The 57,500-nt window shown below is 42.2% G+C and overlaps 1 protein-coding gene and 1 long non-coding RNA gene across 4 annotated transcripts in view; both read left to right on the top strand.

Moving 5' to 3' along the window:
- Nucleotides 1–3,173: 3,173 nt before the first annotated feature.
- LOC108265430 (uncharacterized) lies at nt 3,174–30,208 on the top strand. Its single transcript, XR_008396404.1, has 3 exons — nt 3,174–3,641; nt 6,119–7,127; nt 29,867–30,208. It is a non-coding gene; the product is annotated as an uncharacterized LOC108265430 (long non-coding RNA).
- A 19,097-nt stretch (nt 30,209–49,305) lies between these two features.
- ccdc92 (coiled-coil domain containing 92) overlaps nt 49,306–57,500 on the top strand; it is an 18,253-nt gene continuing 10,058 nt past the window's right edge. Inside the window, exons 1-2 of one of the 3 annotated variants that reach the window (XM_053680083.1) lie at nt 49,306–49,588; nt 52,975–53,498. The gene's annotated coding sequence lies outside the window, so the exon portion shown is untranslated. The other 2 variants (XM_053680082.1, XM_053680084.1) reach the window with 2 other exon arrangements.

Here is a 57,500-nt window from a genome sequence, read left to right on the forward strand (position 1 = left end):
GTTTTTCCCCCCCCTTGTTTAAAAAATAAATAAATTCATACGTAGTCCTAAATGGCTGCGGTTAGTAGCTGTGTTCAGATTCAAACAAATGACTCAACAGTCAAATGACTCAAAACTAGAATGACTTAAAAAAAACCAAACAAACAAACAAAACAAAAAACAGGAAGTGGGGGAGGGGGGGACGCCTTTGTTTCGGACCGCTCACGTCTACGACTCGCACGATGCAGGGCGTCACAACCACGTAAAAAAATTTTTTTTTAAAAAATCATAAAGAGAGATTTAATTAGGAGCACGGAATAAACATGCCGCTGTAGGAAAATAATCTAGCTTTTAATAATAATAATAATCTAATAATAATAACCTAATAATAATCTAATAATAAACCACCCTAAATATACAGCAAGTGTTTTATTCCTCTTATACCTCAGAAATTTCCGTATTAATCACAACCCCCAAAAAGTCGGGACGCTGTGTAAAACGTCACTAAAAACAGAACGCAACAGACTGGGACGTCTGACCAATCAGCGCAGAGTACGCTCTCTGAAAGGAGGAGTTTAGAACGAATCGTTTAGAACGGCTCACTGAACGAGTCGTTCGTGACTCTGTGGGGGGAAAAAGATAACGCTGCGGTTTAAATGATGAGCGCGTTGAAGCGTTCTTCGACCTCGGACGCACGTAAATCTGAGACCTGTATGAGAAAACAAAACGAGGCACGTTTCAAAAGCATTAATAGGTGCAGAAGAAAATGGCAGTCGAGAAGAATTTCATTCTTAAGAACGTTTGGTGAATCCGGCCCGAGGGTAGCAGACCGTATCGGTGTGATGTGTGAATATCAGCTGTTATCTCATCCTGTGCTGTTTAACCGAGCCTGTGCGAGTGGGTTTACATCGAAGACGTTTCATGATGTTGCTTGAATTGTTTGTTGTTTTTTTTTGTTCTTTCTGTTTTCACACAGCTTGTGTTTCTGACTGATTCGGAGCCGCGGAGGAAGCGTGTATGTAACCCGAACTGGCCCTAAAGCTGGGCCCGTTCTCTCACAGGCCTGTTTACTCAGGAGCAGCTGTCTTTCTCTTAGACTTTCTGTCCGCTGTATGATTTGGATTCGGAGCGGACGTTTTTGTGGACGGCTCAGGATGGTGTGTGTGTGTGTGTGTGTGTGTGCGCGAGAGAGAAGCCCCTAAGTGGCAGCGCTGATCTCCAGTGGTGGTCCGTCTCCAGACTTCCCCACAAGCTTTCTCGGTTTGGAAGTGTTTTATCAGTATTTTAACAGCACCTTGTCATTCACGGTTCCGTCCCAGATTGAAAAGTAGGTCGCCTAGATTACGAGTTTGGGCTCCTTGTTGGGTTTTTATTCCATTTTTGGTTTTATGTTCGAACGCTGGAGAGCGTGTGCAGTCAGGACCCATTTGCTTCTCAAAGCCGTGTGCACGATCACGTGTGTGTGTGGGTGTGTGTGGGTGTGTGTTGATCACCGGGTGTGGAATTACCGCCCCGCAAGCTCAGACATGGCTGAGTATGCCGGAGCGTAATTGCTCCGAACTGTAAACTGGCCCGGAAATCCGACGCCAGGCTGCGTGTTCTCCAGCACCCGCGTACCAACTTTGTCGTTTAACACACGCGAGACAGAGCCGAGGAAAGCGCCAGGCGTTGGTGGGACAGCTTCTTACCTGCTGGCGTTTCGCATCTCAGAGGCGTTATAAATCTGACGGAGGTTTAGAAGCGCTGGTGATGGATTCGGTGCAATTTAAGACAGAGGCTACGTCTCAAACGGCGTACTTCGCATACTTTTAATACACGCTACAGTACGATACCGGATAAGATCGAGCGTACAGCTCATACCCGAAGCCCGTCGTCGCAAAGGAGCCGTGAATCTAAAGACGTCGGAAAACTTTAACAGCGAAAAAGTTACAGCGTTAACTCTGACTGGTACAAAGCGCGGACACCGGAGAGTCCCTGTGTAAAGGCGTTGCTATAGAAACGATATTAGTTTTAACGTATAAGAACGATTAATTTAATTGAACCCTGGTGGCTGGAACTACGGTCTCGGTCAGAGCTGCGCCCGTACAGAAACTGAATCAACACCTTCTGACTAAAATAAATAAATAAATAAATGAAAAACCGTACAGGAAAAAGTCTTAGACCGATTTCACAAAGATTTACTCGAACTAAACTCCACCACCCTCTTAAACATACCCCTCGAGCGTGAGGTGTTAATTGCACACTGGCGCTAAATTTCCTGCACAAACGCCGTCAGTGTGTGGGTGAGGATTTAGAACCACGGCAGCGAGAGTAGAATTGAAATAAAGGCAACATCGCTTCTGACTGTACGCACTGTACAGGATGATTCGTGGTCTGTGAGTCAGTTTGACAGGAAGGAATAAAAGGGAATGTTTAATGACCTCAAACGAAGGTAATCGGTTAGGAACAGCGTGTGTGTGTGTGTGTGTGTGTGTGTGCGGTGTGTGTTTGCTGTTCGGGCCGTGGGCCTAAGAAAATCTCTTGTCAGTGAAGATCGAGCCGTGATTCGTATGAACGGGGCCGTTCAGAACACTGTCTACCTGCCGAGATTAAACACTCGGCTGACGTGTACGCTAACCGTGTGAGAGTCTGTGCAAAAATCGAACGGAGACTTCGATGGAAAAAAAACAACGCAAAACGTTTGGGGGGGTGGAATTCCAAGACGTTAGAAATGAAACGAAACCAACGCGGAAGCCAAAAGCAACAGAAAAGTAGTCGGTAAAGAAGTCAAGGTTTTGTCGTGACCCTTTTCGTTCTCCAGATCTGATCCGAAAGGGGCGGTGATATCTGCCACAGTTTCCGTATTTATTTTCTTTTTTTTGTCTTTCATCCTTGAAACATATGTGACAAAACTATCATCGCAATAATAATATGTGCAATTTGCCATCTGTTAAAACATTTCTTGCTCAGTTTCTTCAAAGATATGAGGCATAATTATCCAACGTAGAAATGACGTAAATGTCAAAATCCCTGTCATTCTAATTGCAGTAGATTTCAAATATTTTTTTTTTTTTTTTTTTAAACTACATTAAAAAGTTGTCATGGTTATACGGGGTGTCCCAAAAGTCTTCATACACAGGTTAAATGAACACTTTTTAGCAAAATATCTTCCCAAATTTTTCATGCTTAGTTTATATTACGTCGATTTAGGGGGGGGGGTTTGGACAGCCTTTAAGAACGCTTCTGACAAAAGACAGACGTATGGAAATCGTTCTCGTGGCTGGGAATCTCGGGAAGCTGTCGTTAGGTTGCGATTGACTTGAACAGGAAACACGGCGAGGAAGTGTAGAGGACCGACCGGGAAGAAGTGGACGTCACTGCGCTTTCTTTCTTGAAGGGTGCCAATAATTCTGGATTTGACCATAAACACCTGGATTGCGTTCTGCCTCATTTCTATCTGAATATAAAGGATAACTGTAACTCTAGCGCTTAATGGTTAACCGTGCTGTGGTTTTGTGTCACTGTTTTCCAGTCATGTGGTGCGACCGGTACAGACTTGCAGCCGACGGTGTTTTTGCGTCTCAGTCCAGCCCTGCTTGTTATTGGGGATTTCGTAAATCTGTGTTCCGATGATCCTGGAGCTGTAAGACAAGACTACGCAGGCGTGAAGGGTGTGTGAACGTGTAGGTACCTGTGTGTGTGTGTGTGTGTGTGTTGGCATTATATGCTGTATTAATTGTTTTTCAAAGGCTGATACACACCCGTGTGTGTGTGGGGGGGGTGCAGGTGCTGCTCAGCTTGTGACTCATGACTTACATGCTAGAGAGCTGCTGTATCACTTTCTCTCTCTCTCACACACACACACACACACACACACACACACACACACCATGTAGGGCAGAATACACACTCTGGCACATGTTGCACATCCATTTATGCTTGAAATGAATCACCCAGAGTATGTGTGTGTGTGTGTGTTGGCACTTTATGCTGTATTAATTGTTTTTAAAAGGCTGATACACACCTGTGTGTGCGTGTGTGTGTGTGTGTGTGTGTGTGTGTGTGTGTGTGTGTGTGTTGGCACTATATGCTGTATTAATTGTTTTTAAAAGGCTGATACACACCCGTATGTGCGTGTGTGTGTGTGTGTGTGTGTGTGTGTGTGTGTGTGTTGGCACTATATGCTGTATTAATTGTTTTTAAAAGGCTGATACACACCCGTGTGTGTGTGTGTGTGTGTGTGTGTGTGTGTGTGTGTGTGTGTGGGGTGTGTCAATGCAGGTGCTGCTTAGCTTGTGACTCATGACTTACAATCTAGAGAGCTGCTGTATCAATCTCACTCTCTCTCTCTCTCTCACACACACACACACACACACACGCACACACATGTACAGTAGGGCAGATACACACTCTGGCACATGTTGCACATCCATTTAAGCTTGACATGAATCACCCAGAGTGTGTGTGTGTGTGTGTGTGTGTGTGTGTGTGTGGCTGAAACAGGCCTGTAGCCCGGATTCCAGATAACATCCATGTGCTCTTTTGAACTTTATCATAGATTATACGTTGCGTTACGTGACTTTAAACATGAACCGGTATCCGCTGTAATCACTCAGCTCTGACTCAGACGCTTTGTTCGGCGGTGTGTTTAAACAGTCCGTACTGTGAAAGGTTGTTTTTTTTTTTTTTTTTTTAGACTTAAAGGTGCACTGGAGAAATCCTAAATCTGCATCTAGTGAAGTTTCCTCAGTTCACCAGGTGCCTTCATACACACTTTAATATACAGACCTGACATTTAGTACACTAGCATGTGATTTGGGACACAGCTGTGTAGTTCTATCAGTTTAGTATTTATTTATATTTGAATAAATGTGGCAATTAAACACTTTCCTCAAACACAAAACTCCACAACGGGGACAATCGGCAGAGTACGGCTGACCGCACCTTGGAACCGCTAAGGTTAAAAAAGCGCTATATAAGTGCAGACCATTTATGAAGAAATGAATTGTATCCAGTTTGATAAGTCAGGTGTATATTAGTATTCGTACCCTGAGTTTAACACGGCGCTGCTTCCAGCTGCGTCACTGGATCACAATCAGACACATCGCTTACACCAATTAACTCTACTCCTCTACTGCAGAATAATTACGCCTAATGAAGTAGAACCCTGACCGAGTCTGCATGTGTGTCTGTGTGTTGTTTGTGTGTGTGTGTGTGTGTGTGTGTGTGTGTGTGTGTGTGTGTGTGTGTGTGTGTGTGCACTTCTGCCATGTGGGAGATTTTCATAGACATTTATAAAAGCCCACACAGGAAACTATAAAACAGAGAGCAGGATTTTGCCAGAACTCCGAGTCAGCACGGGCCTGTTGGCCGTCTCGGTGAGCGCTGAGGCTACAGTACGACGGGTTCTGTTCATGCTTACACACACACACACACACACACACACACACACACACACACACAGACAGAGCAAAAAACTCTCTCTGACAACACACAGACCCACACTAATGTCTGAACGCTGTGCACGCCAGCAGAGAAACCCAGAAACACACTCGCTGTGTGCTTCCTCACTACACACCTAGCATGAGTACACATGCATGCATGGACTTGCAGGCACATAGTTAACACATCGTTGCGTGCGTATGTGTGAGTGTGTGTGTGTGTGTGTTTCCTCATTAAAAAAAAGAAACAAGACATGTGTCGTTATTAATTATCGATTATTATCGTGGTTTTTTTAAATCATGATTTCTGGTCTATATATATATATATATATACATATAGACACCGGAGTGTTGTTGAATTCTTGACTCTGATTGGTCAGAAGGTGTTGATTAATTTTTGTAACAGCAGCTCTGACAGTAGTGCGGCGGCAGCAAACTGAGGACTTTCCTGTGGTGGAAAACTATTACAGAGCACTGACACTGGAGACTCCTCAACACCAAAAACTTTCACATTTAAATAAACATCTACTTACAAAAGAAAAGAAAAAAAAAAAAACAGCTCACCACATCAACTATTCTACGGTTTTCGTTCTTGAACAAAAGCATCAAATTTGCAGCTTCACTACCCTCTGAGTTGCAGACCAATCAGAATTAAGATGTCGACATTCTTTTTTTTATGGTTCCTCTCTCTCTCTCTCTCTCTCTCCCATGTTCTCCAGCAGATCCTGCCATCTCTGAGAGGCTACATAAATAAATCCCACTTCCTCCATCTGTACAGGAAACGAGCATGGTGGCATTCTTCCATCCCAGCCCCCTTTCCCCCTTTTCCCATCTTGACATACACACACACACACTTGGGGCACCTCAAGTCTCGTTCCTGCTCCCAGACTAGCTGTATTAACCCCCCAATCAGCAGCCATCTGGAAACCTTCTTCTGACCAATCAGAATAATCTTTACCCAGAGATCTCCACAATAAACTAAACCTCCAAAACCTCAAGCCGCTCACATCAAGGGCCTAAACCACAGCACCGATTTTAAACGTAGAGTACGTAGGGAATAAGGAACGAGATACGAGCTGGAGAGGGGGGGGGATGATGCCTTTCATGAAGAGATCTATATACATACGCACACATGTTTACACTATCTACAGCATGTGAGGTATTTCTACTGACCTGTGTATTCATGTAGTCCAAAGCAGAGGCAGGACCAAGTCATTGTTTTGCAAATAACAAATTCTTAACTTCACTAATCTCGAGTAAAGTGCGCTTTAGCACGTTTACGTCCAGAGTAATGATCAGTGTAGTCAAATTACGCAAACCATGCAGGCTTTTTTTAAAATCGGTGGTCATCACTTTATAGACAAACCTTATAACTCAATGGAAACATATGGGGAATTGAAAGACGCGTGACTTTGACTATAAAGGTGCGTTCACGCGTCCAGCAACAAAGCGAATTCATTTTCAGTCATGTAAAGCCTATCCCAGGGGATTCGGGGCGTAAGGCGGGGGACACACTGGACGGGGTGCCATCACATATACACTCACACACCCATTCGCACACTACGGACAATTTGGAAACGTCAATTAGCCTACAGCGCACGTCTTCGGACTGGGCGAGGGAACTGGAGTACCTGGAGGAAACCCCGAAGCACGGGGAGAGCATACGAGCGGCGCACACACAGAAGGTGGAGGAGGTGGGACTCCAACCCGTAACCCTGAAGGTGCAAGGTAAACGTGCTAATCATAACATTTATTATTATTCTCTAACCCTAACCCTATACTCTACGACTTTAAATCCAGCGTCCATTCTCCAGCCTCTGGTTTCTTCCCCCCCAGCAGGCCCTTCTGAAGACGTGGCATTGGGTCTGAATTACGGATCACTCTGGGGGGAAAAAAATGTTGTTTATGCATCTTTGCTTTATTTAGCAAAACTCACTCAGTTTATGATTGGAAAAACTTGTGGCGCCGGCAGCCATTGTGATGCTAATTTTAAGCTCGAATTTGAGGTCGTTTTTTGTGGTGATACGCAACAGATGAAAGAAATTCGCCTGGAAATGAAAGATTTTCCTTCTCCGTGTGTGGACCGCTTCTTCAGGCACCTCCCTGGCTGCTCCGCTGAATGTGTCGCCTTTTTATCGGGATCGAATTTGGAACGGGTATGTGCCCGGATGTTTTGCAGATTTCCGGTCAATAAATGGAGGGGGTGTTTTCGGACGATCCCGGCTTCGTCTGATCTCTCTCCCTCTGACAGCTCAGCCCGGGATGAGATCGGATGCAAAGAACGTTCACACCTTCACGCTCCCTCTCACCTGGCCGTGTCCCGAATCAAATCAGACTCACGCCCTGTGATTGGCTCGTGCTGAACTGAACTGTCAGGCTAGAGTTTTGAACTTTCAGTCGTGTACAGTCTCGGCTACAACTTCTCAGATCTACAAATGTAGAAATCGTCATCTGCAGGGAATTTCGGGGCTCAAATCAAGCAATGTGAATTAAACGTGTAATAGGTCTTTTTTTTCTTCTTCAAGATTAGTTCTCTAAAAGTTAAGTAAGCGGATTCGATATTTGAATTATTATTATTATTTTTGAACTCCTTGAGCACATGTTCATGAAGCTCCAGCATCTATGAGCTATCATGACCTGTAGAGTAGGACTGACTATAATCATGACCGACAGGAGGCACGTCCAATCACAAAGAAGCATTCCAGATCAGAAGTCAGTTTTCCAAAGGGGTTTCTTCAGGCACTTAATAAACCTGTGCTCAGGCCACAGCTTAAAACTATATGTTTTATCCATCCGTCTTCTATACCGCTTATCCTTCTTCAGGGTCACGGGGAACCTGGAGCCTATCCCATGGAGCATCGGGCACGAGGCGGGGTACACCCTGGACAGGGTGCCAATCCATCGCAGGGCACAATCACATACACACTCACACACCCATTCATACACTACGGACACTTTGGACACGCCAATCAGCCTACCGTGCATGTCTTTGGACTGGGGGAGGAAACCGGAGTACCCGGAGGAAACCCCCGCAGCACGGGGAGAACATGCAAACTCCGCACACGCAGTGCCACGGTGGGAATCGAACCCCGGACCCTTGAGGTGTGAGGCGAACGTGCTAGCCACTAAGTTCTACAAATCTCCCAGGTTATTTCTACAAGTAAGAAATAAAAAATATCTATCGCACCTTTAAGTCAATACTGTAATATGCAGCAAAGTTTTCCTGACGCTCTGGCCGATTTTAAACCTAACGACGTGGACCACCAACATGGAATCAATCAGAACAAGCCGTGTCAATCATGTAGCGCCGTTTCATTTATTTTCATTTCTTTCGGCCAAAATTGTCTAAATTTTTCACTTTGAGATTTAAAGCACCCCATTTTTATATTTATTTTATTTTATTTTATTTTTTTATTTATTTATTACAATTTTCCTCCAAATGTCTTCAGAGGATCCTTCATAACCATACAAAGAACTCTTTAAGAACCTTTTTTGTAAAAAAAAAAAAAAAGGTCGTATGTAAAACATTGGGACAAATATGGAAGCTGTGGGAATATTAAACAGTACAGTGTTTTACAGGGTTCAGGGCGTAGCCTGGGTGTGTTTGTCTCGTGCTTTGCATCTCGTTTCATTCCTACGGAATGATCGCATTACTGAACCGCAAAGACGTCACACTCTTCCAATCGTTTTGCATTTTTTGTTCTATGTTTTGTTTTGCAAAACATAACTTTCCCTAAAGCGCCTGAACCGAACTCCAGGACTGAACTCCAGGCTACTGTATCTGACACGGCGGCACGGCTGTCGTACGGGGGAAGCGCGCGTGACCTCTCGTATAGCGGGCACGGGGAGATTGAGTGTCTCCATATGTGTGACCTTTTAGCAGCAGCAGGTCAGAGAGGGCTCACAGGAAGGAATGCAGGCCACATACTGTACAGTACGCACTGTCACATTCACTTACTGTAATGCTGCTAAGGCTGCCCGACTCCACTGGAAGCGGTTCTGCTCTGAATTAGCGACACACCCACCCCAGGTCCAAAAAAACCCCCCAAAACTGCCCTGCTTTTTTTTAATAAAGAATATCATTCAAATGAATCGACGTTTCATGCCCGAGTGGCATTTAGTCGAAGGAAGTAATTAAAAGCTTATATACGGCTTAAACACAACATAAATGCACTGTATTGTAGAATACACTCTTAGACATAACGGTTCTCCATAGGGTTCTTTAAGGTTCTAGCTTTTTAAGGGGTGCTGGGTAAAGAAATCCCAATCTGAGTCAAATATCAAGAACGGCAAGAACCACAGTTTGGAATCTAGAACAGAAGAACAGAATGGTTTACATATAATGTATGGAATACACTCTATGATCAAAAGTATGTGAACTCCTGACCATCACACCCATATGTGGTTCTTCCCCAAACTGTATCCACAAAGTTGAACTGTGAGGCCCAAACCGGTTCCAGCATGATGACGCCCCTGTGCACAAAGCGAGCTCCATGAAGACACGATGTGTTAAGGTTGGTGTGGAAGAACTCATGCATCCTGCACAGAGCCTTGACCTCAACCCCACTGAACACCCTTGGGATGAATTGGCACTGAAGCCTCTCTCTCTCTCTCTCTCTCTCTATATATATATATATATATATATATATATGTGTGTGTGTGTGTGTGTGTATGTTTATGCCTTGTGTAAACAGTTCAGGCTGGTGGTGGTGGTGTAATGGTGTGGGGAATCGTCTCAAACTGGTTCCCGTAACATGACAATCACCATACTTCAGTGGCCTCCTTAGTCACCAGATATGAATCCAGTAGTGCGTGTTGGGGATAAAATTCTGAAGCATGAATTATATAATGAAATCATATCTTATATGGAGCAGACATATTTCTAACACCTTGAGGAAAACATGGTGTGAAAAATGGAAGGAAAACCAAGCGCGTTAGTGTGGAGTATATAATAAAATGGCTGGTGGGTATACGTTAATGTCAAACAAATGTTCCACCAAATAACTAAATCTTAGTATTTAGGATTCTAATAGGTCTCTGGGTGAGGCCTTATTCCAGTCAGGTACAGCTGCTGGGTAAAACAGAAAAGTCACGCGCATTTCTCAATTCATTTATTTATATTCCTTACATACATTTCCTAATTTTAGAGCCCAATCTTCATAAAGGGTGTGGTTAAAAGCCTTTTTGACTGGCGGTATATTTATATAAAACGGGGGCTTGTTCCAAACATCAAACAGTGTGTGGTCTCGTTACTTGACCCGACCAACACGCTCTCACACCCAACTTTTCTCTGGCAGAAGCTTCCAGAACGCAACCGTTGCCCAAAGGTGGAGTCCCGAGAGTGAATGAGAAAACCGAATTTAGTCGGTCTGAAAATGTAAATAGGTCTCCGTGTCCAAAATAGCACACACCGAGCCAGAAATGTAATGAGGTGTGTTGGGTGTAGACGTTTTCCCCGCACCCATAACTCACGCCGGGTTTGATGTGTGGCTTCGCGGCTGCTACCGGGCGAGATGGAGCAGGGTGGTATCGTATGACCTGGCCGACTGAGCGGAGCGTGTGTACGTGTGTGTATGTGTGTACGTGTTCGTTTGAAGTGCACGGGCCCTTCTCGGTAGTGATCCTGACACTTTGGGTCCACGTTAGATCATGAGAATTAAACTGTCATCGGCGTGTCACGGAAGTTATGAGATCAGAGAGCGGAGCAGGCGAGGACTGAGCTGCTCTCTGGTGCGGTGTGAAAAACACCTGTCTGTCTTTGTTGATGATTAAATAGTTTTACGAGGTGACACGTGCGCTATGTAGCCCGGTGCAATCGCAAACGCTTGAAAATGAACGCTGTGGTACGTTATATTTGCGTGTGGATTGGGTCAAAAACATAAAGCCTGTTAGCAGGTGGTCGGTGAACTGCCAGTTCAGCTTGGACGTAGCAGTAGCAGCTAGCAAAATTAGCGTCGCGGCGGAACGCTCGCATAGCGGGTAGCGTTGCCGCATCATAGTCCCAGGGTCCGCGGTTTGAACCTGACCTCAGGTCACCGTCTGTGCTTCCGTCCATTTCTGTGATGTCCTCACACTTCCGAGAAAATCCCACATCAAGATACAAAAATAAAAGACTTACTTAATGACGTATTGCAATTTGAAAACGTTAACAAAACTTCCAGCTGAACGCCAAAACCTGTTGCCGGCCAATGAGATTATCTTCGTCGATGAGGTTGGAATTAACTTGACCGAAAGAAGGAGAAGGAGAAGGAGAAGGAGGGGGAACATAATTGGCCATCAGGCTATTATGAACGTCCCTGGCCAGCGATGAGGGAACGTCTCTATGTGCACGGCTATCAGCCAACGAGGGGTTCTCCACCGCCGTGCCATTCTTAGACCCTATAACACTATGCTCTTCTTGGGTTTCCTTGATGGTCTAAGAGAGCGTGTGTTCCAGCTTGGAACCAGCACAACCAGAGCAGCCTCGCTACGTTGTTGTTTGAGAAAAACGCTCATATAGGTTGTGTGTATATGAGTCGAGATGGCTGCTCTAACCTCTTGTTTAGTCTGTAAACAGTGTATGGAATGAACACATGACTAAGTGAAAAAAAAAAAAGAGACGACTCTCTCTCTCTCTCTCATACATACACACACGCTGAGCTTCGATGATGATGTTTTCCCAGAATCAGGCCGTTTCCGTAGAGATGTGGAGGAGTAAAACACGCTGATTTGTAAGAGCAACACTTCTTTCATGTGGGTTCTCTGTGGTTCGTATTACCGGCCTTCACTTTCGCTCTTAGCACTCCTACTCTACCTCCTTGTTCACCCTCTTGACTACTCCTCCTCCTTTCAGCTCTCAGTACACTTCACTCCCGCTCGTTATCTTCTTTTACACGATCCCTTGCTTCATTCAGTTATTCCTCGTCTCTCAGCCACTTTGTACCGTGGCTCTGGCTCGTGGGAAACGTGGGAACAGGAAGTAAATCATTTAAGTCCTAAAGATTAGATGCGTGTATGCGATATGTACGGAATACAACGTATTTTAAAGGGACGTTTTCCCGAACGTCTCCTTTAATCTTAAATGCTGGGCCGTCCTCGGTGTCTCGTTGGGGATTTTCTCAGCCCACGTGAACGTGTATTTGAGGTCATAAGTTTACGTACGCCTTGCAGAATCTGCAAAATGTCATTCGTTTTAAAAAAAAAAAAAAAAATAGGGACGATAAAAATAGCATTTTGTTTTTATTTAATTTTTTTTTTTTTAAAAAGGTTATTTCAAATAACAGATGTTTACATCTAGTCCACAAGACATAATAATAACTGAATTTACACAAACGAACCGGTTCGGAAGGTTACACACGCTCGATTCGTAATACTGTGTGTCGTTACCTGGATGATCAATGACTTTTCAAATGTCATGTGAGTGTTTTATTATTGTTGTTGTTGTTGTTATTATTATTGACGTGACTGCCGTATTGAAAAAAGACGTCGCAGCTGTTATTAAGTGTAAAATAGACCGTAGAGTCGGAGTAAGGGGACTTGATACCACTGACATACACTGGGTCTTGTGATTGAGGCAGAAGACAGGTGCAGAGAGGAGGGTGACATGGTGTGTGTGTGTGTGTGTGTGTGTGTGTGTGGCTGGACATTCCTGCAGCGGTGTTAGTGTACACTAAAGGCTGACGATCACATCATTGCTAAACTTATATGCTTATGGGAATTCTGTTATCAATCACTATTACTCACTCCGGTCTCCACTCACTTACAGTAAGTGAGGAAATCAGGGGAATTTGAGGATTTGAAGAGGAGTACACTTGTGGCAGATGTGTGTAGGGGCAACAACTCGTCGGCGCTTGACTTTTGAGGTTTAATTCCGTACGAGCAAAATCGTGACAAATGTGAGCTTACTTTAAAAGTGAATCGTAATAACATCACATTTTTATTTAGAAACTGTGGATTCCTGCTGTTTTAGCTTGTATAACGGGTGCTATCTGCCCTCTTCAACATGCACGAGCTCACAAACGTCCACGATTGGCCAGTATCTCTGTAAGCCCCTCCCACCCAGAGAATACGACCAATTGTGCTTGCAGTCTTGCTTGACTCATCAGCCCTTGTATTCCGTTTGAAAGAAAACTGAGTAACGTATGTAATGATAATACAACCACTAGAACACACTTACGTTACACGTAACGATTCATTTAGCATAACGTATGCATTATTACACGTAAACGTTGTAGATTATATACATCGGTAATAGTTTGTAAGGGAAATTAGACACCTAGCTACAAGCTAACCTAGCAAAAGGACAAAAAAAAAAGTTTCATCCTATTCCACCCCTGACCACACCCACTGATCTTTAGGTTTAGCTTATGTTTATGCTAACGTATTGAGTTCTCATCACGAAGGGTGTCGGGTGTGATTGGGGAGAGCTAATTGTGGGTGGGGATTGGCGCTGACTAAACAATTGGGTGGTGCATTAAAACTCTTCAGAATATTCACGGCTAACGCTACGTAGCTTCTGTAAGCTATCCTGGCAGGATTCCTGACAAAACATGACCTGTTTCAGTAGAATCATAAAACTACCTTTGTGCCTAATCCGCCTTTTAGAAAGGGCGTGTCTAAGTGTTAAAAGGCACGCCCACCAAACTGCCAAACATTTCCAGTAAGGCCAGTAAGTTACATTTAGCATTTAGCCTCTCAAGATTGCTCCTGTTTTTCACACCACTGGCGGCGTCTCATTGCCGAACTGAGCTAAATTGAGCGGGACGAAGACAATCGTGGGAAAACAAATAAACAGAAAATGTTCAGATGTTCCAAAACACACGGCGGTTCCGCACGAGGATAATTTTGGACGCTGGTTAACCTCAGACACCTCAGAGCGAGGTTTGGATCATGCGTAAGAACCCAAACACAGGCCGGTTGTTTGCGAAACGTGATAGCGCAGAGGTGGCTCCGCCGAGCCAGGGCTTTCTGAAGTGAGTTTAACAACCCGCTTTAATAAAGCAAAGACGAGGAACGGAGGAGAAATACGACCCGATACGGGTTTCGTTTAATACACTGTATAGTATTTTATGGATGACATGAGTGTGGGAGCATGTGAAAGGGAGGCAACGGATTGGGGAGGAAGCTATGTGTGTGTGTGGGGTGGGGGGTGGAATAAAGCTCGTGTTCACACACACACAGTTTTATCATTCTGTGACCTGGTTTTCATCAAATTTACACGGTCAGTACTTCCACGCAGCCTGGAGAATTCCTCAACTAACCCGAGTTCCTCAGGGTTACCTCAGAGCTGGTTCAAATAAACAAAACATGGACGCCTCGATCTTTTGTTAGCAACAAGCTAGCCAGTGCACTCTGTGACCCTGCCTGTACAGCGTGCATGGACTCGCACCTCACAGGACTTGTTAAAGTGGACGTTTATCGGCAGCGTTCGATGCGAGTCAGGTAAAACGATTCGGAAACTCGTCAGGGCGTTGAGAACGTAGAGGGCAGCCAAGACGTTGGGAAAAGAAAAGTCGACGGACCGCAAAGATGAGACAGATCGGAGACTTGTCTGTTCGCAGCAGAGATGAGAGAGATTAAATAAAAAATCTCTCTGTAAATCATTAGAACTGTTTCTTCTACATGCAGATACAGGCTGAGAGCTTCAGTTAGCGTTCACAGACAACATCCCCTGGTCTTTTTTGTTCTTGGCCGATTGAAGTAGAACCCGATGTGGTCTTTTTCTGTCGTAGCCCATCCGCCGCAAGGGTGACATGTTGTGCATTTTGAGATGCTTTTCTGCTCATCACGGTTGTAAAGAGTGCTTACTTGAGTTAGCGTAAATTTTCTTTTGCCAGAGCCATATCTTCCTGCAGTTCTCACCTGGTGACCTACTGACGCTAAGCAGGGTTGAGCCCGGACAGTACCCGGATGGGAAGGAGAAAACTAAGGTTGCTGCTGGAAGTGGTATTAGTGAGGCCAGCAGGGGGCGCTCACGATGTGGTCTGTATGGGTCCTAATGCTCCAGTATATTGACAATATAGGGGACACGACTATAAAAACAGCACCGTCTTTCGGATGAGACGTTAAACCGAGGTCCTTACTCTCTGTCGTCATTAAAAATCCCAGGACACATATAGTAAAAGAGTAAGGGTATAACCCCAGAGTCCTGGCGAAATTCTCCCATTGGCCCTTCTCTATCACGGCCCCCTAATAATCCCCATATCTGAATTGGCTACATCACTCTCTCCTCTCCACTAATATCTGGTGTGTGGTGGGAGTTCTGGCGCTCTATGGCTGCCGTCGCATCATCCAGTTGGACACTACACACTAGTAGGGGTTCAGGAGATCCCCGTCCACCCCAATACTATCTAAAGTGCTTTGAGTGTCTAGAAAAGCGCTTCATAAATGTAACCGTAATCTCCGTCTGCAGAACTACCGCTCACTGGATGTTTTTTTGTTCTTCGCGCCGCTCTGTGCAAACTCCAGAGACTGTTCATGATAATGCCAGGAAATCAGGAGGTTCTAAAATACTCAAACCAGCCCGGTCCAACATGGTCACTGAGATGGTGTTTTTCTCCATTCCGATGTTTGAGGTGACGCTCCTGTCCTGTCTTTGCACGATTTTATGCACTGCTGCAACATGATTGGCTGATTGAATAATTGCATGAATGTATAAAGTGTCCTGGGGTGTGGTTTGTGTGTGTGTGTGTGTGTGTGTGTGTGTATACACCGTGAGTGCTCTCTGTCTCTGAGGCTTTGAAATGAGGCCTGATAATATATCGATGTTATTTATATGTATGACCCGGCGCTCTCCCTTGCGCCTCTGCTCCAACTCTAATATTGTCATTCCTGTGCAGTAGTCGGTATTTTTAGCTATGACGGCCTTTTATACATGTGTGTGTGTGTGTGTGTGTGTGTGTGTCTGATGAGGTGAGATTTACGAGGTGATGGAGTGTGTTTTTACAGCTCTGTGGTGTTCACTGTCCAACTGCTGGCTGTCTTTGAAGTGTCATACGCGTGTGTATGTAAATACAGTGTGTGTGTGTGTGTGTGTGTGTGTGTGTGTGTGTGTGTGTGTATGAATGGGTATGCAGTAAAATGAGGTGTGTGGAGCCACAGAGCCAGACAAGGAAGATCTGGGGACGCACTTTGCGCTGACTGAAATTAGCCAGACACGCACACACACACACACACACACACACACACACACACACACACACACACACACACACAGATGCCTTGTCACCTCTAAGCCACTTTGAGTTGAACTGTGAATCTAATCACCTGACTCACAGATCACCTGACCTACATTACATTACTGGCTACACACCAAATGCTAGAAGTCATGCCACAGGCCTGTTAGGGAGAGTTAGGGTCATAATTATTGGCACCCTTCAAGACAACAATCAAAACATTACACACAGGACTTTTTGTGTAATTCTCCATAAATTTCCTGTAATATAAAAATCATTCTCATAAACACAAATCTATTGTTGCTTTTGACTGTTTCCTGTTTCCTTACGGTATATTTATAGGGAGTTTATATAAAGATAATTCGATAATACGATATTCTGACAATCGGAAAATTTATATGAAAAAAGATTCATATAATAATACATTCAATTTTAACTTCGAAAGGGGGACTAAGCGAATAAGTGCAGGGGGTGTACTGTTCTGCACCTGGGGCTCTGCCTCATCCGATTTTGAGGACTTGAAGGTGTGTGAGCTGTGTGTGTGTGAGCTGTGTGTGTGTGTGTGTGTGCTCAGATTGGCCTGGGCTTATAGGAGGCCAATTAATAAATTAATGCTTTCGTATTCGTCCAGCTCCAGCATTCCATACAAGGCAGGAACATGAAAGCATTACACACACACTCACACACACTCACACACACACACACACACACTCACACACAGCAAAGGGTCAAATTGAGGCAAGACTGCAATAACAAACAACGGCTGATTGGGCGTGACTGTGACCGCACCTCCTCCTCACAGAAAGAGACAGCCCTTTCCTACACAAACATGCTTATGTGTGTACATGTGTTTAGTTTTTTAATGTAACTCCCTACAGCTGAGATCCTTTTCTTGATCAGTTTTGGTGTCACAATAATCAGCATATCATTTTCACATGACTGAGTAAAGCATTTAAACATCACGTACCTCTTAACTGTGTAGCATTCAGGAAGTTATTAGCCAGTTCATTCATCACTATAATCCAGAGTGGGTTATAGCCCAGGGCTTCAGGCAGTTGTTGTTGTTGTTGTTGTTTTACTTTGTTAAAGTGTTGGAAATCTTTGTTAGTTATTATTGAGGTTTTTTTTTTTTTTATCATTACTAACCGGACTGCTCACTTTTTGAACGGGTTTAATCTATAAACATTATTCATTAGGATCTATTGTGTTCAGAAATTTCAGCAGAATAGCTCTACTAATTTGCAAAAATAAAAATTATTATTACTATTATTTCCGGTGTAACAAAACAAACTTTTTTTTTACACAAGGGGGGGGGGCACAAATTTTTAAGGCATCGTGAAACCAAAACACACTTCCACTTAGCCAGTGAGGGAGAAACTGCTGAGCTGAGATCTACTGGCAAGACTGGAAATGCCTCTATTTACATACAGGAAGTGTGTGTGTGTGTGTGTGTGTGTGTGTGTGTGTGTGTGTGGGTGTTGTGCTTCCATGTGTCTGGCACATTTGGATTTAAGTGTTTAGTGCATTTCTTTGGTGACTGCCATCTTTCAGTGCATTCACCGGACCCACTGACCCAGACTCTCTCTATCTTTGTCTCTCTCTCTCTCTCTCTCTCTCTTTTATATATATATATATATATATATATATATATATATATATATATATATATATATACACACACAAACACACACACACACAAGGAATGTGACCCTAATTCACTGCCTAACGTACTTAAAGTCTGAGATTCGTTACAGTTAACTGATCGTCTGTCCTCAGTCCTATATCTGTCACATCTGTTCAAAGAACCGACCACACACACACACACACACACACACACACACACACAGACACACACACACAGGGAGAGAAAATGTACCTGTCAGAGTTGAACCTGGAAACTACTGTTCCAGAAGCCCCAGAACATTAACCAGATAAACTTAAGAATAAAATTACAGCTGTTTTATATGAACTAAAATATTCTTCGGAATTAATTAACATTAACAAAACAAGCTTCAGCGATAGAAATGTTTTCCGAATGGTTATTGTGGGTGTATTTTATTTTTTACCCATGGATTAAACATCGGTTACTTCAGGCGTTAGTTAAAAAATGTATAATAGCAGTGGATCTAGAGTCTCTCTGAACTGGGCCACTTTACTGAACATTATGTGTATATATATATATATTAGAAATTCTTGAATTCTTGAATTAGAAATTCTACATATTTATTACTTTTTAAACCTATTATTAATCCTGTTCTTATAGCTATTATTATATCATTATTATTATTCTATTTTTACGCCATACACACGCAGTGTTTATCTACACGTTATATACGCAGTGCTTGGGGTTTTTTTTTTTTTTGTACTATTCCATACTTTTATACACGTTCCAGTTCGCTAATTCGATCAGTCAAGTGGCTGATATTCCAAGAGTGCGTCATCATCAGCCTACACGAGGTGTCAACATTACAGTAACTGCCTGTTAAATTACTGCCAGGACCATAGAGTCGTCCTTTCAGTCATATTTCTACAGCGTCTGGTAACTACTACACGGTAAAACATTGTTGACTAGTTTACTGTAAGTCTCCGGCGGATGGCCAGCAGTGTTTATAGTTCTCCTGCAGGAAGCTGACACTGTAATTACTATATAATTACTACACGTTTCAGCCGGTGTGTTCCAGTAACGTCGGGATTTTCTGACAGGACGTCTCTGACGATTCGAGCGAGTTAAATAATCAGTGTTTGTGCCAGTTCGGCTCATAAACATGTCTCACGCGCTGTAGTTCTGACAACATCTGAGTCACTTATCCTACGTTACAGCGCCGGCTTCGTCTAGAATTCCGAGACGTCACAGCAGACGTCGAATTAAAAATGGCACAAGCTGCCCCAAAGTGTTTTATTCCTCCTACACTACAGCAATTCATCAATTATTCCCAATGTCATGTATTAACGATTGACACAAGTTGTAGCTTTTATCCATTTACAGTTACATTTAATGTCGCTGAAGGTCTGGGAGACAGTTCCTGTTAGTTCCATGTAGGTTTATAGCTATAAACTGTAGAGGGAGAGAGAGAGAAAGACTCCCGCAAAGACAGAAACACAAACAATGCGCTCCAACTATATACGATTCATGCATGCACTCCCTGTAAATCGCTATAGAAACGAACTAACTCTTCTGACCAATCAGATTCAAGAATTCAGCAGAATTCAGTATATCATATAACCGATTATCGGCAGAAGTTTGGGGTGGGGAGGGGGGGGGGGGGGGTAGTGATTGTGTAGTTCTTTTTATAAGGAAAAAGTAAAAAGGAAAGTACGAGGAAAAAAAAAAAAAGTAATTGAAGCCTTTGAGTTTCTGTGTTCGAGAAATGCCCACTTTCTGACACGGCAGCTTTCCACACACATGACTTATGACCGCTTTAATCCTAAATCTGGCAGGCAAAAACTGTCAGACTGTGCATGGCGTTGACTCTGAAAGTGTGTGTGTGTGTGTGTGTGTGTGTGTGTGTGTGTGTGGAGTCAAAAGGATTTCTGTACTGTGGTTCAAACTCGTATAATTTCTTGCCAAGTTGTAGAAGTGGGTCAGTGTGTATTCTCTCTCGCTCTTTCTTTACACACACACACACACACACACACACACACATACACAGACCACATTACTATGACACCTGTACAAACATGGAGGTAGAGCCAAACTGAGAGAGAGAGAGAAAGAGTGAGAGCGAGATAGACTCCCACAAAGACAGAAAGACACACAATGTGCTCCATCTACATGCAATTCATATTCAAATACAAACAAAAAATACGAAATCATTCGTTTCTGTTTCCTACGAACGTAACGTGCGTCAGCCCGACTCTGAAACCGCGGACACGATGCACGATAGGCGTGGTGAGCGTGCTGCTGTGGAGGTGATCGTAAAGATATAACGTACGAGTTTGGATTTAAGATCCGTGTCGTTACAGGCAGATTTATCATTTATGCAGTTTACACTAAAGTCAGCCGCGCTCACGCCGAAGTTCCCAGAGTTCACGTTAAAATTCTTTCGCAAGAAATATGCCGTGAGTTTACCGTATAAAACAAAACGTCGCACTCGGCAATTATTATTACAGAACGCCTTTTATGGCAAAGAGTAATATTTAAAAACGAAGGCGAATAAAAATAACGCATCGTGTGATTGCCTTGCGAATCTATAAATACCGCAACGTTTCTACGTATCAGGCGCTGGACATCACTGCGAGTGCACGTTGACTCTATTACGTCGGGTAAATAAAACCAGCACGTTAGTCAGACGTCACAAAACAGACGTGGGTCAGGCCATTCATTCGGAGAAGATCTGAAAATGATTCTTTTCCTATAACAGCACGTCCTGAAGTGTTCTATTCCTCTTATACCACAGCAATTCGTCAGTGGTTACCTTTTTAAAAAATAAAACCTTATTGCCGATTGATACGTTGTACTTTGTATCCATTTACAGTTACATTTAATGGTGTGGAATGTCTGGGAGACAGTTCCTGTTTAGTTCCACGTAGGAGTCACGGTTCAAAGTACAGACGGAAGCAAGCGCAGATTCTTAAACATTTAATAACAGACAAACATACGAAGCACTCTACAACAGGGAAACAAAAGACTGTGGCAAAGACAAAACGTGAATCAGGTGCAGGTGGTCATGTGACAATGAAGCAGTGGCTGTTGGGAACTGTAGTTCCGAGTTCCCTTACTGGTTTCATGACAGACGTGTTCACGATAGACGTGTCGTGATGCCGTGGTGGATTGTGAGAGTTCAGGACTGAATCGGGCTCTGACTCTCACACGACGCTATATAAAAGCGTCAAACAAGACCCATATGAACAAAATTTGAGTGTATACAGGATACAAACATGCTGAGAAATCAACGCGATACAAAACGATGTCGATGCGCATCGACGGATTTCGCCTTTACCGCAGCTTTAAAGTCGCTTTGAGAACGCCGTGTCGGTTAACATGACCGAAAGGCGGGTATTAAATCCGTGTACGCCCTTTTCCACCGTTTGAAAACAAAACTAGAATCGTATTAAAGCGTCTCAAAGTAATCACGGCCGTCGCGTAAAACGGCAAAGAAAACATCCGCCGAGGTTATGACTGGACATCAGGACAGTTCCGCGTATTTTCCGTCACATCTTCGCAGCTCGGTATCTGAAGAGACGCGAAAGAAAATGAACGCGTTCGGGGGAAAAAAAAAAAAACGCGACATTACGTCTACGCTCTTTTAGTTTTCCTCCATGATGTATTTTGGACGTGTTTACAACGGGTCTCGTCGACTCGTTGTATCGGTTTTATACTTGACGTGAAGATCAGGTGGTGTCTACGAGTTTGTCTTTGCTACGTCGGCGTTATAACGATAGAAGGAAATTTACAGAAGAAAGCAAACACAACTTAGCTGATCACGACATTCGGGGTGAACGAGGGGAAATTGCGTATATGTAAGTTTTAGGTGGATTGTTTCTTTAATCAGTGACCCTTTTACAGTTGTGTGTGTGTGTGTGTAGGTCATTGCTGGCAGCCTGGAGATATTTTCCCTCTAGTGCAGTGTCAGTAAGTCACCGTCGCCTCTGTTTATTTGAGCAATCGTCCCTCCAGTCTCATTACCGAGCCAGGGGGAAGGAACAATAATAAACCACTGTATTTAAGTGTGTGTGTGTGTGTGTGTGCGGTGAGGATGGAGTCTGGGAAGTGTCTTAATGCCAGTAGCCATCCCTCTTTGAGTTAATGTCAGCCACTTATAACACTCTTGCTCCCCCCCCCGTTGAACAATATTTACCGCGGTGCTGAAAAGCCCAGGCGGCTGTGCGCGAACGAGAAGTTTTAACGCAGCCGTTCATTGCTCTGGGAAAAGAAGAAACGAAAAGGCGCACTTCTTTTTCTTTTCTTTCTCGGGTTGGAGAGTTCGGATCCGGCGCGTTGACTGATGTCGGTTTGTGCCTAAGAGGGATAAGTCAGTGTGTAAACTCATTTAATGAGCTTTAGCACTGCGTTTAAACATGTCCGCCTTAATGCTGATGTATTACATGCTCCCCCATATATTCTACACACAAACACACACACGCACATGCTCACACATGCACCATTAGTTATGAAGGAGAGTAAACAACCTGTTTGGATTCTCCTAAGTTTCAGCGGGTGAATAAATTAGAGGAGACTTGTAAAGACCGAGCAGCTGTTTGCCGTCCGCTCGTTTTCAGTCATGTTTATGGTGGAAAATGTTTCTGACGAGCCGCCTTCTTATTAATTTACTCGCTCTCATAAAACATTAAGCCTCCCTCTCGCTCGCTCTCTCGGGCATCTCTGTAGCAAACACATCGCTCACAAATGTAAGCTCTTTTATCATGGGAAAGCTATAAAGCGACGGCCAGTAAAGTGGCCACGTAAAGCCATTTCCATCAGCGGTGTTTAATCAAGGGCCTTTTATTTCTAAAATAGAGATGATGATATTGCTTGTTTTACTCTCCACTAGCTAATGTCTGGAGAAGGACTCGTATTTACGCAATCCAAATATAGTCGACTAGCCGAGACGTGTTTAAGGTCTGAGCTTTGTTTCTTGAGTTTTTGCGTCGGAGCCACGAGGCTACTGTAGCTAACAAGTAATGGACGTTTATTTCACCCAAAATCTTAGCTCGTTGCTGTATATCCGTTCACGATACTGTTTAATTCGCAAGTTTTATTAGCTAAAGCACATAACGATTAAGTCGAATTGTTTACTTGGTCCGGTTTGATTACTTGTTTTTCACACAAGCCGTTTTTTTTTTTTTTTTTTTTGTAGTTTCCAAAGTTGGTAAAAGTTGATATTTTCAGAAAACTGTCACGTGACGTCACGCGATTTATTTTTTTTAACCTCCTGACCAATCAGTATCAAGTTTGGGGTCAAGTGTGGTAGTGGTGGCTTGACAATTAAGGGTCTGGGTTACTGATCGCAAGGTCGGGGGTTCAAGCCCCAGCACTGCCTGATTCTGGGTTACTGATCACAAGGTCGGGGGTTCAAGCCCCAGCACTGCCTGATTCTGGGTTACTGATCACAAGGTCGGGGGTTCAAGCCCCAGCGCTGTCTTATTCTGGGTTACTGATCACAAGGTCGCAAGGTTGGGGGTTCAAGCCCCAGCACTGCCTGGCTCTGAGTTACTGATTGGAAGGTCGAGGGTTCAAGCCCCAGCGCTGCCTGGTTCTGGGTTACTGATCACAAGGTCACAAGGTCGGGGGTTCAAGCCCCAGCACTGCCAAGCTTTGAGCAAGGCACTTAACCCTCTCTACTCCAGGGGTGCCGTATCATATCTGACCCTATGCTCTGATCCCAACTTCCTAACATGCTGGGATATGTGAAAAAAGAATTTCACTGTGCTCTAATGTATATGTGACTAATAAAGACATTAGAGCACAGTGAAATTCTTTTTTCACATATCATGTTGGACAAAGTGTGGTGAAAAAAACGAGTCTTTTTAGCGAGGGAATAAATAGATTTGTGACATGCCGACTAGAAAATATTTCCTTGGCGATATTCCAGTGTTGCAGTGTAAGCATAATAAGACATACGTGACGTGACGTCCCACTTTAACTGTGGTTGAGTTTCTGCCTCTAAAGCTACAGCGAAAGCAAACAACCTCATCATTAAACCAATCTGCATTACTGATAATAACAAACCTGTGGTGATACAAATGGCCGCAATCACTTTAATTGGACAGCTGTGTTTCTGACTCAGCAGTTCCTAATTCACCTGTCCAAACACACACACACACGCACACACACTTACACATACTAACTGGCTAAACAGAGCTGTGTTGGTTCAACAGGGTGTTTGAGTCAGTAGGCCTCTCGCTTTTTCCAAAGCACAATCAGCTATCTGTTCTCTAAACACCTCAATACAGGGTTCGTAACAGGAGGAAAATCAGCAATAAGATGCTGGAGGCAGGAATTCTGGGTAATTACTGTATGTCAAGAGAGTGAACACGGTAAACTAGCAGCCATTTTGTTTTCCGTGGAAGAGTGCCACAGAGTCGTTCATTTTGGAGGCCGAAAGGGAAATCTCGAGCCATGTGTGAAGACACAGAGAAAAAGCTTCAATTTTTTATTATTATTTTTAAATCTACAGTTTATACCGTCAGAGTCTGACGATCAGATTGAAGGTCTGATTTTACAGTGCATGCTCAGCCGTCATGCCAGTTTACATACTTCCATGTACTGTATTTATCAGTCCAATGTGAAAACTTTGTGAGGTTCACAGCATCCCATCATTACTGAAACCAGGCCTAGTATGTATAACGCCCGAGTCCAGTACAGCTGTCCGTGTACATCGACGTGGCTTGTATGGAAAATACCATACATCATTTTGTCTGGGGGTTTTTTCACAATTTTTTCAATATGTATTATTGTATATGAATGTGATATATGCCATTGGAAATAAATAAGAAAAAATAGCACTGAACTAAATGCGCCTCCGCTGTATTTCCTCAGATCAGTGAAAAACACTAAGGCCCATTTCAGAGAAGACTGGGTTTTAACAGTCTGAAACTGTCTAAAGTGCTACATCACACACACACACACACACACACACACTCGCATACATGTGCCAGGTTTGAGCTGGCAAGTTACGCAGAACCGTTGGGCATAACGATTAATTATCTGTTACGGCAAACAGACTCACAAGCGATTCCCGTACATCCATTTATTCGAGCCACCTCACCTACTACCGTCTCTGCTGAATTGAACACACACACACACACACACACTCGTCACGTTGTGAAACGGTTCATTTTTCATATTTAATGTATTAGCTTCAGTACTAAAGCCTAATAATTTCCTATACATTCCTAAGTCCTTTGACTTCCAGCAACCTGCCTAAAGACAGCGTGACTCGTTTCCCACGATGCATTTTAATAGAGTTCAGGTTTACACCATCTGGCCAAGACGGCCACCCTGGGCTTTCTGTTTATAGCTTTATGTAAAACTCTCAGGCCGCATGAATAAAATGAACAGAGAGCAAAAAATTTCTGTCCCCACAACACCACACAAGCACAAACACATGGCGATTTGACTGAGCCCAGATTTGCGCACATAACAAAGACCCATTCAGGTTACACACAGAGAGACTTCATGACCGGCATCACAGTTACGGAGAGATTAAAAACGGAGCGGAGCGAAGAACCTCGGTTCCGCAGAGCTGCTTCTTTTCAGGACTAACAGACGAATCTGTGTTTCGCGTCACTGAAAGTACGAGCAGTGAACCTGGCACTCCACGAACGATGCTGCTGCCATGACTGATCTAAAACCTGATTTGACGACAAAAAGCTAAGCTAATAAAACAGTAAAGATCCAGCTTGCAGCTAATCCCATTTGCCTGTTATATTTTTCCAGCCTGAAAGATTACCTTGGCTCACCGTCAATTCAGCTGAGCTAATAAAACAATTGCACATCACTGTCGTGCCAAATTACAACAGATATTTCACCGTTCAGACAGGGTCTATTATATAAGACTGATGGCTTATCCGAACATACAAAAACAGAGGTGTGTGGTTTTTTTGGGGGGTTTTTTTTGTGGTACTTCTGCACATCTTGACTAACTTGCAATATATTACAGTGTTCAGCAATACTGTTATCGTGGCCATTACTCCAATGTTCCAATTGGCAGGGTTTATACATAAACTGACTCAAAACACTACGTTCAAATGTTTCTGAGTAGACACCAGGTCCTCAAAGGTAGTGTTAAGATTGCAAACAAGGAGGTAATGTCTTGAATCCTGTTAGTGTTAGCAGTGAAGGTTGTAAACACTGAAAATCCTCTCGAAAATCCTGTCAGATTAGCTCATGTTAGCATCCTAGCTTAGAATTTCTTCACTGAAATTTTCTCATACCGACATGTGGTATCCTACTTGCTAGCGGTAGCAGTGAAGATTTTTTATTTTTTTTTTAAATATAGCTTTAATATTCCTTACAAAATTCCTGTCAAGTAAGCTCATGTTATATGATGTTAGCTGATGTTAGCTAGAATGATATATATTTTTTAAAATCTCTCAGAAATCCTGTCAGGTTACCTCAACTAGCTAGCTGGTGTTATCAGTGGATATTATGAAGACTTATGAATGACTTAAATTTCCTCTCAGAAATCCTCTCAGGTTAGCTGATGTTAGCTATCTAGCGGGTGTTACCAGTGAATATTATGAATGTTTATATTAACAATTAGTTAAAATTCGTATCAAAAATCAAGTTAACTGATGTTAGCTAGCTGGCTAGTAATTGTAATGTAACCTATGAACATGTATAAAATTTTCTTTCAGAAATCCTGTCAAGTTAGCTCATCTAAACTAGCTAGCTGATGTTAGCAGTGAATGTATGAACATTTATGAATAGGATTTAAAATTACTCTCAGAAATTATGTCAGGTTAGTTGTGATAACCTAGCTAACTAGCATTATCAGTTAAAATTATGAATGTATCTAATCATTTCTCTTATACATCCTGTCAGGGTTTCCTTGTTAGCAAGCTAGCTGGAGATTAAGAACACTCATGAATATGATCTTAGTTGATGTTAGCCAGTTGGATAGCATTACCAGTGAAAACTATCAGCATGCATAAAAATTTCTCTCAGATATTGTTAAGTTAGCTTATCTTAGCTAGCTAGCTGATGTCACCAGTGTGTATTATTAATATTACGAGTGATATTCTACATTAGGCTTTCTGATATGCCATAAGTAACGGCAAAACTCCCTCAAACGGTGTAGTTTGAGACAATGTCTAGCTGTGTATGACATGGGCAACGACAAAGGTAGAATGAGTAGTGTGTGTACTATAAGATTCAGAGGTCTTAATTGATAAAGTCCGTCAAACATATTTGACATATTTCACAGGGCACACGCACCAGTGCTGATTATGTTGATTAGACCATAAATCATTTAGACTTTATGCCATAATTAAACTTATCCAGCAGGTCTTAGCTAGCATAAGCCACAACTTTAGCGCCATTAATCACTGTAATTGCCTGAAGCCGCTGGAGGCCATATGGTAGCTGTAGCGCTATGAGCAGTGAAAGTGCCAGGTTGTGTGTGTATGTTTGCTGACTGACAGAGTTTTGCTTAAGCAGGTACAGGCTTCTATCATGAAGTTGCCTATGGCTCTGGCTTTTGAGTAAAATGCCAATTATCCCCGGCACTAAAAAACAAAACTGCGAACACCTCGCTATCTTGTTCAGCCGTGCTCCTTTTATCCTCGCTGACGATTTATGTAAATGCTACGTTGCAGCTCTGGGAGTTTTTTTTTTTGACTGTGTACTCAGAGACCCTGAAGGAAAAAAAAAAAACAGAAATAATGTGTATTTATTTAGTATCTTATCACAAAGATGTTATTGTTCATATTCCTCACCCCCTCATCCACACGCACAAACATGCAGCTTTATGGTGTTTATTTTTGGGCGAGTGTACCCCCCCCCTCCGTGGGTTTTGTAAGAGCGAGTGGCAGCTGCTCGAGGGTTGTGACAGTGTTGTGATGAATGTGTAGGGTAAGTGTTTCTGGCGAGAACCCCATTACAGCCTGAGAGCTGGAGAAAGCGTCTTTTCTTTAGAGCTTTACCACACCGGGCAACTCGAAACTCTGCAACCAGCTTCCAGTGGTCCAGGAGAACATTTCACTCCAACCTCCTATGGTGAAATTCAACCTCGAACCGCAGTGTGCTGCCTGACCACGAAAATGAGCTGAGTTTGTGTTTCTTAGCTAATTGTGGGAAGACTGTATATTCTTAATTAGATAGATGTGAGCAAGCTGTCAAATAAAATATCCGATTTTTTTTTCAAGTGGGCTAAATGCTGCATGTTTAGTAGTTAAAATCCTTCTTGTTTCATTTGAACATGTTTTTTTTTTTTTGGGGGGGGGGGGGGGGGGATAAAAAATATACTGATACTGTTTTGGGATAAAGACGCAAGTGATGACCATAAAATCAGATCTTTTGCAACAAATTGGAGTCAGAAGAAGATGGGGGAAAAAATCTGAGCTTTTCTAAGAAACCAAATATCCAAACAGTGTTGAGTGGAAACCAGATGTTAAAGGGTTTATAGTGCACACTCTTGCAAAATGGTTCCTAAGCAGTTCTTTGGATGTCAACGGTCTGAACTTTCTAAAGAGGTTCTACCCGGTACTTTTTTCTTCTTCTTCTTCTTCTTTTTTTTTTTTAAAGTAAACTATTTGTTGTAAGATTTTACAAAATGGAGAACCTTTAAATGTTCTTCCAGATGGGCAAACCTTTAGATGTTTATGAAGTTGTGCTTACTCCACCACAAAAAGTTGACCTTTTTGTCAAACTAAAGTGCGCCACTGTCCCCACTTTGCACTAATGTTTCTAAAAGTATATGATGTTTGTCACCATGTGATGTGATGATTACAGGAGTATGTGTGGTGAAAATAACTTAACTGTGCGTAGACAAATTAACGATCTCATAATGTGCCCACTTTGCAACAAGGTCCACACAAAGCACAATGTTTCTTTCGTCCCCATAATGTGATATATACCTAAATGTGTGTATAAAATGGATGCTGCCCCACGTTGCACAAACGCCAGGCAAAGTTACTTGAAACAGATTATAATAAGGTTCTCTACTAATGACTAGAAGGTTGAGCCAGAAAGGCACTGTCGGTTCCTTAAATAAGGTTAGATTGTGTACTGTCTCACTTCACCACATACTTTCTGGTCAGTCACCTTTCATCTTCAGAAGCCATATTATCTGTGTGGGACCGGCTCCGTAGTTTGCGTCCCTTCAGAGTCAGTCATCCAGGGCTGATGGGTGTTGAGTTACCCAGTTGGAGCAGCTGGGTTAAGGGTGGAGGCAGCTTGCGGTTTTCCGTCCCATTCTCTTTGAAAGAAGATATTGTAGATGCAGCTAACTGTGGATGTCAAAGATATAGGGTAAAGGCTACAGCGTGGCTTGGGTGACCTAGCATTATTTAGCATGCTCTCGTCAGCTTCTATTTAATAGATAACCTGACTTCAGAGAGCACTGCAGATGAATACACCAAGCTAATGGAGTGTTTGGGGTTCAGAGTGAGCGCTGACAGATGAGATATTAGTCAACAGAGGATCCTCGAACATGGCAATGCCTCGCTCAGATGATAGTCATGTCTAAATTCATTTTTCTATCTCACTTTGATCCTCAGTATTTACTAAGCCCACGCATCATCTCCACACTGTGGGAGCAGACATCTCCCGGAAGAGCACTGACAGAGTGTTGATTGGACACTTTTCGTTGATCTTACCTCTCTCGAACCCTGACACCTCCTTAAAGTGTTTTTTTTTTTTTTTCTCTCCAGAAAGTTCCCCTGGAAGATGAGTCCCCTTTCCCCATGTACAATATTTGATCTGGCGGCATGGTGGATGTGGAAAAAAATCTGGGAGGTTCTATATCGCTGTGCTCAGCTGCATCGGCCGTGTTTGATTTGGCTGCCGGCGCTAAAAGATGAGCGGCAGAAGAGCCAGGATGTTTTGAGGATCAGATGCCGGTCTCTGCAGTCCGGGTGGAGAATGTCCAAACAACCACTTGCTATTGGCACCTCTTCAAAAGAACATCAAGATAAAACGAAAGAAAATAGGAGGTGTTCTAGTGGTCTGATTTTATATATATATATATATATATATATATATATATATATATATATATATATATATATATATATATATATATATATAAAACAATAGGGCATTCATTCAATTGTGTAATCAAAATAGTAATACTTTACTATAACTGTTATACAATTTAGTACAGAGAGCATAAATAAAGTATTGTTTTCCAATAGAGCCAAGAGGCCTTGAGAATTAGACACAGAACTTTAGAGTCAGGGTGGGAATGGCAGGAATCTCCCATCATGCACTTCTCCCTATAACAGAAGGAAGACACATAGATATATAAAGAAAGAGGAGGGATTGGGGTACACTTCGAATTTTGCCTAAAATGATATTTCGACAATCATAATAATTGCTTATTGAAGGCTTAATGAGATAACAAGTAATGGAGGTCTACCTCAGCCAAAATCATTTCCAGTTTTTTATTGATGTCCCACAGTCATGCTGTTTAGTACACAATATGGCTCATATTGTAACGTTATGCGCACAGACATCTTGGACAGATTTAAAATGACTTTTTTCTTTAGTGGAATTTGGTACCATTTTACCCCATAGGCCCCGCCTCTGAAAATCTGACAATGGAAATCTAGCAAAAAGTATGCCGTGGACCGGAACTTCAATTTTAATAGATTTGTTCATTTAAATTGTGATAAAAGAGTATTATTTCTTTCTTAATACCAGTTGCTGTCTATATGTAAGATTGTCGTATGTCCTGTAAGGAATAAAACCGAACAGGGTGGCATGGAGTTGATTATTTTCCTGTAACAGTATCTCACAAAGTGTTTTATTTCTATTCTACTATAGCAATTGTTCAATGATTTTTTTTAAAGAATGACACGTAGCAATTTTTATTCCTTTGTAGTGAAATTTAATATAAATCTGTGATATCTGTGATAGCTGGCACTCCTGTCAGGGCTGCTGTTATAGAATATTAACCAACACCTTCTGACCAATCAGTATTGAGACTTCGATAGCACTGTGCTAACTAGTACAGTTTTAGAATGATGATCCAAAGCAGGGGTAAATTGAGCATGGGGATCGGGGAACGTCGAGGCCTGTGGAAGTAAAAACTGCCACTGTTAAATACACAAATAAAACCACAAAATGTTCCATCTTTTAAGTTGTGGCACTTTGGCTTATTTTACATTCAGCTTTTCAAGACCGCATGGAAAAACCGACTGTTCCACTGATTGTAAAACGTCTTGACAGCTTTTTCATGACACTGTTTATTGGGGATGATCCATCATCTTACCAAGCAGAAGAAAAAATGCTTTCACTTGCCCCAAGGCCACGTCTTACCCCATCAGAAGATTGTTTCAGGCAACAACACAGACCCACAGTTAATGCTTTGAGGCTAAGGTTTATGAGTTTGTGCGTCTAATACTGTTGGAAAGTATTTGGCGTTATCCTTTCATGAAAATGAGCAGAATATTGCTGTATAAAAAGAACAACACATTGCAGCATGTGATATTTTGAGGTCTAAAAATGAAGGTTTTGTTCACGTTTGCTGATTTGGAAGGATGTCTAGCCAATTCTGAACCTCCTGGCAGAGGCAACCAGGGTTTGGGCTGAAATATCCTGGTGCTACAAAGATATATAGTATCCGATTGAGTGGAACATTTGAGTTATGGTGTGTAATGCATATTTTATACAATCCCTATATAACCATTGCTCAGTTTCAGGAAGAATGCCAATAATGTCCTAAACATATCTATTATCATCAAGATACACAACTGATGGCTGATACTCTTACCATGACAAATTCACACCATGGTTTGGTTATTCGAATACTGAGTTCGCATGTTCGCCCTGAGGGTTTCAGGGTTTCCTCCTGGTACTCCGGTTTCCTCCCCCCATCCAAAGACATGCGCTGTAGGCTGATTGGCATTTCCAAATGATCTGTAGTGTGTGAGTGTGTGTGATTGTGCCCTGCGATGGGTTGGCACTCCAGCCAGGGTGTCCCCCACCCAGTGCCTCGAGTCTCCCGCTCCATGCTCCCTGCGACCCTGTGTAGTATAATCGGTATGGAAAATGGATGGATGGATTATTTCTTAGCTATATTAACTTCAGAGCTCAACGCTAATATTAACAGATTAAGCAGCGCCCTGATTCGTCTCCGTGCTTTCGACCATAATAACCCAGCGGTTATATCTTAGACATCTTCAGGAACCCACTTTGAATATCTTCAGATGTCATTCAAAACACTTATTTGGCTTATTATGACCTGCTACGTGTCTTTTCTCTATATGTCGTACAGTATACGCAATCTGTAATAGTAGTGACCGACAGTCAGTAGGCGCTTTATTCGTCTGCGTGTTTGAATTGGTGCTGGCGGCGCAGGAACACGAGGCCATCTGTGAAAAATCAGTACACCCCGGCGTCTTGAGACGTTACCTAACCAGGAGCTGCCAAAGGCCATTTTAAAGGCAAATACGTCCATGTTACCTGCATTCGACAATGCAGCTGCACGACTGCATGTTTTTCCAACTGTCTCTCAGTCAGAGTGTGTGAGAGCAAGCCCGGTCAGTACAGGTTGTCCTCTCTCTCTCTCTCTCTCTCTCTCTCTCTCTCTCTCTCTCTCTCTCTCTCTCTCTACAGCAGTTAGTGTTGTGCTGCAGACTTACTGACAGCTCTGACAGCTCCATAAAGACACCGCTATAATAACTGCTGTGAAATAAGTGCATTTTGCTCAAAACAGCAAGTTTGGTGACAGTTTAATAGACGGGCTTACTCAACCACTCGACACGCTACTCAGAAGGGATTTTTTTCTCTCTTGCATCACTGGTCGAACAGATCCTCACGCATTGATGTTTAAATTATGGGCCATTATACAGGCTGAGCAGGCAACGCATTACAAATTGTGCCATAACACATCACTTTCCATTTCTGTAAGTTAACATTTCTGGCCTATAACATGGCAGATGGTGAGTTATTTGGCCATTCATCTATTTTCTGAGGTTCCCTTTGCGGTGTTTTCTTTATTTCTCATTTTCTTCTGCACAATGTATGGGCTGCTTTCAGCAACCAGCATGAAGTCCCTTAAATCGTGTTAGTTGTTTAGAATCCCTTAAAAAAAAAAAAAAAGCGCTGATGATTTCTCAAATCTGATTGGTCAGGAGGTGTTGATAAGTTTTCTATAACAGTAGCTCTGCAGCTGCAAAGCACAGATTTATATTAACTCTCTTATGCCAACACATTATCGGTTTTATAGTAACAGCTCATTCACAGGGAGTTGTGAGTATGCTAAGAGTAATAATAATAATAATAAACAGATAAAAAATGTTAAATAAATGATGAATGTCCAATATATATATATATATATATATATATATATATATATATATATGCCCTTGAAATTACCAGTTTAATCCCAAAATTTCCTAAGGATTAAACCACCCTTTAAAAAAAAAAGTAGTGGTAAACAAAACAAATGTTAGCGACCAATTTAACATTTTTAAACGCTTCTTCATGTTGCAAAAATCTGTTTTTATTCCGGTCCTGATCCAGAGCAGAGATGAGTCTCTTTGTTATTGTGAAATTCCTGAGTGTAGCTTTGACTAATACAGTCGCTGTACGGTTGCGTAGGAAGAGCGATCTCGGCTGCAGTTCCATCTTCTTCTCGCAGCTGATTCTGGCAGAGTGAACGTGAATGAAGAAGACCATCCATTCATCAGCAAAACAAAATGAACCAGGCAATGTCTCACCAGGGGAACTTTTAGAAGCCGCCATATCTCATTTATTTCTCTCTCTCTCTCTCTCTCTCTCTCTCTCTCTCTCTCTCTCTCTCTCTCTCTATCTCTCTCTTCAGAGGCTAGTGTGCTCAAACAGATACGCTGTCTAGAAATACATTTTATTTCCCAATGTGCACGCTTAGAAAAATGGTTCTTCAGATAGTTATGGGTTCTTGACTTGCTAAAGGGGTTGTATCCTTGGATCCTTCTCTAAAACTAAAAAGCTCCACTGTAGGCCTCCACGTAGAACCATTATATCTTTAGTACACTAAATTCACTCTTAAAGTGAATGTAGAAATTTCTACTGTCCCTCTTGGAGAACCCTAAAAGGTTCTATGTAGAACGTTATAGCAACGTAGGAAAACATATTTGATCTAAAAGTCTCGTCGATTTTTACACCATTGCCGAAGACAGATATGTGGAAGTAAAAACACAGCGCTAGACTGTGGTCACAGAGACGTAAAAAATTTTTTTTAAAAATCCATCATGGGAATTGGTGTTTTGTTGTTTTTTCCCCCACCGTTATTGTGTCTATGAAGCTTTTTGGTAAGAACAGCCAGTCAATTTAATGTACTAGACTATCGTTACACTTAAAAGTGCTGAAGGAGTTATGAGGAGTTCTGTAACCCTACGCACCCGTGCTTCTCTTTGCACTTACTGAGGGCATTGCGGTTATTAAGACATAATCGTCTCCGTCATCGTCTTCTGTCAACCTTCTCCATCCTTTAGCTGGGTGAATTAGGCAGTACACGTGTGTGTTGCGTATCAAAATCACACACCATCTATAGCTTCTGGTGTGTTTTTGCAAACCTACACCCAGACGTCTCGTTCCCAAAGAAGCTTTCCCGCCATTCTCTGGCGTCAATAAGAGAAAACTGTGAAGTCATAAGTGCTTTGAGGTCAGTGGGTGCTGGTCGGTTTTTGGCTTTGTAGGCGAGCATCAGTGTTTTAAATCTGAGCTACAGGAAGCTAGTGGAAGGTGCGTAGCGATGATGGGGTGGTGTGGGAGATCTTAGGAAGGTTGAAAACAAGTTGCCCAGCTGCATTCTGGATCGGTTGCAGAGGTTGAATGGTGCTCAGGGGCAGACCTGCCAGGAGCGAGTTGCAGGAGTCCAGTCTCGAAACGACTGAACCGAATGTGTCGCTCCGAAGCCCGTCTGGTTGTGTGAGCGGTAGACAGACGGTTGATTGTAGTCAGTGCGTTCGAGGGTTTTAGAAAGAAAAGAGAGAAGTGATACTGGTCGGTAGTTGCTGATCTCTGAGGGATCCAGAGTGGATTTCTTTCGGAATGGGAATGACCCTCGCTCTCTTGAATGAGTAGATGTTACGGAGATATGGAGTAGTGATGAAGGGGAGTAGGTCTTGTGAGAAAATATATATACATGTAGATGTATCGTAACATGGCCTAGATTTAGTTAGCACTTCTATAGTAACAACTTAAAAGGACTTGTATAGCAGATGATCTACATAAACGGGTTTTTAAATGTGTGTAATCGTTGATATGGTTGATAAGTTTTGTGTAAAGAGAATTCAGGACAGATTTTTTTGTGTGTGTGTGTGTGTGTGTGTGTGTGTGTGTGTGTTTCTCTCGAACATGACAAGCTGAATTTTTGTTTGGCTTATTAGCGTCAACGCAGAGAAAACGGTGAGGCGGGTGAGTGGACGTTCCATAACGTTAAATGTAACTATAAACAGATAAAACGTACGACGTTGTTTTTTAATAAATAGACATTGTTAATGTTGGTAAATTGCTGTGGTATGAGAGGAATAAAACTCTTCAGGGCGTGATGTTATTGGAAATTAATTAACGTTGGGAGGGTTACATTGGGGATCGTCCCATCATTGATCAGTTTCTGATTACAGTGTATATCATGGATTTTATAATGATAATGAGTCTTTATTGGTCACATATACATTATAGCACAGTGAAATTCTTTTCTTCGCATACCCCAGCATGTCAGGAAATTGGGGTCCGAGTCCAGGGTAAGCCATGATGCAGCGCCCCTGGAGCAGAGAGGGTTAAGGACCTTGATCAAGGGCCCAACAGTGACAGCGCTGGGGCTTGAACCCCCGACCTTCTGATCAGTAACCTTAACTGCCAAGCTACCATTGCCCCAAGCTACCATTGCCCCAAGCTACCATTGCCCCAAGCTACCATTGCCCCAAGCTACCATTGCCCCAAGCTACCATTGCCCCAAGCTACCATTGCCCCAAGCTACCATTGCCCCAAGCTACCATTGCCCCAAGCTACCATTGCCCCAAGCTACCATTGCCCCAAGCCACCATTGCCCCAAGCCACCATTGCCCCAAGCCACCATTGCCCCAAGCCACCATTGCCCCAGCCACCACTTTTCTATGTAGTGTGCATATTATATTTATATGTAGTATGTAGTAGGTATATATGCCACTGTATTATATAGCATGTTGTACTAGTAAGTGGACGTTTTCATTTCTATTGCATTGTTCAATGCTATGATGATGCTGACGCCTCTACGTTTCATCCGACATCCCGCTTTTTCAAACATCTTCCTCCCTCACGTTTATCTCTTCATCTTGCGTCTCGGCCGATTCCCACTCTTGCTGCCTGTGTGTTCCAGCTGCACGGCCCTCAGAAGAGCGTGGCAAATACTTTCCATACCTCAGCGCACAAAGAGGCGGATATACTGTAACGAGAGGGAGCGAGAGAGGGAGAAAGAGAGAGACGTGTTTCGAACATCTGGTTTAAGCATGCTGAGGGATATTAGTGAAACGGATGATGCCTCTTTAGGGAGCGCAGGCCAGGAGATCGTTCAGCTGGATGATTAAAACCAACCTCTGACTTGGAATTCCATCACATCGTGACATTTAATTGCCTTCTGGATAACAAAAACCTGTCGTTTATTCTGTTTAAAGACAAGCCGAACTGTTTCTGGTCATGCTGTGCACAATTCATCAATATTAATCAGTATTAAAAACAAAATTATCATAAAAAGAAATCCTGCTTTTCTCTAATCTCACCTCAAAATGCAACGGTTTTTACACGTCAATAGCTATCTGATAAAATGCTATGCTAAGATTTGTTGAATTTTATGTCACATTGCCTTTTAAAGTAAAACATTCATGTTACTGTGTTGTTGTTTTTTTTCCCCAGACTCGGAGACTTACAGTCGTGACGTGTATATATTTCTCAAACCAGCCTCCTCGTTTATGAACGCTTTTTACGCTAGCAAAATTAGCTACTGTTTTTATTCGAGCCGTGAAGTAAAACGGCACACTTCGATAATTATTACTTTTGTAAACCAAAACTAGTTAGCATAGCAAGCAGGAATTGCCAAATTGTGGCCAAATCAAAACCTCCTTCCATGAACTGACAAGCTAGTGCATTCAGAGATGTGCTAGCAATGCTAACTGAGCAATCTGAGAGATTCCAAGAAACACTAGCTGTAACAGATGAGAGGAAATATAACTTCATATCATCATATAGAGGTCTAGGTATGACTGGCCTCATATATCTGTATCTTAAGAGAGAACTACCGAACATATTAAAGTATGAGGAATCGAGGATGTACACTGCTGTTTAGCGTTTGGCGCTAAGATGACATTAGAAACCCTTATAGCTACTGTATGCTAGCGGAATTTGCTACTGAGTTTCTTCTTAGTGGAAAAGAAAGTAAAAGCTACTATTTAAGCGAGCTGTGTTTCAGCACAAAAGCTCAGAAATCACAAGATGACGTGACACGATGTCGATATTTCCTCAAATGTTGTCGGCCAGAAAGTTTCGATTCGTGGTTGATGCTAAATGGAGTTACGGTGTAATAGCAGTCATATTGAGTTTTTTTTCCTCAGAACTTTAACAACATACCTGAGGTAAATGTTGATATTCCCGATTGTACTGACTCACTTTCAACATCGCTATGCCTTTGTAAACAATATTTGTGCACAATAATTGATGGCTGTGTGCTAGCGTGAGTCGTGGGAATTTTAGATCTTGCAAATACAAATACCAAATACGGATACGGATGCAGTATTCAGACAGCTAGTAACGTTTTTAACGGGAAATACAGTAGTATACATCCGGTATACATCAATATACATCCATTTTGTGCTTAGAAACCTTGTTTCAGTTGCCTAGAAGCAGCATTCTCATGACTGAAATGGCAAGTATGGCTTTTTAATGTCTGAATACGTAGACTAATACGTAAGCTAATCTATTGTAACCTATACATGGTTTTAAATGTGCACTAGTCGATACACTTCTCGATGTGTGAGTGAATGCTTGCGTGGCTGGGGAATATAAGCGTTCACGCATTAGTGCTTATGAATAAACGCATGAGTATGCCGCTTGTGAAAAGCGAATGTTACGTACTGGAGCTCTGAGAGCAATTTACCTCCGTGGCAGGCCAACGATATTAAGTGGCCATTTATTTAATAGAGCGGTTAAGCAAAGTAAGCAGTCCCTGCGTTCACGGTAATGGCCATACACACTCAAGCGCTCCATTGTGGACCGAGACTCAAATCAATCACGTTATTCAGTGGCCGAGAATTCGCTGCCAAACCCGCTCGCTTTGAAGCAATCACATAAATGACACCCTCGCTTCGATCTCACGCCGATTATGACCACTCTTTTGTAAAAGAAAAAATAAAATAATAATTGAGAGAGAGTGAGAGAAAGAAATAAAATCCTTTTAGAGAATTAAATTAGGAGTTTCCCTTTTTGGGCCAATAGGCCTCGCCAAACCCCGATATAATAACTGTAATAACGTTCTTACAACTTGAAAGTGTTGGTGTTGGCAAGCTCACGGGGGTCAGACTGGGAATTCCTGCTGGATCTACAGGATCACGTTTCAGAGCTCTTTACTGAACCCCAAACACCTGAACACTGCCTTGTCCGGGTCAGCCAAGCAGCTCACGCACAATCTCGCTCTCTGACTTCTTCTGAGAAGTTTTATGCATTTCTGCATGCATGGTGTTTACGCTGGTCTTACATGCAGCATGTAAGAATCTTTTTGTGTATACGGAATTCCGATGATCTGGCATGTAGTACATCTCTTGGATTTAGATGAAGTATGCTTTTAGTAAACAAGTAAGATTCGTTTACGAAGGACATATTTTATACAACTCGCTTTGAGCAAAGTGCTGTACATTGAATAAGATGGTACAAGAAATAAAATCGCACAGGAAATACAGTTTAGAACAATTAAACAACACTTAAGAAAGCCGGACAAAGAAATAGCAACGCAAAAATGTGTGTCTGGCAACCCTGTGCATCTGGCAACCCGTCTCAAATGCCAGATATGTACAGTTAAGATTTAAGACGATTTTTACCCCTGACTTTCAGTCATGAAAGACAACAGATTTCATTTGTGAAGACCTTAAGGATCATAGCGCAATCGAAGATGATAGCAACCATGAAAAACAAATGAGATCACTTTAAACTCTAAAATGAAATTTATACTGTATGCAGACTGTATGTAGATTAGTATGTATAGTAGTAGTAGTATGTATCTTGGATTGAGATGAAGCATGCGTTTATACTGTAGTGCATGTAGAAAACATGTCAAATGTTTAAACTGAGGAAATGTACCATTTTAAGGAAAAAATAAGGTCATTTTGAATTCGATGGCCACAATACGTCACTAAAAAGTTGGGACGGGACAACAAAAGGCAGGAAAAGTAAGTGGTACTAAAAAGAAACAGCTGGAGGAACATTTCGCAACTAATTAGGTTAATTGGGAACAGGTCAGTAAGATGATTGGGTATAAAAAGAGTATCTTAGAGAGGCGGAGTCTCTTAGAAGTAATTATGGGATGGAATCTGGATGGAAGCAGATGTTGCTCTAAAACCTGTATATACCTTTCAGCATTGATGGTGAATTTCCAGATGTGCAAGCTGCCCATTCCATAGGCACTAATGTACCGCTATACCATTAGAGAACCAGGCTTTTGAACTGAGCGCTGATAAAAAACCCAGACGGTCCCTCACCTCTTTAGTCCTCTTTAGTTTAGAGGATGCGGCGTTCATAGTTTCCAAAAAGAATTTCAAATTTGGATTCGACTGACCACAGAACAGTTTTCCATTTTGCCTCAGTCCATTTTAAATGAGCTTTGGCGCAGAGAAGACGGCGGTGTTTCTGGATCATGTTCGCATATGGCTTCTTCTTTGCTTGATAGAGCTTTAACCAGCATTTGTGGATGGCACGGCAAACTGTGTTCACACACACTGAGTTCTGGAGGTGTTTCTGAGCCCATGCAGTGATTTCCATTACAGAATCACGCCTGTTTTTAATGCAGTGCCGCCTGAGAGCCGGAAGATCACGGGCATGCAGTATTGATTTTCACCCTTGTCAATTGCGCACAGAGAGTTCTCCAGATTCTCAGAATCTTTTGATGATATTATGTACTGTAGACGATGAGGCTATTCAGAGTTTTCGCAATTTTATGTTGAGGAACATTATTCTGAAATTGTTCCACAAATTGTAGACGCAGTTTTTCGCAGATTGGTGAACCTCTGCGCATCTTTACTTCTGAAAGACTCCGCCTCTCTAAGATACTCTTTTTATACCCGATCATCTTACTGACCTGTTCCCAATCAACCGCCAGCTGTTTCTTTTTACTAACACTTACTTTTCCAGCCTTTTGTTGCCCCATCCCAACTTTTTGTGACTTATTGCAGCCATCAAATTAAAAATGACCTTTTTTTAAAATTATTATTTTAAATGGTACATTTCCTCAGTTCAAACATTTGCTATGTTTTCTGTGTTCTATTGTGAACAACATATTGGTTTATGAGAGTTGAAAAATTGCATTTTGTTTTTATTGGCATTTTACACAGTGTCCCAACTTTTTTGGAATTGGGGATATAGTGGTATGTATTCTGGATTGTACTATGAATATTCAACGAATTCTTGAATAATATGCATCTTGTATTTGAAATATGTGCATTTATATGTAAAGTATCTGCATCTGAAGTGGGCGTGGCCTAAACCGAAAGGTTTTGTGTGTTTGTACATTTCCGTGGTATATTCTAACGAACTGAACTGGATCTATTTCTCAAAATGTAAACTAGTAGCCTGATTTAAACCAACACAACCCTGACCAATCAGTTACTAGAGATGTAAGAAGTCTGAATCAAAATGAATTTCAGTACAGTTCCAGTATTTGGAATGGGAAATGCTAGAATAAGCTCCATTCACCTGTTTTCCAGCCAATTAACTGTATGTGATTTCTGCAGGCTCCTGGCTACGGCAGCTCTGCGTTTCCTCACCATGTTGCTTGTCATGTTCAGTGTTTCCTGTGTGAATGTACGGAGTGCGAGAGCAGTAAATCACACACAGCTCCTTAGGTTTTCATATCCGTTAGAGGTAGTAGTTCACTTTCTTTTCTTACATCTATCACCTCCCCAACTGTGAGGTACCTATCCTGAGGCCGACAAGTTCCTGCTTTCGTCCTGAGGTCTACAACTTCCTGTAGCGTTTAGATCGAACCCCTGCCATCCTTAGGATCAGATGTAGATCAGATCAGAGCTCAAGATCAGATCATTCTGAGAGCTAGAACCAAGCCATAGGTCTACAAACTCCTGTTCCAGTCTTGAGGTCTACAAATTCCTGCTCTCATCCTGAGATCTTCAAGTTTCTGCTCTCATCCTGAGATCTTCAAGTTTCTGCTCTCATCCTGAGATCTTCAAGTTTCTGCTCTCATCCTGAGATCTTCAAGTTTCTGCTCTCATCCTGAAGTCTACAAGGTCCTGCTCTCATCCTGAGATCTACAAGCTCCTCGTCTCATCCTGAGATCCACAAGCTCCTGCTCTCATCCTGAGATCTACAAGTTCTGGATCTCATCCTGAGATCTTCAAGCTCTTGATCTCATCCTGAGATCTTCAAGCTCCTGATGTCATCCTGAGATCTATAAGCTCCTGCTCTCCTCCTGATGTCTATAAGCTCATGATTTTTTTTCTTGGGATGTACAAGGTCCTGTCCCTCTATTTAGGTCAACAATCTTCTGCTCAGGTGCTAAGGTCAACAAGCTCCTGACCCTGCCTTGAGTTCCTGTTTTTGTCTTGCGGTCTACAAGCTCCTGATCCTAATGCTTAGGTCCAGAAACGCTTGATTACAGTCTGAGGTCTTCAAGCTCCTGATCCATTTTTGGAGGTCAATAGTCTCCTGCTCTCTTCTTGAGATCTACAAGCTGATGATCTTGCTCTGAAGTCTTCAGGCTCCCGCGCCCTCTTTATTGATGTCCTGTTTCCTTCACTTTCATCTAAAAAAATACTTACACCTACAGTTGAAATATACTAAGCATTAAGTCATATTCTTTATAAACTATCATTCCCATTTGATATAAAAGAAACTCCAGATGTGGATGGGTTTTCCCAGCTGTGTCTCGGTTCCTCCCAAGGGTTCTTTTTTTTTTTTTTAACCTCAGTTTTTCTTTACTACTGCCACTCATGGCTTGCTCACTGGAGGCGAGTACACAACGCTCTAATACATTTACATGTACAGCGTTTGCCAGGCGCCTTTTCCAAAGCAACCTACAGAAGATCTTTATAGTTCCTGCTGAAAAACATTTCCTCATTGGACTAAAAATACCATCAAACAAAAACCCCATTTATTCCACCACCTTGTTGCCAATAGAAAGAAGAGTCTTCATGCATGTCTCGCCCTATTAAAAGAGACAAATTCTGCTTTTGAATGTAACATGTTCACCAGAAAAGCCGCTTAACTGTAGCATGTTCATAAATCTCTGTAGGAGAAAGCACCATTTGACTTGGAAGGAGTAAGACACTTGGTTCTGTGCGTTTAGGGGAAAAAAGTCAACAATGGGATGGTGTGATGAAGCTCGAGTGACAGTTGATTGTTTTAATACAGCAGCATGCCCGCAAGTGTTTTATTCAATGTATACCACATTAATCGTTTCAAGTTATAGTTTTTATCCATTTATAGTTACACTTAACATTTGGTAACATCCATTTATGGCATTCAGCAGACGCCCGTATCCAGAGAGACTTACTTATCTCATTTTTGATACAGCTGAGCAGTTAAGGGTTAAGTGTCTTGATCAAGGGCCTAGCAGTGGCAGCTTGTTGGGTTGGGATTTGCTTGGATTTGAACTCACGACCTTCCGATCAGAAGTCCGACATCCTAACCACTGAGCTACCGCTTCCCCAACATCTGTATTTTATACTTCTGACACTGATTGATCGTCTACTTATTTGTTTATATGCCTACTTCAGGGCACATTGGCGTATACTACACACGGTAAGACTATAAAACCCCATAAATAGACACACGTCCACTCTGTACGAGATGTGGCTTTGTATGAAATTCAATATCGGTTCGTCATTCAGTTCCAAGCATCACAACGTGGCTGGACCGGTGCTGCGTTCCAGCACGCAGGCCAAGGTCTCTTTGAAAGTTGTCATTTTCTCCCAGTAATAACCCAAATAGAGAAGAAGAAAAAAAATGTCCAAGTTGGCTGGAGTTTGTTCCACTGGGTTCTCCAGAGATGCCAGAACCATGCATTTCTAACATGCTTCGAATAGCTGATGATGGGTGGACTGAGAGGTTTCGGGAATGAAGCGCTGCCAAAGAGGCCTCGCGAACTCTTCAGGGAGTCGAAGTCACAGTGAAAGCGCACGTTTGTATATATTAAGCAGTGTTTTTAACCCTGACCCCGTTCCACCGCCTGTGTCCTGAAATGATTCAGTGTGTTTCGATACACTGGACTGATTTCGTCTGGACGGACGTCTACAGCCGTCTAATTAGTGACCTTTTCTCCCTAAACGCAACGAATTCACGACGTTCGAGTGAGGCTGTTTATAATGTAAACATATCTGACCTGCTAAGGGTTAAGGGGTTAAGGCTTAGGCTAAGGGTTAACTCATTGAAGGTCAGTTAAAGTAACATTTAGACGACAAAATTCAATAATATTTATGCTTAACCAAGCTTAGTTAATCCACGAAAGATATCCACGTTCATGTCTTTATTGGCAGATGATTTTTTGGGGGGTAAAATAGCAAGTTTAAAGTGTACAGTAGTTCCAGCTGCAACGCAGGTCACAGGTTTATATTAATATGCTTCTTCTAGCGTGTCTGTAGTAACGGTTAATTCACGGGGACACGTATGATGCGATGCTCCACATAAACATTGTTTCTTAAACACTTTCGGAAGGAGTCTCCAGTGTCGGAGGTAAAGCTGTGACGTTATGGCCTGGTGGTAAAGTTTTTTGTCTTATTAACTTAATGAGAGAGGTGGGAAAAACAGAGGCTGGCAAGGTGAAGGACTGTTTATAGCTGAAGGAACACACACGTGAGAACAGGAACTAGCTTGTTTCCAGGACGTTCCACAATAACGAAATAAAAAATAAGTGAAAAACCGAGAATTTGCCCTAGTGTAAAAACGATTCAAACAGAAAAAACGATCAAATTCCGAGCGGTAACTACATAACTACGTTACACCACCCCGGCACTGATTATTCTCCTATAAATGCATGTTCCAAGTGTTTTAGTCCTTGTTTCTTTAAGATTCTGCAGTAGTTTATTAGTTTAAATCCTAAAAATAAAACTTGATCGAGGCCCTTAACCTTAATAAAGACATATAATAAATATAAAGAGTCTCACACACATCTCAAGATGGCTGTTGCACACCTAATTCCCTGTGTACATACGCTCAAACACACATGCTGTATACTTCCCGGTTTTGGGCTTTTTGCCAAGTAAAAGAAAAAGCAACAAGAAGCTTTGGACAGCTTGAAAATGGCTTCCATAAAAAATTTTATAGTTCATGAGAAGACAATAAATCCATTTACTCAGAACCTCCTCCTGCTTACTCGTCCTCTTTAATGCGGTGTTTTGGTTCATATTGCCTTACACGGTAGCTGTGCCACTGTGGAATTGTCTCTGCCAGATATAATTTGAGGCCGGGAGGTGTGTATGTAGTGTATATATATATATATATGTGTGTGTGTGTGTGTGTGTTGTGACTAAAAGAAGGCCAGCTGAATCCAGTTTTAAGTTAAGAAAGGAGAAAGGATAGAACGAGCTCAGTTCCCACTCTGAATCTCTGGCACTGAGGGCTAAATTTAAGCACTGGCTAACGTCTGCCCGAGCGGCGACGTTACAGTGGCGCTGCCGATGTATAAAACTCAACAGGACTCCATAGATACAGCGTGCAACGTATTTAGAACAAGAATGGGATTTATTGACCAATAAGATTCGCTGATGAGGAATTTGGCACAATGGCAGCTGCTGACACTGAGACAGGCCCGACTGCAAGCGAGAGTGAAGAGTTGTGGAACACATTAACCCCGTAACGTCTCGACGTATCATTCAGTTACTCGTCTCAAAGCAAACGACTCAGGATTTCGGCCACGACTGGAAGACGTCTGGGTATTTGTGTTCTTCGGTACTGGCCAGAGTGTTCAATTCGAGCAAAGACGATGTCCAGATTGTTAACGCTAACTAGCTACGTAACAAAAACGGTCAGTTTTAGAAATGTCTTTTAATAGCGGCTTTAAGTTTGATCCATACTGTTGTTTCTATAGCAACACGAGGACTTGTATGACGAACGCTCCACAATCAACTAAGGCTAATAATAAATGGATTTTTAAAAAGTACTGTTATTAAACAAATAAAATCAGGTGTAACACGACCGGGTGAAATTCTCCGTAAGACGTGACTTTCTGTTGTTATTATTATTATTATTATTATTATTATTTAATATATTTTTTTATTTTTTGACAGAAAACAGTAATGGAAGGAGTCTCCAGTATCAGAACTTTGTAACAAGCAGTGAGTTTGTGATTTCTCGATAACACGACACGCAACATGACTGCCTTCAAAAGAGAGGAAATGAGAGGCTGGCGAGGGAAGGATTGTTTACAGCTGCGATAACGTAAGCGCTAACTTGTATTGCGGACAACTTTAAACCTTGCTATTAATGGATACAATGGATGTAAATTGGTATGGCTCATGTATAAGAGGAATAAAACACTTTAAATGGAAAATAACCGTAAGTTTCGGTAGCGGTAACAGTAACGCTTCTTGATTACACCACCCCGTCGTTGATTGTTTTCCTATAACAACACAACACCGAGGGTTTCGTTACTTATACAAAGGCTCGCGGACACGCCCACCAGTTTGTGGTTGTCAGACACGATCACTTTTCCAAAGGTCAGACGTTTTTTCTTTTTCTTTTTTTTTTTTTTGTGTGTGATATTTACATCCAAAGGATGTAAATATCACAGGCTGACCCCGGATCTTACTCAGGATCGTTTCGCACACTAGCGTCTTGGAAAGTTTGAGGAAGTTGAAATGAGAGCCACATTGCAGTGTATGCAAATGCTCCTTGGATCAATGTGAATCTGCACCGCATTTGCATTTAAAGGCTCATGAATGATTTATGTGTGTTGTGTCTTTTAGTCCTCTTGCCTGGAGTCTGGATTAGCACTAAAGAGAAGTGCAGCACACACACAAACACACACACATGCAGATACAAATCTGTGTACACTGGATGAACTTGCACAGCAGAACCATTCTGCAATCAAAAAAAAATAAAAATAAAAAGTATGCAGAGCATTCATGCTTGGCTAATGATTCAGTCTCGCAGGAGAGATGAATAGGGGAAAAAGGCATAACATGCTTCTACTGTATATTTCACCGCAAACCTTTAAAGGAACTCGCCGTCCTCGTGAGAGTCACGATCTGCAAATATATGAATCAACACTGACAAATCACTGAAAAAAGAATGAATACAATATGTTGGACAGGAATAATTCATGCTCAGTACCTGAAAAAAAAAAAAAAAATCACACGTAGTTCAGGAAAGAAAAAAAGTTACACAAAATGGAATAAGATGCAACCATGCTGCCCTCTAGTGTCCATCCATTACATTGCGCCAATTTCCCTTTAATTAATTACAAAACATAGTAATCAACAACATAGTAATCATATCATAAACATTAAACATAGTATGCACCTAGATGTAGTATGTACTAGATGTAGTATTTTCCTGGATATAGATGAAGTATACATTTAGATCCGATAAGAGACATATGTATTTAGACATTGTACGCACCCGGATATAGATGTAGTATGCATTCAATATTATATTTAGCATCAATACTAAATGTAGTATGCATAATTTATATTTAGTACTCATCCATGCATGCTGTATGCATCCTAGATTTAGACGGGCATAGGCATTATTTTATGTATTTAGGTTATTTTATGCATTTAGTTATACTGTATGTCTTAGATTGCTTTAGTAGTCTGTGTCTTTAAACAGAATACATCAAAGCAATTCTGCAATAAAGTCTCATGTGTAAATGTGTAATATATATATATATATATATATATATATATATATATATATATATATATATATATATATATATATATATATATATAGGAGCAGCTATTTTGGCTATTGTGACACCATCTGGATCAGTTTCAGAAAGTTTGCATCACACAGACTTCAGAAGAAGGCATAAGCAAAGCACGTTGAACATCCAGGATAAGTGGAACAAACTGGACATCAGCAGACCCGACTGCCTCGTTCCAGATAGATGGATGATCATGTTTCTGTGTTCTGGAATGTTCTTCTTGGTCGAGTTCCACTCAGCAGGTGAAAGCGGTTATAACTTGATTTAAGCTGAAGCTGCCTCGTGTACATGATGGAAAGTCCTGTATGTCCACCACACCCAAACACATCGCTGTTTTTTCTAGGATGAAAGGGAACTATCAATATTCTTAAACTGCTTATATAACAAATAACGCTGTGTAGGTCTGGATGAATAAACTCGGTGACTTCATAAAACGGATAGAGCTTCTTCTTCTGCCATTACAGTGTTGGAAAAAGTGAAGAAGGAATAAAAAGCAAATGCGTAATACGATCAGAATGATTGTTATGGAGCCATTCACCCGAACGGGTGCCATTTCCATCCCCAGGACATTATATATATAAATATGCATAAGAATTTACTAATGTGTAATATAATTAAATATAATGATTAAAATTCTACAGAAATATTTTATTTATTTATTTATTTATTTTTTGCATTGATGTGTGATTCCATATCTCATTTATGGTCTAAATAAGTCCCCCCCCATAAGAAATGTGTGTATCATGGCACGAACAAAGGAGATTTCTGAGTACCTCAGAAAAAGAGTTGTAGATGCTCATCAGGCTGGAAAAGGTTACAGAACTATTTCTAAAATAAATCCACAGTCGGACAGATTCCTCATCCGGAGCAGAGACCAACAAAGATCACTCCAAGAGCAAGGCGTGTAAATAGTGCTGCGAGGTCACAAAGGAACCCGGGGTAACTTCTACTCAATTAAAGTCCTCTCTCACATTGGCTAATGTCAATGTTCATGAGTCCACCGTCAGAACGCTGAACGACAATGGCCGGGTCGCAAGGAGGAAGCCTCCGCTCTCCAAAAACAACATTGCTGCCCTTCTGCAGTTTGCTGAAGATCACGTGGAAAAGCCAGAAGGCTTGTGGAAAAATGTTCTGTGGACGGATGAGAACAAAATAAAACGTTTTGGTTTAAATAAGAAGCGTTATGTTTGGAGAAAGGACAACACTGCATTCCAGCATTAGAACCTTATCCAATCTGTGAAACATGGTGGTGGTGGTAGTATCATGGTTTGGAGCTGTTTTGCTGCATCTCACCAGGACGGCTCGCCATCATTGATGGAACAATGAGTTCTGAGTCACACCAGCGAACTCTAAACGAAAATGTCAGGACATCTCTCTGTGATCTGAATCTGAAGAAAAAGTTGGTCATGCAGCGTGACGACGATCCTAAACACACGAGTCGTTCTATGAAAAGAACGATCAAAGAAGAATAAAGTTAAAGTTTCGAAACGGCCAAGTCAAAGTCCTGACCTTAATCCAGTAGAAATGTTGTGGAAGAACTGAAGCGAGCAGTTCCTGTGAGGAAACACACCAACATCCCGGAGTTGAAGCTGTTCTGTACCAAGGAACACCGAGGAACTGTACCGAGTTATTACTGCACAAGGGGGTCACACCAGATACCGAAATCAAACGTTCACATACTTTTACCTCTCACAGAGGTGTAACACTGGGTCATTTTCCTCAATAAATAAATGACCGAGTATAATAATTTTATCTCATGTGTTTAACCGGGTTCTCTTGGTCTACATTTAGGAGCGAATTTTAGGAAAATCCAGAGATGTTTTCGGTCCTATTTTATGCAGAAGTGTAGAAAATTCACAAACGTTCAAGCACCGCTGTATACTGTACATTTTATACTGTACATTTGAATGGCTGCAGTTTTCATGGAGTGACCCAGTAGTAAGTTTCTACTTGTGTTTAGCAGATTGTTTTGTCCTTTGGGGAGATTTAGTCGTTGTTTTTGGTACATTAATCCAAATAAAGCGATTAGCACGACTGCATTTAGGAGCTAATTCTTGCTAGCTCGTATTTTCACTCGGTTTCCCAGCATGCTTTGCTTTATTGTATCGTTGCTCGGGGTGACATATGAGAGAGAGAGAGAGAGAGAGAGAGAGAGAGAGAGAGAGAGAGAGAAAGAAAGAGAGAGAGAGAGAAGGACACAGGCGCTCTCTACTGTCTGAGGAGAACAGAAATCCCAGCGACCGGAGATACTGACAGAATAAAAATAAACAATATGTCGCTCCGTCTCCGTGTTCGGAAACACACTCTTACGCCGTGAATATAGAAGGTACGTGTTTACGCAACCAATTCTTTTATTATATATATTTATACATATGTATACATATACATTATTATTGTTGTTATTATTTGAGGGATCCGGTCCGGAAGAACCGAGAGCTCGAGCGCATCCTCGCGCTTGCACCTGCCTGCCTGCCATAACAAAGCTAACAGGCTAACTGCGCATTAACTGTCTAATATAAACCCCTGTGCTTAATGTATAAACTCCATTACGGTTTTGAAACGTGTAATAAATATTTCATTTGCTCCCACACCCATTTGTTATTGTCTACGTATCCAGTAACGACAGCGTTAATGTTGTGGCTTTACACTAGTTGAGTTGTCAAAATGGTTGTCCTTGGTGATGAATGTGACTTTCCCTTATGGGGTCGTTTTGAAATCATTTTTAAAACACAACGTGTATTTTTTTTTTTTATCATGGTTTCTTTTTTTTCATGTCCGCAATGCAGCTGCTGTTTATAACGGATGTGCCTTCGGGCTTTTCCACACAACTGCGCAATATACCGTTTAACCGTTTATATCGCCGTGTGTGTGTGTGTGTACATATATATCTATCTATACCGGGCAGAAAAATATGCAAATTAGATAATGATTTCTGACCAATCAGAGCTTCAAGATTTACATAGAACCTTCTGGATTATTCATGCTATTCCTGTGAGCTAGAATCTGAACTAGAAAGTTTGCTTTCTTGTGGAAAATTTTTGCATGCTTGGTGTTGTGTTTCAGTCATTGTTTAGTCATTTACAAAAGGTCCCGAACAAGGTTAAGGTTCAAAATATAAAACGTTATGTTTCTAACTTTGTACGGAATAAAACGTTCATGCTCTTATAGGAAACTAATCAGCGACAGGGTGGTGTGATGAAGCTGAAGCCTCTGGTATACTTGGTGGTTTTTTTATTATTATTTTTTTTTTATATACTTGGTCGTACGCATAGCCTTTCAAAAAAAACAGGACAAAATAGTGCAAAAGAATTAAATAGCGCAAACGTAAAAACTGAATTATACAAACGCGGGTACTTTCTAACCTGCACTCGTTTCCGTTTCTTCTGTTTATTCCATTTTTTCTTCGACTACCTTGAGGATCAATGGCCCTGGGTGACTATTGCCACCTTGTGGAAGAACTAAATAGTGCAAAAGAATTAAATAGCGCAAACGTAAAAACTGAAGCGTCGTTCTGCTTACGTCACTGCAACTACGACAAAGTCGAATGATTTCCAATAACAGCACGCCGTGAAGTGTTTTTCTCCTCTCATACCGCAGCGGATTGCCGACGATTACGAGTTTTATTGATGAACGACATGTTGTACTTTTAACCTTTTATAGTTACATTTAATGTTCAGCCATTCTCTCACCAGACTCTCTATTTTTTTTTTAACTGAGAAACAACAAACTGTGTCATGAAGACTGGCGGAACTGTCACCGGCACTGGAGACTCCTTCCATAAGTGTTAAATAAACGTCTGCTTAATCAATGATTACAGCTTATTTTTCATACAGTTTTTAATCCATTTATTATTAGGTTTAGATTTTGGCAGTTAGCTGTTACTATAGAAACGATAACGTATGAATTAATATACGATAAACCCGTGTTTGCTGCTGCAGTTATAGAAAGTTAATTAACACCTTCTGACCAATAAAGGTATAAAGAGTACTAATATTAAAGTGCACCTATTATGTTTTTTTCAAATATTACCTTTTGTGTAGTTTGTTATAGAGCCTTTTGTGAATGTGAAAAATCTGCAAAATTCCAAAAATCAAAGTGCGCGGCAAACTGAGTTATCGACTCCCAAAAGAAGGAATCGATTCTGAACAGCTGAATCGAGTCGTTAGTGATTCCAGACTAACCTATGTAGGTTTATAATAAAAAGCCCCGCCTCTGGTCTTCATCGGCTGCTCGCAAACAGACGGAGTTGAATCTCGTTACGGTAGTGGGCGTTTCCTTTTTGAAACACGCTGACAGCAGTAGACCAATCACAACAGACTGGGACATTTGACCAATCAGAGCAGAGTATGCTCTCTGAAAGGAGGAGTTTAGAATGAATCATTTAGAACGGATCATTTAACGAGTCGTTTGTGACACTAGGGGGGAAAAGGTAATGCTGCAGTTTAAATTATGAGCACGTTAAAGTGTTTTTTGACCTCGGATGCAGGTAAATCTATCGTATGAGACCATAATAGGTGCACTTTAATGTTACACACAAGCAATTTTGCCCATTTTTCTAGCTCTGTTAAAGGATCAAATATAATAAACTGCATTGTTTACCTTCAGCAAATAATTCTGCATGAATGTAGAATGGTTAACGGCAGGTTTGTTGTTAAAGGCTCACTTATGAACATAAGTAACTTATCAACTTTGCCTGGGCAAGTGGGAAAGTAAATGCGGCTTGTGCGGTTTTTTCATAAAGGCTTTAGATTTGTCGCTGAACGTAAACGTCTCCAAGACCCTCCTGCGTACCGATTCAAAAGCGTTCAAATGTCTGCGTTCAGCGTATCCGTTTTTGATCTAGTAGCACATTTGTGATTCTCTTTGCCAGGACTTATATTTTAATTCTTTCCTTCTTTTGGTATGTTAGGTACGAGTGGAAATGAAACTTCTCACCATCTTTGCCTTTTTCGTATGCAAGGCTGGCGCTAACGTCCGACCCGTAAATACCAAAGAAGGAAACCGTACATCTCTACGTTCTCTAGTGGAAATTCCAAATCGCTGGCACGAGTCACGGTAGCGGCGCTGGTGCCCGCTGTCAGTCTCACGCCAAGTGTTACGAGACGCATCAATATGTCAGTAGACCTCTACTTGGAAGCATGAATTATTATGCGGATGATGCCAATTCCGAATAATTACCATGAAGTATCGACCGGGAGTCGTTTTAAAAGCTTATACTTGCTGTACTTTATTACACACTTGACTAAAGACTAAGGCTCATCGTTTTTCTAGCCTTCATCACTGTCTGTTTCTGCTAGTTGAAGATTTTTGATTGTTGTCTCTTATAGTTTGGGATTATTGCCAAAGTTTTCTTTCTTTGTCTCCTGATAGGTCAGGTGTAAATTGACGTTTCGCTGACTTAAAGCAATAGCCAGAAATCATACAGTATAATAGGGTGATTGCTTTCCAAAGCACTGGGCAAAGTGTGTGTGTATGTCAGTATATGAGTGTGTGTGAGTGTGTGTAAGCGATGCTCTCAGACTTTCCTCTGGTGCTGTAGCTCATTGATTATTAATGCTGAAGAGGAAATGCAGCATGGTCTGAGAGGGTGAGAGAGAGAGTGAGAGGGAATCTGTCTTGAGGGCATGGACATTTCTCTCTCTCTCTCTCTCTATATATATATATATATATATAATGTATGTATATGTATATGTGTGTGTGTGTATACCAAAGCTTCCAACCTGAGGATGTCGTGACAGAAAAAGAAAGAGAGATAAGCAAGAGGTGGGGAGTTGAAGGAGCCGAAAAGGAAGGTGGAGTGAAGGAAACGAAAAAGGTGGAGAGGTGAAGGTGGAAAAAGGACAAGAAGTGAAATAGAAGGTGCAAATATTCAGAGAAAAAAAAAAGGAGGTGGAGAGGTGAAGGAGCAAAGAAGGAGGTTGGAGATTTGAAGGAGCCAAAAATAGTAGGTGGAGTGAAGGAAAAGGGAGGTGGAGAAGCAAAGAAAAAAAAAGAAGGTGGAGAGTTAAAGTAGCCTAAAAAAGGAGGTGGTGTGAAGGAAATGGAAAAAGGTGGAGAGGTGAAGGAGCCAAAAAAGAAAGGAAGTGAAATCGGAGGTGCAAATGTGAAGAGAGCTGAAGGAGCGAAAAAGGAGGTGGAAAGTGAAGAGGCAAAAAGGAGATGGAGAGATGAAGGAGAAGATTGAAGCGTTAGAAAAGGAATTTTCCGGAGAGTTCTGGGGCTTGTATGTCCCATAGGTGGGTGGCAGGTTGCATTTCGGGCCGTTAGATTGGAACAGTGTCAGATCGAGCCTGACTCCGGCGTCAGCACTTTAACATTTCAGCTTCTCCACAAACGCTTCCTAAGGGAGGGCTCGAGTCTGGGAGTTCAGCGGTTCAGAATTAGGGTAAGTGGAGTTGCTGCTCATGTGGCAGTAACGATGGATTCCACACTCGTCCTGTATGATTTAATCTGATTCCTGGTATAATTGTTCTGAAATGTGCTTCATTTTTCCCCCCATTGGCTTAACATTTGGTTAAAAAAGAGACTCAATCCATAGTTTAATAATGTACTAGGGCTAGGGTTAGGGTTAAGTTGTCCTTGTGTCTGTTGTGAGCTCGCGAATCCAGACTCGTGCTCTTGCTTGAACTGACTGTAATGTTAACATTTTTAAATGAAACCGTTGTCTGCCGGTTCTACAAGACACATATCGACACCTTGACACGTTTCAACTCAGCAAAGGTTCCTGGCACACTATACGCTTTTCTCAGCACAAAATAGACGCTTAATTGCTCTTAATCGAAATGATCTCAGCGCCTAGCGAGGATCTTCATCACATTCCGCTCCTAGAGCAGACCGTTAAAACCGACCGGCGGTGTGCTTGGATGAAGAGGATGATGAAACGAGTCTGTGGTCTGCATATAGGGTTGTTTTTGTTTTTTTGTTTTTATGACCGCTCGAGCCAGTCGATTTTTAAACAGTCCCTATAGGTAATCGGTGAAGCTAATAGCCTGAGCGCCATTTGCCTGAGCTCACTGTCCCAGCGGGAGCCGTTCGGGTACTCGCCGCAACATAAACGTGACGACGTCATGGCTGGTGATGGGAAGACGATTGCGTTTCAGGAAGCGCTCGGATGTTTTACCTTCCGACGTATCGGATATCCATCAACATCAGAAGCAGCTGAGCTCACACCCACACACACCCTCAGATCGCACGCAAAGACGGCTCATTAATAATAGAGTCCGTCTGCGCCGTCCCTCTGTCTCACTTACTGTTCTAGTCTAATGCGGGTCATCAGGCGTTAGCTGTTTCTTGCGCTACTCAAAACCCTTCACGCAGCATGGGATTTAGTAATTTGTTTGTGTGTGTGTGTGGGGGGGGGGGGGGGGGACGGGACCTAGCGATCATCAGGATGAGATCAGATGTTTTATTCATGTTGATGATGTAAGAGAGAAAAGCTGCCGAACGTCTTACTAAGTCTGAGCTCAGCTGTCGCACTAATGAGAAGAGTATGATTACATGTCCCTGAAATACACAAAGAAAACATCACCTAGCATATCTCCAGAGAGAGTGTGTGTGTGTGTGTGTGTGTATGTGTAGGCAGTGTCTTCGCTTCTTGCTGGTCCATATTTGAAGGTGACAGAAAGAAAACGTAACGCAGCAGCTGTGAAGTCAGCTCAGGGAGTGATGATGTGTGAAACGAGGAAAGTAGAAAATGGAAAGATGTGTCAAAAGATTAATGCTAGTTTTAGGTAGTGCTGATCATTTCTGTAGTTGTGTGTCATCAGTCCCTTGTGCCAGTAAAAGATCTAAAGCACCATCTCACCGGAAATTATCCTCTAGCACTTTCTGTTCTTAATGGGGCAACCTCTCAAGTGAATTCTGGAGTCCCAAAACCTTGACCTGTTGTGACAACCTGATACCCGTCTTTCCCGAGAACATTTATGAGTACAGGGTCTGTGTGATGCAGTAAGGTGAGCGTATCCTAAGCCAAGGAATGCTGGTTAACTAGGCTACTAACAAGAACCCACATGTGGCAACATGAACATGCTGGCACTTTGTTGTACCATGACCTCGAAGTATCTTCTGTATGGTACTCGGCCACAACGCTACCATTGTTCCCTAATACTATTTGACGTATTTGTCCAGTCTGTTCCATCATCTAGATCCCAATTTGGACCTTGATGTTCAAGCATAAGGTTTGTCCTCAAATCTATGTGTCCTTTCGTAGCCAAGAGAACAAGTGAAACAGCCACTTCGCATTGCAAGCCTTTGTGCCTGACTTACTATTGGTAGAACAACAAGGAATCTGCACCAAACCCCAAACCCATCTCAAGCTGCTTCCCAGTTTAGAACCCTAGTTGCTGGTGGGTGGGCGCTTACTCCATTTCCAGCACCCCTTACCTGACAGGCGTCTTTGGTTTGCAGCAGGTTAGGTGTTGTCAGTGTGCAGGGCATTCATGGTTGTTCTTTTGGCTACAGATTTTGGTTTTCAAATGGGAATATTTCATTGATTGGCCCACAGTATCTCCAGAAAAGTGTCTTAAAATGGCTTCCTATGTGTTTGCCTGGTCTCCAGCAGGCCAGTTTGAATAAACTTCCCTCTGATGCACATATTGTTTTGGTGCCTTTTGTGGTCAGTCATAATGAGGCTCAAATTCCCATCTCCCTTAATAGCCTAGAGGTCGAAGCTGCCAGAAAACCTTGATTAAATCCTACACCCACTGGTTTCATCCTTTCTCAAGGCTCTCGTAACTCTACCAACCCACCAGATCAAGTCTCAGGCTGCCTCCATTTGTCCAAACCTGGTCGCTGATAAGAGCTTAGTCCATCCCAGCTCCCCATCCTTGACAAGCATCTTTGGTAGCACTGGGTTAGATTATTCTGGGAGGCAGGGCATTGATGGGTGCTCTCTTGCTTGGTTCTAAGAGATTGACCTGATTGTGCCTCCAGGTTTAGCTTCCTTTGATACGGTGTTTGAATTTGAGAGTAGCAGACATTATGTATCTTCTCCTTCCACTGGTTCAGATTCATTGGTGAGGAACGGATGTCATATGTTGCACTTAGCAGGAAGCAGTTTTGGCTTGTATCTCTCTGCCATATGTCCTTCCAGCTGAGCTTCCTTCTCTTCACGCTCTCCCAGTTCCCCACTGTCCCTGTCCGGCATATTAGACAAACATGGTGTACCTCTTCCCCAATCTGCGCAATTCTCCCAGAACCAGATTCCTCTCTGGTGAGGTTACCTTGTTCCAGAAGCATCCGTTTTTTTTATCCATCTCTTTCCACCCTGAAGCCACAGTTGGTGCTGTGTACGTTCTCACTGCATAACGATAGTCTCATAGGGTCACGTAATACCTTTATATGTACTGGTATATCGGTACACACAAAATCCACACCTTAAGGAGAATTAAAACCCGTATACCGGATCAAACGTCATACCGCTCGCTACTACACTACCGTAAGAGTGCATTACTACGAGCAGCTTGTCGCTAGCTACCCACAAACGTGTCCTCACATAACCGTAAAATTAGCCCGCTCTGCCGTCTGTCTGTCTGCGTCTTGTCTCTCGGCTCCCCTCCTCCTCTTCTGTAATTCTCTGAACATCCAGATGTGACACATTTATTAGATTTCATGATCAATATTAGAGCGGAGCAGGATGATCCTCGCTGAATTATTCAGACTGCAGGAGTTTTAGGCCTGATTTAGAGCTTCTAATCAACCCCACTCATGGGATAAGTGCACATTTATGTGATTGAAGTGCGTAATAATTTGATGATCCTTTGAAAAGCTTTGCATCGGTTTACTCGGGCGCAGCGCAGACTAAACGATGCGTATCGAGGCTTCTTGTCCTCCTTGATGTTTGACTGCAGTTCATTTCGAACGAAACTGTACTCGTGGACTCCACTGCAGTAGCATGACAGGCAAGTCATTCGTGACGTCTAAAACGTGGAGTGACGGGATGGAGAATTTCAGCTTCTTTTAGCTAGCAACCTCAGCTAACAGGACACCTGACAAACTAGTATCGTAGCAAACGGGTGTAAGCATGACGTAGCGAAGTCCCGAGAGGCTAAATTTCCCCGGGCTGACGTCAACATGGCTGAGAGTTCAAGGAAATATCACTGGCCTTGCTTTCTGGATGGGAAGGACGGCGTTGACGTGATCTCACTCAGAGGAAAGCTAGCTAATGGTGACTTCTGGTGAACAAAGGACAAAGAACAGGGCAGTGTGGGTCTCCTTCAAGCACCTTTAGCTGCCCTTTG

Source organism: Ictalurus punctatus, chromosome 5 (assembly GCF_001660625.3).
Source record: "Ictalurus punctatus breed USDA103 chromosome 5, Coco_2.0, whole genome shotgun sequence".
Taxonomy (NCBI): Eukaryota; Metazoa; Chordata; class Actinopteri; order Siluriformes; family Ictaluridae; genus Ictalurus; species Ictalurus punctatus.